At 49.6% G+C, this 62,637-nt stretch overlaps 1 protein-coding gene across 2 annotated transcripts; it reads right to left on the reverse strand.

Annotated features, from left to right (window-relative positions):
- Positions 1–538: 538 nt before the first annotated feature.
- On the reverse strand, positions 539–39,864 carry LOC119847904 (hepatocyte nuclear factor 6-like). Of its 2 annotated transcripts, none has more exons than XR_006276912.1 (3): positions 39,624–39,864; positions 6,562–7,373; positions 539–3,112 (listed from the first exon to the last, which is right to left on the reverse strand). XR_006276912.1 is itself a non-coding variant. In XM_038383121.2 (3 exons), exons 1-2 carry the CDS (start codon positions 29,857–29,859, stop codon positions 7,075–7,077), a joined length of 1,233 nt encoding a protein of 410 aa, XP_038239049.1. In that variant the 5' UTR covers positions 29,860–30,262; the 3' UTR covers positions 539–1,709; positions 6,562–7,074. The 2 variants fall into 2 exon arrangements, 1 of the variants encoding a protein (XP_038239049.1); XM_038383121.2 differs by lacking the exon at positions 39,624–39,864 and adding an exon at positions 28,926–30,262 and having other exon boundaries at positions 539–1,709.
- Between the last annotated feature and the right edge of the window lie 22,773 nt (positions 39,865–62,637).

Consider the following 62,637-nt stretch of genomic DNA (forward strand, 5'->3'; position numbering starts at 1 on the left):
CGGCCAAAAAGAGAGAAAGGAATTCAGTGACAGAATTCAGATTTAGGTTTGGGGATGTGTTTGCAGTGGGATGACACAGGGCCCAGTTCTGGACAGCAATCAAAAGGAACTGACGCTCCCCCAGCAGCAGCCGCACGGATCCAGGAGGCTCCTTGGCAGGGCAGCTATGCTCAGGGGGCTAGTCCCATTCCCACCCACCTTAAGACCCCCTGTACATTATCAGTGTGGCACAAAGAGGCCTGCGTGTAACTGAGAATCAGGCCCACCGTTCTGTACGAACCCGTGCAGCCTGCCACAGCCAGAACATGGCATCAGGGAAATGAAGGAAGGGGTGTCACAGCAGTTGTTTGCATTGTGCACAGATAGGAACAGAGGGCAGGGTGCTCACATGGCTAAGAACAAATGATGCTCAGAGCTGCTGCTAGATTCTTCCCATTTCCTCACTGTGGAGAAGAGGCCAGGCTGGGCTGCAATGAATATAAAGGGGATTCTTGACTGAGGCTGCTGGACCCAGCCAGACCCTGTGGTTCTCTCTGACTGGCTTCTGCCAGTTCTGCAGCAGGGATGTGCTGGGGGCTGGCTGGCAGAGGCACCTCTCAGAGCTGGACTGCAGTAGTGGGTGAGAATCTTACCATGCCTGACGCACAAGAGGGCCCAAAGAGCTTCCACCGAGGAGCCTCCACAGCTTTTTCCCTTTATCCCCATGCTCCCACCAGCAGAGTCCTGTGTAGGGGAAACAATACCCCTGACCAAGACCAAAAGGCAGGGCATAGAGGTATAGTCAGCAGGTAGGTGGTCTTGGGATGATGGTATCTATCATCACAAGTTTAGGGACGGATGGGTTCAGAATCCCATTTTTGTGCCCTGGGGGGTGAATTGTCCAGGTCTTTTCTTTCTCTCTTTGATGTTGCCAGTTCCAGTGTAAACCTGGAAGTTAAAAGAGATGCCCTTTAGCCTCCCAAGTGGCAGACAAGGCCGCTGCTTGAGAGACACCAGTGGGGAGTGGGCAAGGTTCGTGTCCTTAGAATCACCAGCATTTCCCAGCAACTGGGATTACTGGAGAGAGACTGGGATTTCCAGTGGAGTCTAAGGGAGTTAGGCATTCAGCTCGCACTGCCATTCAATGCGATGCCTCAAAGCTCCTTTGAGAGTCCCCACTAGAGAGTCAAAGGGCCAGAGGGAAATCAGGATACTAAAGAGAGCGGGAACCTGGACCCAAACAGCTCTGATCCTTGGGGATCCCTGTCTTGACCTTCCCGGCTTGTGGTGAAGTAGCTCGGGCAGAATAAAGCCCTGCCTGAAACTCAATCAAAGCCCTTGAGCAGAACCATTTCAAAGTGCTGGATTGTTTCCTGCTCCCGGGGGATGGTCTGTGTTGGTGGTGACAGCTGTCTCATCTGGTTCCACATGGAAGCACCCACAAGGGCTTGTGTAACCCAAGCCAACGGGAGCTCCCTGCCCCAGCCCCAGTGGCCAGTCCGCGTATAGAGTTTCAGCAGCCCACTAGTCTCTCTGAGCCAACAGATCTGGGGCAAAATCCTGGCCCCAATAAAGTCATTAGCAAAACTCCCATTGATTTCAAGATTTCACCCTTCATTCTCTAATTCAGGTAGGGGCAGCTCAGGCTTTTAGATCCAGCGGTTCTGCATTCGCTCGTGACCCACCCAGGGACACCGCTACACTAGGAAGGCTCCTGCCGTATTTCTCACCTAAAATGGAGACAGAGTCCCCTGAGAAACCTCCCAAAGGGGCCTGGATTTCATACACAGGAAGAGCAGAGGGTTTGGGTCTGTCCCAGGACTCTGGGACGCTGATCCGGACCCAGCCGTCTGAGGTTTGCCCCTTGCTCTGAAGGGAAGGTTGAGAGGCTGTCCCCAGGGGAGTCAGAGCAACTGCAAGAAAGTGTTGCGTTTCTGCTCAGTAGCTCTGCTCCCTGGGTGTATTCAGGCTCATAGCTGCTGAACTGAGGGGCAAAGGGGTGTTTTTAATGCTCCCAATTGCCCTGCAGGCTGTGGGGGACGAAGCCAGGTTCTAGCCTGGCTTGGGCCTCATGAATACAGTTATTTCCTAGGTTCCCATTGAAAATCTCCCCAACAGATGTAGGAGCCAGCAAAGGTCCTAGGTGCTTGTGCAGCCAGGGAAGCGTGCACCGGCTGGAATGACATGGAGGCATGCTATGCAATGGAGACAGCAGAGCTGCCCAGAGCAGGATTTTTAGCAGGCAGAGGTTTTGTTACTGGGGATAATTCCCAATTCAAAGTGAACCCAGTTTGATTCTCAGAGCCCAGCAGAAGTTTGCAGCACTGATAGCTTGTGGGGAAACATCTTTGCCCCGAGGACGTTTCTTGCTTAGTTAAGGGGGGGGCGGGAACGAGCCAAAAAATAATCTTTGGATCTTTTTGCACAACAGCCTTGTAAACCAATCCGGAGCCACAATAAATACAAATCTGGCCCCACCATCCTGCTTTTACAGAGAGTCACTCCTTAGCAGAACAGCAACGGTCTGTCCCTTGTTTGGCCACGGCTGGAACCTAATCACTGTTACAGGTGTCTCACTAAAGTGCATTATATTGATAACATCCAGAGAGCAGGGGACCATGGGGAATGTCAAAGAATTGTTGTCTGGGTTAGGACAGATGATGCATCTAGGTCACATCACTAGCTCTGCAGGATGACAGTCCGACACCATAGAGCACTTCAAGAGACAAGCCATGCAAAAAATATATATCTATAAATATAGCTATTGACAGACGCCTGCAGGCCCACATAGGCACCCACACGGAGACTCCTTGCAAAATCTTTGGTATCTTTGGTGCAAGAGACAAAGTGAGGTAGAAATTTGCCACAGTTTGACAAAACAATAGATTCGCACAACACACATGGGACAAATTCGGGTGAGGAGCGGCTGGGCAGGCAGTGGGATCCAGACTCCTGGGAGGTGTCGCTCCGGTTTGCGTTGGGGACAGCTTTCAGACAGCAAAGGGGAGATGGAGCCAGCAGAGTCTCGGCCGGGTCTGATGCGTTCATGCAGAATCCGGGGCAGGGTTTTCTAGGTCAGATCCTTCCTTATGTGCAACTGACCCCAGGAGTTGGGGGTGGATTTCCCAGGGCCCTGGTGTAGCAGAGGGATGGGGCAGGGTCTCAGCTGGGGGAATGAGCATTGCGCCAAAGAAGCAGCGGCTCTGACCTGTGCTGTTTATCAGGACGAGTGCACACTGCGTCGGGAGGGCTGAGGCCTTTCAGCACAGCCGCATGGTTATTGATTCATGACTGTGGTCGTCCCAGCTTGGGATCAGCCCCGCTCCATAGAAACGGAAGCTTGGCAGTGCTGCACAGGAGGGGTTAGTGGAGATCATTAAGGACAGGCTGCCTCTGGCTCACTCATTTCACCCCAGAAGCGTCAACCACTTGACAAACCACTCAGATCGGAGCATCACGGGTCAACCACAGGTGTGATTTTGAAACCAGTTCACTTACATTGGTGCACCTTTGTGTGTGTTGACGCTCTTGCATGGCTTTAAGCCTGACGTATAGCGGGTTTAGTCTGGCCCCATGTGCCAGCTAAACCAGGTTCCACTGAATTCATCTGATGAAGTGAGCTGTAGCTCACGAAAGCTTATGCTCAAATAAATTTGTTAGTCTCTAAGGTGCCACAAGTACTCCTTTTCTTTTTGCGAATACAGACTAACACGGCGGCTACTCTGAAACCTGGATAGAATATGTCCATACAGCGGTCTAGTTAATCGAGTGCAAGCGTGCAAGTGTGTAGACAAGCCCTAAATGACACCTGCATCTTGTAGAAGCAGGCAGCATGCCTGCCAAGCAAAGATCTCGGGTGCTGGGGTAGAAGAGGGAAATTGGCCCAGGTTTCAACCCCCTCCTGCAGCCATGCTGCCCTGTGCAAAACGGGGCTCCCACCCGCAGGAGGGACCCTGGGAGCTGATCGGCCACAGTGACGCTGGCGCCAGTCCTGTCTTACAACAGCACAACGTGTCCACCACCAGCATAGTCACGCTGGTGCAGAAACATCTCGGGTGAAAGCCCCCCCCAGCCCCTGGGGAGTTTGGGCATCAATGTCAGCTGTGCCAGGATTTCAGTCCTGCCCCAGACGCATGCTATCGACTCCCAGCATGGGGATCCCATTCGCTTTCGAAATGGTCTCAGGGCACCACCTTGCCCCGCCACCCAGAGGGCGCACAGATACCAGGGTGATGGGCACCTTAGTCAGACTCTTATTCTATTTCTTGCTGTATCCTGCTTCCCCTTGAGCTCCACTGAACAGAGAACCAGAGGGTGTCTGTCATGCACAGACAGGTGCAGGGCAAATAAAAAAAAGAGTTGCCACCTCCCCGAAGCAGGGGATCCGGACCCCAGTGAGGCGCCGGGAGAGGTTGGTGGGCGACTCCAGTGGGGGCAGGGTGGAGACGCTGGGAGGCAAACCAAGGAGGATTTTTAAAGCACCAGGTCTTAGCTATGAAGTCAAGCTCCAGCTCTGAACCCTCCCAAGGCTCCCAGAGGGGATTGGAGCCTGTTTTTTGGTCTGTCCAATCCATACTAATGCCCTTAGCCCAGGCACTAGCAGGGCAGGGAGGAGGGAGTGTAGGCAGTCCTATAAGCGCCCCAAAAACCCAGATCCCCCTTGACTTCCATGGGTGCTACGGCCCAACCCCTTGGAGGCTCTGCACCTGGGAAGCTTTCAGGATGGGTTTGGTTTATCTACATGTCCAGGCCTCTCCAGTGCACCAGTCCCCTCTAGGCCAGGCAGAGATTGCCCATGGCTCTTATGGGCCCAGAAAACCCCCCTGGACCCACCCCGGCAGAGGCATCCATGGAAGGGACACAAGACAAAAGACCCCTTGATTTTTCCAAGCATCCTCGTTGTGGGGAGGAGGGGGATTGGGTCATGTTTGGGCAAAGCTCAAAGCCAGTCTGTCTTATCCAGATGGGGTCAAGCTCCCCGCCGCAGGCAGAATGGGCTCCTTGCCCCACTCCCCCCTGAGTTGATTTCCCCATGGCTCCGCACCCCATGCGGTCGCTGCATCAGTGCAAAGCGAGCATGAGACCCCCCCCACTGTTCTGATCCAGTCATGCACGATGAGCACATCAGCACAGGAGTGTTTCACACTCACTTTGCACTGGTGTAAGTGTTGGCATCAAGGCGACAGAATCAGGGCTCGTGATTTCAAAGCGCCAAGACTCAGATCCTCAAAGTCTTTAGGTGCCTAACTCCCCACAGGAAACCAATGGGAGTTAGGCACCTAAATGACTTTGAGGATCTGGGCTTTAGCTCACAGATCTTAGCAAGCAGTCAGCTGATGCTATTGGGCTGTTCACATGGGGCAGGACCAAGGGGAGCTGGGTGCAGAGCACTTGGTTGCCAGCAATCCCCCCTGCAGAAGGGACCACTCATATTCCCAGGGATTTGCTGTTTAAACTGATATGCCAAAAGCTCCCCGGGGAAAACCTCCATATGCGCACTGGGGAGAAGCCACTCGGGGAGCCACACCACGAGACGTGATTTGCAATCCAACACCCCCCCGCCCGAGCCTCACCAAGGATCCCCACCTCCCACTGCTGTTAACAGAAGCTGTGGCTGTTTGCCACCACGCACTGGGTTCAAGGATTCATTTGCACAGCACCTTGCGCAGCCATAGACAGCAGTGCTGAGCGGGTGGACAAGGCCACCCTCTTTGAGCATAGTAGTGCGTTGAATGAACTTTGCACCTGTGCAAACAGCGGCACAAGGTGCTGGGCATGGAGGAATCAGGCTCACTCAGAAACAGGCCCACAGTCTGGACACTTAGGCCAGAAGAGGAGGCAGGTTTGTCTACACAGGAAAGTTAATCCAGATTAAGGTAGAGCATGAATTTAAAGCAGAATAGATATCCTGGAGTACCTCACCTGTAGATAAACCCTTAATTAAGTGGCCAGAGATAATTTTGATGGATTGACTTTACTGCCAGTCAGCAACAGAGGGGGAGCCAGGCTGGGGGAACATCCCATTCACCTTGGGACTTCTGCCCCTCAAATCTCCACCCAAACCAATCATCATATCCTGGAGGGGGGATCTCCAGAGCACCTTTCCTCTCACAACACTTGACAGACACTGGCTCATTCAGCGTTCTGGCACCCCAGAGAGGTAGGGCAATTGTAAGGACTCTGACAGGTGGGGAAACTGAGGCACAGGACAGGGAGGTGATGTGCCCCAAGGTCACACACCAAGTCAGTGGCAGAGTCAGGAACAAAACCCAGGGCTCCTGATTCATCAGCTTCTGGTGATATTACTAGAAACCTTGTCAGAGCCATGTGTAGAACCCAGGAGTTCTGGCGCCCAGTCAACTGCTCTATCCATTAGTTTGCATTTCCCCTCCCAGAGCCAAGGACAGAACCCAGGTGTCCTGGCTTCTAGGTTATCGTTCTAACTGTTAGACATCATTCCCCTCTCAGAGCCAAGAACCAAATCCAGGAGTCCTGGCTCCCAGATAACTCTCCCCACTACCCCACACCGCATCCCTCTCAGGGACACAAATAGGACCCAGGAGTCCTGGCTCTGCTTCTCACCTCTGGGCAGCACCACCTTCCAAAAAAAGGAAACAACCACAGGCTCAATCATCAAGAGGAAACAAATGCTTTTTAAAGAGCCACGACCTCCCCCAGGCACCCAAATCTTCAGCCATGGGCTTCCCCTGCCTTCTAGGGGAACCGGGGGGGGGGGGGGGGCCCAGCTCCCCAGCAAGTGCCAATCAGCATGGCCCTATTTACCCCAGCTGAGGATCTTGCCTGTGATTATTTAAGCTCCGATCCACAGCTGGGGTAAATCAGCATCGCTCCATTGGGGCCAGATCCCCAGCTGGGGTAAATCAGCCAGCCTCCACTCAATGCAAAGGAGCTAATTCATGTTAGCTGAGGATCTGGGCCATGTGGGTTCTGTTGAAACAGTTGAAAAAAAACTCAGGCAGGGGAAGGGGAAAGAAACCACCGAAGAGGATAAATTAAAAACAACCCACCCCATCAAACCCCACCCAATCAACACCAGCCTGGCGCAGTGCCCCCGTCCAGCACCCTGGCTTCCCCTCATGCTTTGGTGCAAGTGACGGCGGAGGAGGTGTGGGTGCCCGAGGATTGGGGGCGCCCCTCTTCCATCCACTTGTCCAGGCTGCGGCGCCGTGCATTCATGAAGAAGTTACTGACGGTGGAGAGCTCCAGGCCCAGCTGCTGGGCGATGGTGACCTGCAGGTCCTTGGAAGGCCGCTGGTTCTCGTGGAAGATGGCGTGAAGCGTGCGGCGCTGGATGTCTGTGAAGACCAGCCGGTGTCGCTTAGGGACGTGGTTTCTGTCGGCTTTGCCTTGCTCTTGCTCTTTCCTTTTGCAGGCTGCGGCAGAAGGAGAGAAGAGGAGATGCGATCAGAGAGGTGGGGAGTGGCTGCCCAGAGGCACTGAAGCTGGGCGGGTGGGGTGGGGTTAGGGCCAGGGAACCAGCCCAGCCAATAACCCTGGAGATTGGAATCCTCCGGCTCCCCCCAGCCCTGGCGAGCTTCCCACACGCTGCTTGGAGCCCCCGGCCCCCTCCAGATCCTCAGCCACAAGCTCAAATCAGGGGGCACCTGCCTGACTGGATTAGCGCAGGGGCTTGTCCAGCTTCCCAGCTGCTAAGAAACCCTGCAGCAAAGGGATAACCCGCCCCACGGGAAGTTTCCTCTTGACCCCCATTTGGCGCTTGCCCTGAAGGAGGAAGGTGTCTGTCCCAGCAGGGGATGCCTGATCCCCTGGCAGGGGATGGGAATTTCATCCAGCCCTGATCCAGGTTTCTTTAACCACAAGACCAACCTCATGGGCTTATAGGGACTGCCTGGTTGGATCAGAACCAAGGTCCAGCTAGCCGGCTATCCTACGTCCCACAGGGTCCAGTACCAGCTGCTTCAGAAGAAGGGGTCAGAACCTCACAGTTGCCAATGGGGGAATATATGGGACATAAGTTTGAACTGGGGTAAATGACTGCATAAGGTGCAGGGCAAAGGAGACTCGCCCCTGGCATTAGGTCATGTCCCAGTCTCCTTCCTCTCTTCTCCAGGGATGAGTCTCCTTTGCCCTGCACCTTGTGCAGTCATTTACACCAGTGCAAACTTATATCACACAAGCCCCCAACTGGGCTCAGGACCCCGGGGTGCTGGGCGCCGCACGGACAGTGGTTTGAGCATTGGCCTGCTAAACCCAGCGTTGTGAGTTCAATCCTTGAGGGGACCATTTAGAGAACTGGGGCAAAAAAAATAATTGGGGATTGTGCCTGCTTTGAGCAGGGAGTTGGACTAGATGATCTCCTGAGGTCCCTTCCAACTCTGATATTCTATGATTCTATGATTCTATGACACCCAGCGAGAACCGGGCCCTGCCCCAACAACTCACGCTCTGTTGCCATAGCCAGGCCTATGAGTTTCCCCTAATTGTCAGCTCAGCTGCAGAGAGTGAACAGGAGCTCAGGAGATGTCAGGATGACCTAGAACAAGAACCGCGAGTGGGCAAAGGGGCAGAAGTGAGACAGACAGAGACTGAATTTGTCCAAACAAACAGGTCTCCTGATATAACTCAAGGACTGAGTTCAGATCATGCCCGGTGAGCCAGAGCTGTGTGAGACTGGACCAGAACTGGTGTGAGACATTAGGCCTAATTGGTGGACAAAAGAACACTCATCCAACTCTTCGTAACAACTCTTCCACCCATCGCTCCCCCTTCGGGGTCCTCAGAAAGGGACTTTGGGAGGAACGCTGGCTGCGGCGACACTGGGTTGACACATGGAAAATGTATCTAAATCCCTTGTTTAGAATGAATGGAAAACCCATCTAAGTCCACCAGGACAGGGCAGCTCTCAGCTGTGGTTCAGTTTGTGGGCACAGTGGGCTCCAGTCTGCAGCAGTAACTGGGGATGGGACAACCAGCTCAGAGACAACCTGGCCTGAACCTACAACCCAAACCGCAGGTAGACTGTCGACAAAACTGTGACCAACACCCCCTTCCTCCTACCCCATTTTCAATGGCCCCCCACAGGGAATTCCCCTGCATAACAGCTTCCCCAGCTGGCATTGAGTTGGTGGGCCCAATCCTCCAAGGTCTCTGCAGGCTGCTCTGGCAGCGTAAAGGGGCCTTAAAGGGGATGGAAAGGACCCCAGTGCAGGGGTCTCTCTGGCTAATGTGGAGCTGGCATAAGGGGAGGCATTTCAGCATGGCTATTCTCTGCTTCCCAGGGCCCACAGGTAGCAGTGCACAAGTTAGAGCAACCCTGAGGCCACTCTAAAATACACCTAGCTGGAAAAGGCTCCAGAGTACGGGGAACGCAAAGATGGCTTAAAACCATTACCATTACCGTTTCCATGAGCATAGGGACTGAGTGACTGAGACTCGTGCCCATTGCCTCTTTCTGGGGATGGCCACAAAATTACAGCTGTTGCAAAGAAGAAGAAAAAAAAGACGGTCCCCTCTGCAGATGGTTCACTCAACTCTATTGCAATGTTAAACCCCCAGGGTATTTTTGCAAAGCCAGAATCCATGCCAGAGACCCAGACAGAGCTGGGCGCCTGGCCAAGGAGTCCAACAAACATAAACGTGAAGGGATTTGATTGCATGTAGTAAAAGCCTTGCGCACTTTCATTTTAAACAAATCTTCTGTTTTCATTAACAATCCCTGGATGGCTGAAGCTTTAAGAGCCCCGCCATCTTCTTGGCAGCCAGCAGGGGCAGTGGAGAGAAATAGACCCCATTGCGCTTGGTGCTGTAGGAACAAAGAACGAAAAGACCCCACAGAATTTACAATCTCTTATTGGTCTGTGTTTGGACAGCCCTTAGCGCAACAGGGTGCTGGTCCGTGACTGCGGTGCGGGGTTGCTACCGTAATACACCTTGTAGCAATAACAATGTACAGCACCTAACACAGTGGGGTGAGCGCCGGCAGAGGGCCTGCCAGCTATTTAAAGGGATCTCACCCTCTCCCTCCACACCCCACGCCACTGCAGCCAGACACATGTTGTAGCAGCCTCCCCACCCGCTCCGGGTGAGTAACCGCTGCCCGGCTTCAGGTAGGACGTCAATAACCGTTCACAGCTCAGGAAACCAATAATGCATGAGAACCGTCACTTCATTTCGCTAGAGCCGGGTCCGAGCGGCCGCCTGCTATTAATATTGCATCAGGCACTTTAGGAGGTGCGTTGGGGATGATGGATGGGATGGCCCAAGGGAGCCCAGTGATGGAGCAAGAGGCCGACGGGGGGGGGTGTGTGGGCGGGGGTGAGATGTTAAATGCTACTGTATTCAGCCACAGATCCCGGCTGAAAGACAGGCCAAGCTATTTTGGGAGTCCTCAGTCCAGTGCTTCATGGGCCAGGCTCCTGGATCGACAGGGCCCAGGTAATACCTGCTGCAACCCAGCAAGGCCAGCTGAGCACTTACGACTCCGTATCCGACAGCACAGCTGAGGCTAGGGGACGTCAGGCAAACATCTGATCGATGCGGAGGGTCACTGGGCCGTTGTCTCTTATATCTGCTGCACCTCTTCTTTACCCTAGTATCTGAGTACCTCGTGATCATTAATGGCCGGATCCTCCCAACCCATCTGTGAGGCAGGGCAGGGCGATCATCCACATTGTGCAGATGAGGGAAACTGAGGCACAGAGAGGCCAAGTGATTTGCCCAACTCTTCAGCAGAAGAGCAGGGAATGACACCACTTGAAAAGCAGGCCTGTGCCCTAACCACTGGGCCAACCTGAAGGTCACTCATAGAATCATAGAATATCAGGGTTGGAAGGGACCTGAGGAGGTCATCTAGTCCAATCCCCTGCTCAAAGCAGGACCAATCGCCAACTAAATCATCCCAGCCAGGGATTTGTCAAGCTGGGCCTTAAAAACCTCTAAGGATGGAGATCCCACCACCTCCCTAGGGAACCCATTCCAGTGCTTCACCACCCTCCTAGTGAAATAGTTTTTCCTAATATCCAACCTAGACCTCCCGCACTGCAACTTGAGACCATTACTCCTTGTTCTGCCATCTGCCACCACTGAGAACAGCCAAGCTCCATCCTCTTTGGAACCCCCCTTTAGGTAGTTGAAGGCTGCTATCAAATCCCCCCTCACTCTTCTCTTCGGCAGACTAAATAAGCCCAGTTCCCTCAGCCTCTCCTCATAAGTCATGTGCTCCAGCTCCTTAATCATTTTCGTTCCCCTCCACGGGACTCTCTCCAATTTGTCCACATCCCTTCTGTAGTGGGGGGCCCAAAACTGGACGCAATACTCCAGATGTGGGCTCACCAGTGCCGAATAGAGCGGAATAATCATGTCCCTTGATCTGCTGGCAGAGCTCCAACTAATACAGACCAATATGCCATTGGCCTTTTTGGCAACGAGGGCACACTGCTGACTCTTATCCAGCTTCTCGGCCACTGTAATCCCCAGGTCTTTTTCTGCAGAACTGTTCCTTAGCCACTCAACCAACCCTGTTCCAAGGCTGGACCTGAGCACAGCTGTCCTTGGACCTGGTTTAGTGGCCAGGCATGCCCGAAGTCAGGGCCTCAGTCAGTCGCTAGAGGATAAACAGGTGACTCTGTAGTTCCCAGCGGGAGAACTGCAGATGGAGGCTGCAGCTGGGTTGAAATCAGCGGTGGGGATGACGAAGGCCCAATAGAGACACGAAGGACTAGCTGGAGGGCTGGATGCTTTAGGTTAAACTTCCTCTTTGTAAAGCCAGCTGCAGAAGGGAGCTAGTGCCCCCCAGCAAACCCAGCCCATGTGGGTAGAACCTGCCACGGCACTGAGGCTGTGCACTCCACAATGGTGAGATTGCCTTAAAAACCATGAGATTTTTAAGCCAGCAACAAGCCCGAGGCTCTTCTGATTTGTCTCCTGTCGTCCTAGCCATTCGGGGTCCCATTTTCAAGCATTTCTCTGCAGCTGACAGAATCACCTGACTCCAGGAGCTGGGACTTTAAGCACCAAATGACACGGGAGCTGGCGACACTGCCCTGCATGCCAAGCACACCCACCCAGAATACACCTGCAGTGTAAGTGGGGCCTGCACACACCTCTGTCAGCCCTGGCGCACCTGTGACCCAGTGGCACCAGGGCCCCAGTGGCAGCGTACCACGTGACGCAACACCCCCTCACTCCCCCCGGCCTCCCGCCTCACACGCCCCCCCGGCCAGCTGTACAGAGGCTTCTCTCCCCAAGTGGCACCACTATATCCAGCGATGATCTATGTGTCTGTCTTACGGCTGTGAAACATGAGGGCCCTGCCTTTCCCTCCTCCCCCACCCAGTTACTGCTGTGCCCCCCGCCCCCAACCAGCCCCCACCCCACCCCCACTCCGCGCCTGGCTCCTCATCTGGGGCCGCATGCTGATAGAAAATATTGATCAGATCCAAGCAGCGCGTCTACAAACAACAGCCTATTTCACGTTAACCCTTGCCAGGCTGGGCTTGAAGCAGCCATGGATGGTATTTGCAGGGGGGGTCGGGGTTTGCTCAGCAGCCCTGGGGGAGGCGAGCATAGTCTCCTTCAGAAGGGAACTGGAGGCCTAGCTATGCTGGTTCAGATTAAGCCCCTGGTCTGTCAATTGTAAATCTCCCACTGAGGTTGCAGCAGGTTCCAGAGTTAAGCAGAATGTGGCTCATGCCTCCTGGAGCTATTGTTTCAGGCTGGCTGCAAACTCTGGCAAGCATCAGTCACGTTTTCAAGCTTTTCTTCATTCCTGCCCCCTTCAAGCGATTGCAGGAGCTGGGGCCCATCGCTCCCCTTTCTTAATCCGGCCCTGAGGGTGCCTGATTCGAGCCAAACCAGCTGCTCTAGCGCACAGGGGCAGCCGTTACCCTGTCACCATCACACAAGGCATCCTCTTGCCAGATGCCCCTTTCAAAGCCAAAGAGGCCCCGAATAGATGAACAGCTATTTTGTGTGTGTGGGGCAGGGGGAGGGGGATGTCTCCTGTCTTAGTACATAAAGACCCTACCCAAGACCGGTCTGACACAAGATGGGTGCCAGCCACAAAAATTCAGATCCAGGCTTTGAACACCCTCAAACTTCGATGGGGAGGAGTTTGGATCCGGGATGGGCGGAGGTGATACTGGTGACGATCCCTAGTTCTAATTAGTAACAATGGGATGACAGGAATTGTCCATCTGGATCAATCTCCTCCTAGCCAGTTAACCCAGCCTCCCCGCAGCGACCAGCCCCACTGGCTCCAAAGAAAGAGAGTGCCCAGGGGACAAGATTTTGTTTCCAGGACATCTTCCATCAGAAGATCTCAAAGCTCTTGGCAAAGAAACTCTCCTGCTTTTCTATCTCTCTCCTCACCCCATTTTGTGTATTGCTCTTTTTAAGAGCCGATTGCAACCCCAGTCTCACTCCCCCCTGCCTCCCGCTTGCTCCCCCTCTCCCACCAGCGTATTCCCCATAACAGCTCTGGTAATGTCACAATGGGCCCTCAGCCGGAAATTCACAAGACGGCTGGATCGGCAGAAATTCAAAGGCCTCATTTTTCCCTGGTGTTGGGCACCTGCGACTCCCCGTGGGTTTGGCAGGAGCTGGGGGAGGCTCAGCGTCCCTTGAAAATCAGGCCCAAAGGTCCTGCACCCCATTGAAATCAACGCAAAGTTCCTGTGGAACTCAGCGGGGCAGGGTTCCCGCTGACTGTGGCACTGGCATGAACAAGGGAAAGGATGAGCCGCTGAACGCTAGGGCTAAAGCCCTGGCAGGTCGCGAGGGGTAGGGACACTGAATGTACTTAGGGGCTGAGGGTCAGGCCTGAAAGCTGGATTCAGCCCAGCTCCTAGCGATGTCAGGGCGAGTTGTCTATAATACACAGCAAGTCCCCAGCAGGCGCTTGGCCTCGTGGTGATGGGGCTGGACTAGAACTGGGAGAGCAGGGCTTGATTCCAGCTTTGCCACAGGCTCCCCTGGACGAGTCACGTCCTCTGTCTGGGCCTCAGTTCCCCAGCCGCTGAAATGAGTATAATAACCCTTCACTTGTCTGTCTAGATGTCAGGGCAGGGACATGGCTGGGCAGGGCCTGGCACAATGGGGCCTGATCTCGGCCATTGTGTGTCTGGGCAGGGCCCGGCGCGCCGGGGCCCTGATCTCGGTCACTGTGTGTCTGGGCAGGGCCCGGCGCGACGGGGCCCTGACCTCAGTCAGGGCTTTGAGCTCCCTTCAGATTCCTGGGTGTAAGGTCACTGACTTCCCCATTTCACAGGTGTGACTGAGAGGGGGATTTTGGCCCTAAGATTCCAGGCTGGGATCCCAAGATGCCTACGTGATTTAGCTGCCGAAATCCCATTGGGTTGGCTCCAGCGACGGCCCTACCGCTACAATTCACCCAAAGGACCAGAGCAGCCTGTTCTCTCGGTGCCCCTCGTGCCGGGGGGGGGGGGGTCCAGCGCATCTTATCCCTGCTCTAGTCCTTGTACCAAGACACCAGGACAGAGATGCCGGGAGCGGAGCAGGTGACATCACGGTTAACGCAGGCAACGAGGGAGTGTGGCCATGAATCACGCTGCCGAGATAAATCGCCCAGCGGGGGTTGCCATGGTAATGGGAGATCGGCAGGATACTCTCTGGACACAGGGGCACCGGGGTAACCGGCACCCACCCTCCAGGAAGGGCGAGGGGCTGGGAGAGTCAATGCCCAAGGAAAGGATGCAACCTTTCCCCTTCACGCCTGGGAAGGTTTGGCTTTCCTGCTCCTCTCGCGGGCATTTATACCGGTGCTGGGGGGGTACGCTGCTCCCCAGTCAGCATCCCCCCACACACACACTTTGAATCAGGGCAATGGTCACCAGGTCTCAAACCTTCACGCCCAGGAGGGCCAGTTCTGCTCTCTGGGGCAGCCCCCTGCACTCAGTGGTGGACCATGCTCCTTCCACATGGCCTCTTTCCCCTATTTAATTTGCACCTGCTTCCGCTGTTCCCACGCGACCTGCTGTCATTTAAGGTCACTTCTCCTGCTCTCCCTAGCCCCGCCCCCCAAAACCCCATGGCCAATCCTTTCCCAACTGGATCCAGCCCCCAAGCTTTAAAAGACCCATACCTGGGGGAACTTCCCCAGCCCTGGAGGAGAACAAACACTGGGAACAGCCAACGCTTCCTTTAAGCATCTTCGCTAGGATACAAAACCTTACCGAGCTAAAAAACAGCCGCTGGCCCTCGGAGAAGATATGGCTCAGTCCAAAGGGCCTGATCTCTCTCATAGAATCATCGAAGGTTAGGGTTGGAAGGGACCTCAGGAGGTCATCTAGTCCAACCCTCTGCTCAAAGCAGGACTATCACCAACTAAATCATCCCAGCCAGGGCTTTGTCAAGCCGGGTCTTAAAAACCTCTAAGGATGGAGATTCCAGCCCCCAGAGGAAGGCTGGCTGGTTCGGGACTCCAGCAATATGGCCTCCATCATGGCACAGTGGCTACCCAGCCGCCATGGCCAGGTTGGGTTTTAAGGCGGCTGAGAGGACGCTGTCTCTCAGCTGGGCCCAGGTCTTATTCACCGCTCCTGTAAATACACCCACTGTAAGGCCGCTCCCAGAGCCACCGTGTGAACGGGAATTGGCTTCCAGGGACTTGCCTCCATAGAGAATGTTGCCCTCGCTTTGCATAGAGGATAAACACAGGCTGGGGGAGGGATGCAAAAAGAGGGGGCGAATTTTGGCAAATCCAAAATCAATGCTTTCCTTGCAGAAAAGCTCCCTTGGGGAATCGGGCGCAGGGAATTGTGGGCTATTGACTACTAGCTTGTGACTGTTACTGACTGCAAGGAGGAGAGAGAGGGAGAAAAAAATCAATGGCTTCCCTTAAATAAAGCACCCCAGGGGCGGTTGGAAACCAGCCAGGAATTCTCTCCTCCTCCCTTCCCCCATGGCAGCCTGGGTCTCTGTGGCATGGATGGACTCTGGCACCTGCCTTGCTCACCAGTCTGCATCCCTGCCACGTCCATCTGGTACCTAGCCCCCAGCCCTGCCAAAACAATGGACCCAGGGATTGCAACATTACTTGGTGCTTTCCATGGGAATGTCATGGAGCTTCCCAGCCCCGCACTGTGGGGTGTTAGGAGAGATGGGTAAACGGAGGGGGATGCTACTGCCTGAGGGCATGCAGAGATTCAGGGCCAGGAATAAAACCCAGGAATCCTGGATCCCAGGCCCAGATGCTAGTTCATGCTCCCCTCAGGAAATGGAAACAGAAGACAGGAGTCCTCCAGCCCACGTCTCCTGCTCTAACCACTAGGAACCACTCCCCTCCCAGAGCAGAGACTAGAACCCAGGAACTCTGGCTCCCAGCCGCCCCTGCTCAAATCACTAAACCCTGCTCTCTTGCTTTAATGGGGCACTGGGAATCGCCTGGCTGCAGGAGCCGCTCTCCATTCAGCATGAAGCCACCGGGCCAGAAATCTGCACCATGTCCCTCCGTGACATTCTCCCAATTGTGGGCTTCTCCTTGCCGAATGTTCAGAGTTGCTCTGGCTGGGAGCAGCTGCCACCTTGATGGAGGGTGGACAGATTTGACTCATTGGCCCTGTCTGCATCCTCAGCTGACATGGGGTCCGTAAACCCCTGCAGCCATCCCCCCCCCCCTCCCCAGGAGCTAGATCTAGGTGCGTCTACACTGCATTGTGAAGCTGGGTCAGACTCAGGTTTGAGCCCCAACCCCCTATCCATCGCCACATAAATCAGTCTGATGTGGGTCAGTAAGCCCTGAGGACCGTATCTTATGGCCCGTCTTGGGGGGTGTCTGAGCCTGAGTCCCACTGAAACTCTGATCAAAGCCCTGTCATTTTGCAGTGTGGACGCAGCTCAAGCTGCAGACCCGAGCCAGAAGGTTTGCACAGGGCAATGTGTATGCTGCAAGATGTGGGTCCAGCAACCGCAAACCCAGGTTTACAACGCAGTGTGGATGCTTGAAAACACCAAGTTCAGGTCCCACAGATGCAGGTTCACAAAGCAGGGTAGACATCCCAGAGGGTACCCTCCCCCCAAGCCTGGTTTCAGAACCTGAGCAGGAACGGCCACACAGCTATGTTTAATGCCATTGCAAGTCTGTAGACCCGGGTGCTGAGACTGATTGCCATGGTTTTTAGGGTTTTTTTGCAGTGTAGATGCACGCTTAGGGTAGACGTTCAGGCGCAGGCTGCAGCCCGGGCTCTGGGACCCTCCCACCACTCAGGGTCTGAGCCTGAACAGCTGCGTAACAGTTAAACAGCCCCTGAACCTGAGCCTAAATCAGCTGGCACGGGCTGGCTGCAGGTTTTTCACTGCAGCATAGAGGTACTCTCAGTGACTGGCCCAGGGTCAGGAAGTTTGTGGCAGAAGGAATTGAGCCTACCTGGGACGTCTCCTAAATGACAGGCTTGTGGCCTAAGCCCCAGACCTTCTCCCTCTCTTGTCTCTGTTTGCACCCAGCCAACATCCTGACTCAACCTGCCCATCAAATCTAGAGCAGCTCCCCGCTCGCTAATTACTCAGCTCCCTGAAGTCTGGCTCATGGCTCCCCCAGCTGGAATTTGCACAGATCCTAAGATGACAAAGCAGCAGCCACTGCCACAGCAGGGAACATTTTCTCACTGGTAACGTGCAGCCCAGCCAGTTCCCAGCTGCTGACTTCATTCTCCCAAGTGTCACCCCCAGCCCCTGAGATTTTACCCCAGCCGTTTGGTCTAGGTTACAGTGCATCTCCTCATTCAAACAGGAGAGGAGTCAATTGCTCTGTCTCTCAGGAACATGCATGTTTCATTTACATTTTTGACACTAGATTAGGGAGTGCAGCTAGTGGTTAGAGCAGGAGAGGACTGGGAGACAGGACACCTGGGTTCTATTCCCAGCTCCAGGAAAGGGGTGTGTTTATAATACCACAAATAGCAGCTCCTTTCCAGTAAGACTCTCAAAGTGCCCCCCCGGAGGGTCAGTATCTTTTGCCCCATTTTGCGGATGGGGAAAGTGGAGTTCACAGAAAAGAAGCCACTGGCGCACGTGGGAACAGAACTCAGGATTCCCAGTCTCATCCCCTGTGTGGGTTTCCTATCTCTGCAGCGGACCTCCTGTATCTCTTCAAGCAAATCCCCTGCCCTCTCTGTGCCTTAGTTTTCCCATCTGTAAAATGGGGGTGCTGACCCTTCCCTCCAGCAAATGACTATGTTAACCGATGCTAGGAAAGTGCTATGAGACCCTGCAATCACAGGAGCTCCTAGGGCGAAGGATGACAGCTATTAGACTGTTTGCTCTCTGAGTGTGTTTGAAGATGGCCCAGAAAAGCACAGATCCTAGTGCCGTATGATTTCTTCTGACCAACCATCGGGCAGAATTCAGATACTCCTCCAGCCCCAAAGAGCTCCAGCAGGGAATATTCCTGCACTTCAAAATAATGCTGAGCGACCACTGGATTTTTTGGTGTGGGGGCCAAACCAAAATCTCCCCCCCCCCCAAAATCCTAATCGTTCCTAAACAAAAACTATTTTTCCCATTGAATCAGAAAACAACGTTCGTTGGACATTTTGAGTTGCCTTGAAACAAAGATTCCCACCCTCCGGTTTTTTATTTCAATTCAGCCATTTCAGGTAGTTCCCCCCAAGGGCATCATCATGGTGCTGGATGTTTTTGTCTCTGATAACAGGGGCTGAGACCAACAAGTCATTTCACACAAAGCAGCCATCAGAGGGAAACAGCTTTGGGTCACTGACGACCAGGCTGTGGAGCCCATACCTGGACCCCTGAAGGGGGTTCCACCAGGGCAGGGGTGAGACGCGTGGTGAGGAGAAATGTGTGGGGCAGGGGAAGCTTGGCCTGAGCGGCACCTGGGTCTGGTTTCCAGGGGGAAGCCGATCCAGAGATCGCTCCAAAGAGCAGGGCTGACGGACTGGGCCCACTTCTGGTCTCTCCCTGGTTTTACTCTAGCAAATCTCCGTGGTTTTCAGCGGGCTCTGGCTCAGATCCTTGGTGGAGCCACACCGGCATTAGCACAAGAATTGGGATCCCTGTCTCCATCCACCAGGCTGCTCCCCTTCAAACCAGGGGCCTGGCTCCAATGGGAGCAGGGGCAACTGGGTTGTTTTCCAGCCAGTTCTGTTTAGCCCCCCTTGCAGCTGCAGCTGCTCGCCCTCCCCACTGTCGATTCCCAGCCTTGCTCTTCGATTTCTCTGCAGCAGCAAGGCCCAGTGTTTTGTCTGTGGCTCACGTACTGGAGCGGATTCTGCAAAGGGGACGCGCCGCGCCTCATTGCAGCGAAGGTGGGGTTGGAGTGGCCAGCCTGACTCCCCCTGGATTTCTGCACTGAAACGCACAGGCCAGGAGGCTCTGGTGTGGAAGCTGGAGGAGTGTGTGTGTGTGTGTGTGTGTGTGTGGGGTGTCTATGCCCTTCATGACCTGTGCACCCCCTACTGCAACACCCCCGCAAAGCAGCCCCCTCTCCCCTTTTCCCAGCAAAGCCGGAACAGCAGTTCATACCACTACAACTTCATTACTCTTACCCATGATACTACAACACTTTTACTCACCATTCAGATATAAGGGCTAAGACGCTAGACTGGGTCTATTCCTTGCCCTGCCATGGGCCTGTTTGAGTGACTTGGGAAGTGGGACATCCACGCTTGGTGCCTCAGTTTCCCTCCCCAAACACCTTTCGTCTGTCTTGACTAAGTTCTCTGGGGCAGAGACTGCCGCTCACTCTGTGTCCACTCACAATGTCTCTAGGCTCTAGTCCAATACAAGTAATAATGGCTTGCGATGGAGCGATGGTCTCAAGTTGCAGTGCGGGAGGTCTAGGCTGGACATTAGGAAACACGATTTCACTAGGAGGGTGGTGAAGCACTGGAATGGGTTCCCTAGGGAGGTGGTGGAATCTCCATCCTTAGAGGTTTTTAAGGCCCAGCTGGGATGATTTAGTTGGGGTTGGTCTTGCTTTAAAATGGGGTTGGACTAGATGACCTCCTGAAGTCCCTTCCAACCCCGATATTCCATGATTATCAGTATTTGACTATCCCCTGCAGCACAAAGTACAGTTTGTTAAGTAGCAACCTCGGGTTTTTAATTGTGCGAGGTCTCAGACCCAGGAAGCTGTGCTTTGCGTGTGGATCCCTGCATCCGCACCGAGCCCGGGTAACATGAATGGGGTTCTGGGGCGGGGTTCTACTGCACAGAACGGCTTGTGGGACTGACGCCTCACCAGCACTTTTGTTACAGAGCTAGACCGATGTTTTCCCCTTGATACATCACATCAGGGGGATTGTTGCTCTCCTGCTCCCCAACATGCTCTCCAGAATTAGGGCCCAGCCATCCGAGCCCTGCACCTTGCGAACGCCACCAAGTCAGGACAATTGCGCTTTGCACCCCCTGTTTTGGGCACCTGAAGATGGACGGGTCACAGAAACTCAGACCTGAACACCAAGGGGAGGAAACACCGGTTGATTGAAAGGCTGCTGGGCCAATCGCATAGTTTGCCCCCCCCAGGAGGGGCCCAGGGGCCATACTAATGTTTGTAAAGCACAGTTAAGGTGAAAAATGGCTACAGAACTGCTGTGGGAGGTAGCTAGGATCCTGGGAAACAGGACTCCTGGGTTCCATCCCTAACTGCCATCTTGCCCATAGCCTTGCTCTGTGCCTCAGTTTCCCCATCTGTAAAACAGGACAAACGATACTCACCTTCCTTGGAGAACCACAGATGACACGTACTATCCACTATTGGTGCGTTAAAGTTTTTACTGATTATGAGTTGCCAGCATGTGGCTCCATTTGGCCTGGTTTTGAAGTCTGGGGCGGTATTTCTTTTCACACGGCTAAGGCCATAAGCAAATCAAAATCCAACTCTTACTTATACGGCAATAGCCTTGGTCTGTATTGCTTATAGAGTCAAAGGCCAGATGGGACCCACCGATCATCCTCCCTGACCTCCTGGATAGCCGTGAACACTTTCCACCAGCCCCCACATTCATCCCCATAACCAGAGTTACACCGAAGTATCACAGCCCCCAGGAGACTAAATGGAGGTGGCACCCAGGGCGGAGAGTTGACTCAGCGAGCTAGACTAGAACATAGGGTATGGACGCACTTCAAGCTGGTGGCGTGATTCCCAGCTTGATACTGATGCTAGCTGCCATCGACCTTGCATGATAAAAACAGAGCAGAGGGGCTGGGGGCCCTGAGTATTGCCTCCTATCTCAGACAGGATCATATTGGGGCAGTTGGCCCCTCCTGGCCTGTGCCCAGCCAGGCTACACTCTATTGTGAGTATGCTAGCTCAACCACACTCCCTTCTCAAAGGACAGATGTAGCCAGAGATGTATTACAGTAGTGTCTACAGTCCCCAGTCAAGACTGGGACCCTATTGCTACAGTGAGAGAGAGAGTCCCTACCTCAAAAAGCTTACAAGCTAAAGAGACAAGCCAAAGGATGGGAGGGGAAACTGAGTCACAGAGAGGGGAAGTGACTCGCCCAGGAGGAGAGGCAGGATCCCTGACCTCCTGAACCCCCGTTCAGCACCCTGGCCAGCTGGACCCCAGCCCCCATGTGCTAGGCACTGCATATAGGAACAAAAAGACAGTCCAGTCCCAAACCCCAGGCACCAGACCAGTCTGAGTTTCTGGAGGCTCAGGCTAGGCAGGGTACCTGCCCCTTTGACAGCCTCGTCGCAATTGCATGTTGTTTGTAAATCCAAAGCACATTTATCTAAGGATGCTGGGAAAAAAGCTCAAACTGCACATTAACGTCTAGTGTGGGCCAACTTTTTATTATGTATTCTTCAGGCAGAGAAGAGGCCTCTAAGTATTACTGTATTTTTCCTAACAAGTGCTGTCCTTCTAGGAGCCCTATTTCAGATCACCCTCAGTTTTGGAAAGGCGCTGCTTTAGGTTGAAACAGAGAAAGTCCCGCAAGTTCGTTTTTAAATTTAGTCTAGAAAGGGTTGATCCTGTACTCCTTAGAGTCTATGGCAAATCCCACATAGACTTTAATGGTGCAGAATTGGGCCCTTCAATTAATAAGATCTCAACTGATGTCCAGTTGTAATTTTCTCACTGTTTCAGGAAAGCTATTAATTTATAGGGAGTTAGTATTGCCCACCACAAGCAATCAAACAACATGAGTTAATGCCCTCTCCCCAAAAAATCACGTGATTGGATCAAAAGGCGTGGAATTTTAACTAGAATAAATCCTGGTTTGTTTTATTTGTCTTCTCCTCTTGGAGCCTTTAACAGTCAATTTGCAAGCTTCTCTCTACAACTCCAAAGGTTAGAAATAATAATAATAATAAAAGTCATCGGCAATGCAAGATTCTTACATCATCACCTGACTCCAGGAGCTGGGGCTTTAAGAAAACCCAACAGCATCGCAATAAAATTGCAAAGACTTGGCAGCACAACAGGTCAAATCCCGCAACCTTTGTTCCTGCAAGTAATCGCAGTAGACTCAGCAACGCTACTCTCAGGAGTCCGGGATGCTGGATCTTGCAACAGCTAGCCACCATCGTAGTCAATAGCCCAACACTCACTGACTTCAGTGAGAGCAGGATTGGACCCTGTGTATCTGCCACGTACCTGTAAAGGGACTCAGTTTCAAATCAATAGGAATAATCTAGCTACACTAAAGAGAGACTCATTTCAAGTTAAATCAATATTTAAAAAAAAAACAAAACAAAAAACCTTCCCTGCCATCCCATAGTATGGTAACAGCTGATTGTACTAAAAGTGACACGCGTAAGGCTGAGAATTTTGCAAAAGGGACTAGCAATTTTGAGACAACCTGAGACATCTTCCAGGGGCCTGAGTTCCCACCTTCCAAAAACGAGGTCTCAAGACAGGCATCTGAAAACCGGGGCAACTGTTACTAACTGTTTGTATTGGGATAGCACCTAGGAGCCCCAGTCAGACCTCAGGAGCCCATGGGGCCAGATGCTTGTGCCTAAAATCATTCGTCATCTTTTAAAAAGGCCTGGGGACAGATTTGTAAAGGTTTTTAGGCACCTGATCATGCAGGTGGGCACTTTTGAAACTCCCACTAGGTGCCAATCTGCATCTTTCGGCACCTAAATTTATTTAAACCAGAGGTTCTCAAACTGTGGTCCACAGATAGTTCCCTCTAAGGTGCCTGTCTGGGCGGCCGCACACAAGAACGAAGGGCCACCCACCTAATTAGTGCAGCCGCGCAGCCGAGGCTCCACTAATTAGGTGCCTGGACCCTGAGAAGATGCATATGTAAGGTGAGGTGGTGGCCTTGGGAAGAATAGGGGGTAGATGAGAGGGGGCAGTGGGGTGAGAAGAGGGGGAGGGGGGAATTTGGGACGTACAGGGCTGTGGCGGCCAGAGAAAGAGGCGACTTTCCCCAGCTCCAGGGCTATGGCTGCCAGGGAGAGAGACCCCCCCGACTTCCCAGCCCCAGCTCGGGGGCTGCCGTGGCAGGGGAGAGAGAGCACATCCATCGTATTAGAAAGGTAAGACTACTGCTATTAAAATATGAGTTGTGTGCTTTTATTTGTAGAACAGAAAAAAGCTAATTAATATTAATTTTTTTTATATAGCGCTTTTATCCAAAGCCCTTTACAATAGTGAGCTAACTGTACAATCAACATTTGGAAAGATCATTAAGTGGCCTGCCGAGACCCTCAGCAATTTTCAAGTGGTCCGCAAAAAAAAAGTTTGAGAACCACTGATTTAAATAATCTCCCTCTCTTTTTCTTTATAAATATATCATGCTATTGATTTTATGTGGAAGGTGCTCTGATGTCACGGTGATGGGCAACAGTATAAAACCCTAAGATAAGAGAAATACACACACACACACACACACCCCCAATTGACTTTCATCACGGATGCTCTGCATTTCCACTTCACTTAGCTTTGGACAGCGAAAGTAGCTTTACCTACATCTAGCCAGTTTCATTTGCTGGCTCTCAGGCCCTGGCTCCATGCTCCTGTCCTGACACAGCACTGAAAAATGTATATTAAAAAGTGTGTTTGTGCGCGGAGGAGGGAGATCCCATTAAGTTTTAGTTTGGTTTTAAAATTTCATTAAAACGTTTCTATTCCTCCAAGGTGAAGTTCGCCCTGCCTCAGGGGCATGGCACAAAACCTGTGCTCCATTTTCATCCCAGGGCCTTAAAGTGCTTTACAAACGTTGATCAGCCTTCACTACCCTTCCAGATGAGTGATCATCTCTATCTGGAGAGGAGGGGGAAGCAGAAGCCCAGAGAGGTGAAAGCAGCCTCCGCAGGGGGCCCCACATGCCAGGGGGAGGAACAGAACCCAGGAGTACGGTCCCACTTCATTACAGGGAGTAGCTCCTGCTGACAAGGGCTGTTTTTCTGGGGAATGTGTCACTGCGTGCGGTGCAACCGGATCTATGCAAAGTTTCCGATTTACATTGCAGGACAATCTCTGTGCAAAACCCGATACCTCGGCACGGAGGGCCCCCTTTCACAAGTCAAGATTTCGCCATGAACCCCAGCGAGCCCAGCTTCTCTTGGCAAAAAGTGCCTGGCAAAAATACCTGATGTTGAGTTCCCTCCCCGGGCCCAACGAACTGCAGCCTCCCCCAACCAGAGATTTGGAGTCCAGCCTCCTCCTGAAATAGGGATTGCCTCCATACCACAATCCTGATCCCCCTGAATGCCTCCCTGCAGCTCACTTCCCCCCGGTAATGGCGCGAGTGCTCCAAGCGGGATTGATGGGCGCGAGTCCTCTGGTGGCGCATGAGCACAGCTGCTGGTGGGCCGCAGAAGAGGGACGTGTGTGCTGTTGCATAAGGGCACAATTCTACCAGGACCCGTGCTGGGCACAACTTCAAAGTCAGCAGCACTGGAAGGTGCCCAGGTCCTTTCTGTCTCCCACGTTCGCTGGGCCAGCTCAGAGCCCAAAGCACAGGGGCTGATCTCATGGGTGGCTCTTACTCAGTGGAGGCAACAAGACTCAGGCCGGATCCCCCTCTTTGTTCCATGTTTGTCTAGGACTGGACACCGTGGGGGCCTGGTCCATGACTGGGGCTTCGAGGCGCTACGGCATAACCAAAAATAATAACATAACATATCACCGGCAGGCAGCCATCTCTGGGGTGGAAACAACCATCTAGCCTGCAGGATGTTGAACTGTGGCGGAGGGATCAAGTGAACCCTTGACATGAGACATGAGGCCATAGCTATGGAATGGGGCTCTGAAGGCAGTGACTGAAAAGGATTTAAGGATCACAGGAGACAAACACTTGGACATGAGCTAGTGTGATGCTGTGGAAAAAAAGGGCTAATGTCATACTTGGACTTAAACACAGAGAAGTAGTGAGTAGGGATGGGATTTCCCCGCTATGGGGATACTGCAGCCAGTTCTGGTGACCAGAGTTTATAAAGGATACTGAACACTTAGAGAAGGGGCAGAGAAGAGACTCAAAAATTATTTGAGGACTGGAGAAAATGCCTTATGGGGAGAGGCCAAGGGTAAGTCTACACTGCAGACCAAACCCCGCAACAGTGATTCCCAGAGGCCAGGTCAACTGATTCGGGCTTGCGCTGGGGGGCTAAAAATTGTAGTGTAGACATTCCTGCTCGGGGTCTGAAACCCCTGTCAATTTTCGTTTCTACTGACTTCGCTAGTGATTTTTATGTAGCTTGTTGTAAAATTAGGCAAATAGCTAGCAGAGTTGATGTCGCCCTTGGAAGACCTCTGCACACCCGCAGGGGTATTCATACCCCCGGTTGAGAACCACTGGTCTCGTGGAAAAAGGCAGCATGAAAACCAAATGGCCTGAAGCTGAAGCCAGACAAATCCAAGCTCAAAAAAAGGCCCCCATTATTAACAGTGCAGGAGACTAAGCATTGGACCAGCTGGCCAAGGCAAGTGGTGCCTTCTCCATCTCTTGATATCTTCAGATCAAAACGGGCTGCTTGCCTGGAAGAGATGCTAGAACTCAGCTGTGCTCCAGGAGGTCAGACTGGATGATCAAACGGAGCTGTTCTGGCCTTAAAATCTGTGAGGGCACCTCTGCTTCTCTGGGCGGGTTTTCTCATCCATGCAGAACAGACCTGGGTTTCTCTGGGGATCATCCAAAGGGCGACAGGCCCCGTGGAGCTCAGTGTATCTCTCCCAGAAGAGTGGAGATGAGCCAACTCTATTGGGGTTCAAACGTGCAAGTCCAGGGAGTATAGGAATTGCAAACTAGAGGTTTACTGCCCCAAACCTACCCCTCCAGCCGATGGGGCGGGAAGCCGAACACTTCTCTTAGCCCAGCCAAACCAGCATTGCTAACACAGGGCTGCATCTAACTCCCTGGTGCTCACCAACTCTGCCCTAGCGACAGTGGCTGCCTGCATGCAGACCAGAGTCACCGTCCGCAGGCCAGATCACGCAACACAAGCCCACAGGAACGCAGTCACAACCAACAATACTGAGAGCCATTCACCACTGCTGGGTTAACCTGGAGGCTGGTGTGCAGCAGGGCCTTCTATACCCTTCTCTGCCCCCCACGCCTCTTGGACAGCTTCATTCATGGCTGCCCACCCTGCTACAGCAGAGGGGACACAATCGAAGACAGCCACTGCTGCCCAATGTTAAGCAGCCATGGGGCTGCTCCGACAGTTCCGGGGACACCAGCTTGCATGGCTCAGTAGTCGGATCAGGACAACATAACCAACCACTCCTCTGCCATGCTTTCGGCATCACAGGATCTGGCCCTCGGCCTTCACGGTGCTAACCTCAGGGCCTGGGCACTGTGACAAGAACCCCACGCCAATGGCTTTCTTAGTCAATGCTAGAACTCAGAGGTGAGGAAAGGCCTCATGCAGCTAGTGCAGCCTCCACAGCTGTCCCCAGCCCTAAGAATAGACGTGCTTGTGGAACCACACCCAAGAGAAGCCCTCTGCTTTCCCATGAGCCCCGGCAGGAATAAACACTGTCAACGTCTCACGCCACGATCAAGGTAAAACGAGAGGAGCCAGAGGACGGAAAGCACAGCACACAACTGGAGTGAGATGCCTCTGAAAATAACTAAACACCGGATCTGAAAGCTCACGGCAGCCACCGGGGGACTTGATGCTATGGCTCAGTCCCTGAATTTGCTGCTGCTTCCTATTGCCCAGGCCTGCTCCTTCTCCTGCTAAGAGACGTCAATAAAACTCGGGGGTTGGGAGAGTCCTAGGGTGTCTAAATATCATTCTCACCAGCCACAAACACCCCCATTTTGATTCCCCTTTCCCAATGGAGCCATAAGCCTCCCAAAAGCATCATTAGCGGCTAACGAGCAAAGAGAAGCTGTTATCGGAGGGCCCTGCTGTGTCATATGATGGGACCAGGGCCGTTGTCACATGGCTTTTAATAGACATATGCACACAACCACCGCTAACTGACTCACTGGGATGAAACTCAGAGAGTTCGGGACCAGGCCAAGAGCCTGAAACATAGCCAGTGCCTCACATTGGCTTTATCTTTTAATCTTAGCTTTTCAAACGCACCATCCCTTCTGAAGATGATGGGAGAACCTCGCAAGCATGAAGGAGAAAGGAACAAAAAAAAGCAGAATCATTCCGAGCAGTCATGCAAACTCATTGAACTGCAGCGATGATATGAAGAATCACCAGCCACCAAAATTTGGGCCAAGATTTTTCAAAACCAAGGATGACAGTTAGGCTCCTAGATCCATATTGAGGCCACTAAATAAATAGTCTCATTTTTGGAAGCGCTAAACACTCACCAGCTCCCAGCAGTAATGGCTGGGGGAAAAAAAATCAGGCCAATTATTTAGGAGCCTAAATAGGCATTTAGGAGACTCGCTTTGGATAAGGGTCAATCCTCAACTGGCCTCGATTCAGCAAAGTCCCTCCCTACAAAAGGATATTAGTTTCATTGATTTTAATGAGACTTTAGCACACATTTAATGATAATCCTGTGCTTAAGAGTCTCCTACTTCAGGACTTAAGTCAAGCTCTAGACTATTAGGGGGAGAAGCCCCTACACCAGGTTATCACATCACTGCAGGGTTTCTTACACCTCCCTCTGAGGCATCTGGTGCTGGCCCTAGTCAGTTACTAGGATAGATGGGCCTTGGGATTGATCCAGCCTGGCTTGCCTAACCAGGACTCTGGGGTAAATCAGGATTGCGCCACTGAAGCCAATGGGAGTCATGCTGGTTTATACCAGCTAAAATTCCGGCCCGCACTTTAGAAAATCTTGGGGGTTTGGGTCAATGAAAAAGGCCGTCCCCTCCCATCTGTTGCAAGGGGGCAGCACTGTAAATCCTCCATCTGTGGAGTTTCTCCCCTACAGCTTCCTCCCACTGACCCTACAATAACAACAGCAGCCCAGAAACATCGCTGTCTTCAGTGCTATTTGGACCCCATCCAAAGCTCCCTGAAATCAGTGGAGACTCCCATCAGCTTTGGCTCAGGCTTCCACGCCACGGGATATGGTACACAACCATTGAGAACAAGGTCTCCATCTTGACTGTGAGCTGAGACATTCAATCACACCATGGCAACACGAGGAGCAGCAATAGGCTACGGGGTGAGGTGACAAAATGGCTTTACCAGCATAAAGGGCAGAAGGCAGGTGGAGAAAAGAAGATGAAGCCCCTTGTGTGTATGTTGAAACCACCCCGAAACAATACAGGGGAATGCAGGAGAGGGAAGGCATCCGGAGATTCCTTTGCAACCCAATCACCCCCACCCCCCATAATGTGGGCATGTACATTGCAAGTTCTAATCAATAGCTCTGATCTGTATTCCAAGCAATAAAGGCTCGGGGTGTAATTATTCGTGCATTGCGGCTTCATTCAGGCCTTCCAGTTTGCAAAGAGATTAGCAGAGTCACAGAGCTGGTGACCTTTGCTCTCTCTCTCTCTCTCTCTCTCTCTCTCTCTCTCTCCCCAAAATCAAGAGGCAGCTCCATATATCCCTGTATTGTTCCAGGCTCAGTTCCTGTTCATGCTCATAAAAAATATCTTACCTTCTAACCTTAAAGCTGCCATTCTCTGAAACTCAGGCTCCTGCAGCCAGCGCCACATCCTTTTGAAAGTCTCCCTCCCGGACTTGAGCTTGCTCCAGGGCTTAGGGTTCCTGAGGAGGTCTGACAAGGTGCCTTGAGACCGGCACAACACCCTCTCGGCAAAGATGGCCTGGGGGATGCTGTATCTCTTGAGCTCAGCGATGATCCGCTGGGCCACTTCTTTGGTGTTGATCTCCTCCAGCTGGCTGGAGAGGACAGTAGTTTGGGTGGAGATGGGCTGATTGGGTCTGGAATTCACGTCCGGCCGGGCATGGACATAGTGGTGCTGGCCCATGCTGTTGGGGGATCCCATGGTGGAGTTCTGGGAGGGGGAAAGCTCCCTGGAAAAGTGCTGGTCGATCCTGCCAAACATGGCAGGATGGGCTTCGAAGTTATTGGCCGCCACCATCTTCTCGTTGCCCAAGTGTCCGGCAGAGTGGCTGTAGCTGTGCATGGGGGTCAGGTTCGGGCTGGGCAGGGACGACAGACTCTGCCCCATGCCAAGATCCTTGTGGTAAGGGCTGTAAAAGTTAGCAGCGGAACCCAGGGCCCTTTCTTCCCTCATCAGGGTGAAGCTCCCAATCACGTTGCCCACCGGCAGGCACTGGTGGTGATGGTGCTGGTGGTGGAATTTCTCGTGCAGCGGCTGCAGGGGGGTCAAGGTGGTATAGCTGTTGGTGGCCCCAGTGGGCGAATCCCCACCAAAGCCAAGCCCCGGGTGCAAAGAGGTGGCCAGGTGGTGCTCAGCTCGGTGATACTCACTGCCGTCCAGCACCGAGGCCACCAGAGAAGGTCTGGAGAGAGCGGAGTGTAAAGCTCTGCCTTGGCTGTGCATCAGCTCCTGCTCCTGGCTGGACATGTCTCCGGTGTTCTCCAAACCCAGCTGGACATTCATGGCTGCTGGCTAGTGCATCCTCTCTTTATCTACTTTGCGACTCATTAATCTTTCGGTTCTTGAGTGTGGGGAAGGGCTTGCCAGATTTCAAGGGGGTCTGAGGAAACCTCTCTGCCTTTATTAGAGGAAGCCCCCTCTGTATTTAGCGACCAGATCTTGTCTCCAGTGTGGGAAATCTAACATCCACTGGACTCGGTTGCAGCCCCAGGAAGACAAGGGCTTATCATTTCTCCCCAGCCCACAAACAAGCCCCCTTCAAACTGATCAGAAACTGGACACATTCTAACCCAATGCTGGATGGATTTGGGGGAAGGAATGGGGGGAGAGGACGGAGGCTGGAGGATTCCCCCACCCCCTCCCTTTAAACCCCAATCAAAGTGAGAAAGTTCATGAAGAACCTGGCTTACCTAGTGCCGGCTCCTGCTTTTTCTAGGCATGGGGGGGGAGGGGGAGGGAAGTAAAAATATAAACAAATAAAATAAAAACAAACAGCAACAACAGTAATAATAAAGAAACGAAAATCAGCAGCAGGGGTTCAGATCCCCCCTTCCTGAGCTTTCAGCAGAGGGGCTCCTGCGTCTGAGAATTTGGAGAGGAAAGAAAGGTCTTCTCTTCCCTGATCATTCAGCCCTTTTAAGATAGTCCAGGAGATCTCCAGCAAAGTGCTTCCAAAGCAGCAGCAGGCTCCAGCAACTAGCTACTGTCTGTGTTTTGGTGGTGTGGAGGGGAAGGATTAGATCTCTCTCTTCCTCTGTTTTTAATAGGTGTAGCTCAAAACAGTCCCATCCTCTTTGTCTGCTACACACTCACACACACACTGATCTCCTTCCTCTCTCTCTCTCTCCCTCCCTCCCTCCCTCCAGAGAATACTGCCCTACTCCAGCCCATAGCTACTCTCATCGATTTCACTAGCAAACACTCCGCTTTCCTGCTTCTCACACGTCACAAAGCCTAAAATCTGACAGATGTGCAATCAGCCACCAACCTGATTTAACCCGATCGGGCCCGGCTTCGAATTCGGCCGACAGAGCGAAAAGGGGCTGGGGGGGAGAGGGAGGGAGCAGCTTGTTGCAATACTTCGTGGCTCAGGGTTAAAATGTATATTTAATACTCCCCCCTCAGATATTTATATCTATCTTATATCTATCCAACTGAATAAATACACCATATCTGTCTAGCTTTACACTGCTCCCCATCCCCGTGGTATCTGAGCCCCTTCCACGTCGAACCAACAGCGAAGTCCCTAGTGGATTTCAGGATATCTCTGTCTCTCCTCTGTATAATACCTGTATTTTTGTAATGCCTCTCTCTTATGTATGAGATCACAAATAATCTATATAGAGTCTGTATTTAAATATAGATTAATCTATACAAACCCACCTAGAGAGTCTATGTGGAAGCTTGGGTTATAAATCTATATAAAGCCACACAACTGTGTACATTCTTATATTTTTTGTGATTTACCTACCTTTTGTAGGTTTCAGAGTAGCAGCCGTGTTAGTCTGTATTCACAAAAAAGAAAAGGAGGACTTGTGGCACCTTCGAGACTAACAAATTTATTTGAGCATAAGCTTTCGTGAACTACAGCTCACTTCATCGGATGCATTCCTTATGTAGGAGACCCATAAAAAAACCCTATGTAAATCTAAATAGTATAGAAATTGCAAATGCATGTTCCTATATTTTTGTGATTTCTCTTTTATATAGAACTCACCCCCAAAAAATCTATATATAATATATACAAATCTAAATATATAAATCACACATACATATTCACCTCTCTGCCTTTCTTATATGTTAGATGGGGAAAGTATGACTATCCAAGCTATGAGAATTTCATAACCTTTCACACAGTATAAGGGGACACTTAATTAGCCACAGAGCTGAAAGGCGGTTTAAACTGGACTCATCCGTTTTAAAATCATTCCTGTCCGACCAATAATGATCCCACGGAGCCAATAACGTGAGATTTTTTAAAAATATTAATAGCTTCTAAATATTCGTAACCCTCTGTATCTATGTTCTGCAAAATGCCGCCACCGAATCTCCTCCCCTTATACTCACAATGATTTCAACTGAAACAATTACAAAAGTAGATAACGGCGGCCCTTGGACAAAGTAAAAACTCGCCAATAGTCCCCCGGAATATAGATTAATTGGGGGAACATCCTAACTCCCTTTTATGCATGGATCTCAGACCTAGTGAAATTGAAACAGATTCATCCTGTTGTCTGATCTAAGTAAGTGTATTCAAATAGGCATCTTAATAAAATGATGATAATGATAATAGGCGAGCAAAGGGGCGTCCGGAGGGCTACAGACACAGGGACCCAGAGAAGTCAGTTTATGGTTGGCAGTTTCTTCAAAGGATCTTAAAAGCTCCAGTTGCAAGGGAGGGCTGTGGGGTTTCCATTATGATCCGTAGCTGCTGTATCCTTCTCTCCAGCTGGAGCCTTTATGGTTCTCAGTAACCTGGAGAACTCCAAGTATTAAGTTCCATGGAACATTTCTGAATATTTACCCTCTTTTCTTCAAAGAGACACCATTGAAGTAATCAGTGCAGTATGCAGTAACCTAGGAAGCCAGAGTAAAAAAGAGAGAGAGAGAGAGACTGGGGAGACTGGTTGTTTAGTGAAGAGTGGGGAGGAAGTTAGGATTTGGTGTGCGGGGTGGGGTGGACACACTCCACAAATGTGTGTTCCCCCCCCCCACGCCCCAAATCTCACCAAGTGCGCTCTGGGAAATTGTATAATCTGCTCTGCATTTTAACCGGTCCAAGGAGGCAGGATTGTCCCTGTCCAAAAAAAACCCAACAAACCCAACCAACCAACCAACCAAACACAAAAAAAAAGCCCCAACCAACAAACCGATTTCCAGCCGCTGGATTAAAAGATGGGCTCATCTCCCTGTTTAAAAACCAATAAAACAGCTGCAGAGAGTGGACCGGGAACTGCACGTGCTCCTGTGGGGTCAGTGTGAACGGAGAAAGAAGGGGAGTGTGTGTGAAACAGACGAGGTAGATCTGTGGGAATCACAAACACTAACCTCTTCCATTGGGCTCCCTGCTGTAGGGCTAAAATGGGGGAGCTGGTGTATATGGTGTGTGTATGTGAGGGGGTGGGGATTGTTAGAAAGGGAAGAGGCTACATGAGAGATCCGGGTGTTGTATTGGAGGGAGGTTCATGGCCACTCAGGGAGGGGAGAGGCTCAAGGGCTACTATTGTCATAGCCCTTGCTGGTCGAGGTCAAGGGTAGAGGCTCACAGCCCTGGAGTCAGACTCCCTAGATCACCTGGGTTCCAGCTGGTAACCTGAACTCAGTCCCGCCTGACTTCCCCACCTCCCAGGGCAACACACGCTACCCACACAACATTACCACATTTCAACCTAGCGCACAATGCATCACAAAAATGCTCCAACCACCCCCCCTTCCAAAAAAACCCACCCTCTGACCCAGAGAGGCAATCCCCCCCCGCCCCATAATCCTCTCTCCTCTGTGGCTAATGGTTTTGTTGTGATGGGTTGAGAGTCTGGGGGATTTTTTCCCCCTCTAGTTGCACTTTGTGTGTCTAGCTGCAAAGCAAAACAGGCCCCGTGGAGGCCAATCGATGCGCAGCTCCTGGCAGATTTTCCAGAGAGATCAGCTCGCGTTTAGACAGAGACGGCTCCCTGGCTGGGGTCTGAGCCCGGGTAGTGGTAATTTTCCTCTCTTCCCAAGTGTTGAACTGAGGAAGTTTTTCGTAGGCTGCCCTGTGGTTAACGTGACTGCAGCCTCGGATACTGCCTTTACAAATCTGCCCCTAACGACTACAGGGCTCTCGGAGGAGCTGTTCAAACCGTAGGTGCTGAAGGGGCTTGGGGCGAACGAACTGGTGTCGGGGAGGGAGGGGATATTTACAACATATCCAAAAATCAAAGTCACCACATAGATCCAAAGGGGCTCGGATGGAAACAGCAAATACAGGGACTTTCTCTTTAAAAAAAATCATTTTGCTAAACCAAAGCTTCCGGACAGGAACGCAAAATATATTTTTGTTGTGTCTACATGGAAACAAAGCTGAATTAAGAAGCGCGTGTACCCCAGACAAACACTCACATGCAAACCGGGCACCTCTCCCACTGAAACTGAAATAACTGCAGGCTTGGGGAGTTTTTAAATTATTTGGGGACGCAGGCAAGAGAGAGAGATGTCAAATGGGTTCAGTTTATACTTAGAAATATATGATCTCACTGGTTTTAGAAGAAGGTGCACTCTTATTTATTCAGAGGGAGAAGCAGTTTAGATTTCAGCTTGCAACAATGGTATCAGGGTCATGTTTGATCTCCGACTCCAAAAGCAGAGAAATGCCAGCAGAAGCTGCAAGTCATCTCTCAGAAATCCACGTTTTGCAGGGGCACCTCTTAGCCACTGGAATTTCCCCCTCCCTCGACACTTTCCTCTCATTTCATCCCATGATAAAATGGCCAAAAAAGAGGTTTTGTTGTGGATGCCAACATGAGGTTACTAACTTTATTCCTGGTCAGAACTGTACCAAAAGAGGCGTATTAGATTTCCAGATCATAGTGTTTTAAATAATTTGAAATGGCATTTCTTGGTGTATAACCAAAATGAAACACACACACCCACCCCATACTCCAAAACACATAGCTATTTAAAAGTCTATTACTATAGTCTTTATTTTTTAAAAAAAGTGTAAAAAGGGGTAAATCAAACTTAAAATGACTGGCACACTTAAAATACACGGAAATACTGCGATTGTAAATTTATCGCGCCTCCCAAATGACTTCAAAGATACCAATCAATTGCCTTTACGGTGGAGACAAACGTTGCCATATCTATATGCCAGCTGAACCTAATTATGAAATAATATCATACTCCCGAGTTTCCCACAGCTCCTGTGAAACTGTATATGGCGCCTACACAAATACTTCAAGGCACTAGCCTCATCAGTTTGGTTTTTAGCTCTTCTGAACAGAGTTTAAAACACCATTTAGTTGATTAATTGCTTTTTATTGATCAATTTGCTGTTTGGCACGAACATTGGCTCTTTCACTGAATATATTGAAATACTTTCCCTAGCCCATTAAAAGACACAAAATAATTTGTTTTACAATTTGGTTGGCTCCCCCACCCCACCCCCCATGCCTAAGCAGAAAATACAGGCTCTCTCAGTTATCATTCACTTCAAGGAAATGAAGTTGTGTTTAATGCAATTTAGCCCCCTTAAAAATGAAAATTGCATTACATAAATTTAATATTTCTCCTCTTTAGAGCTTTTCAGAAATAGTAACTAACATTGTTAATGAAATGCCAGCCAACTTTCTCCTGTTGTTCGTCAGATCTAGCCTCCACAGAGGACGGATGGTGTAAAGAGCCCTAATGTATTTAGGGAATTTATTTCAAATTGTTTAAAAATAAGTATGCTCAAAGCTAAAATAATATAAAAGAAACCCATCCTAGAAACAAGAATAGATTTTTAAAGGAATTAAAAGGCACCGTTTCGGGGGCAAATAATCGCCAGTCATATTTTTTAAATGCTCAAAATAACCAGGAATGTAACATTTTAGATGCAAAGGAAGAAAGTTGTCAGAACTCGGCATGTCCTTGTTATAACAATGAGAGTTCGAGATTTGTTTCATGTAAGTGTGTTTATTATTTAAAAGGCTCAGTGCATATGAGAGATGCGTTTATTCAGAGGTCTACATTATTCAGAGGTCTATCCAGTTCAGCTGAATAGATGTTTAACCACGAACACTTCAAATTTTCAAACTCGCAGTGATCTAAAGAGATAAAACATCCTGTGATAATTGGATTGTGCCTATGTGATATCTATATCTATCTACACACACACACACACACCATCTATACACACACACAAATGCACCTATATGGATGCCCATGCACCTACACATCAAATTTCACACCCACACAGGGACATTTAAATTAGGTCTAAAGTCAATTTAAAGAGGAGAAAAAATCATTTCGCTGTTTCTCAAATAATATTCACTTTTGAAAGCTCGTTGAGTTGTTTGCATTTACTCATTTTAAGTAATCTTTCAACAAATGCCAACTCTTTGGGAATTATGCTGAAGCCTTTAAAAAACTACCTTTCCCTTAACAACTCTGCCCCAGTCAAACAAATACAACCTGACACAATGAAACCACTTGGCAAGTTGGTAGTTAATTGATAGGAGAGCTACGGGTTTAAAAGGAGAAATTTAAAAATAAAAACTTCATCAATAAAAAAATCAAAGTTCTGCAGGATATTGCGAGGCAGCCCCCAAAATAAAAATAAATATTAAATAGCTACCTAGTGAAAGACTCAGAAATTCACTCTCACCTGATAAACAAATATTAACATGACTCAATATTTAAAGCAGCCCTCTGGCGCTGGGGAGTTTCTGATCTCATTTACACCATACTATGAACCCGTTTCAGGAAAGTCAGTGAAGTTTACATCTGTGTAAACGAGATCAGAATCCGTCCAACCCATTTTGCAGTGAGACATCACAGCAGTTACAGAAGATGAAATATAGAATTAAAGTAGCAGACAAGAACAATCTGAAACACCATCTAATTATCAGTGGCTACTGGTATTATCAGTTGAAAAATGTAAAGTGGTTGTAATTACACAAATATTCTGTGGATCTGATTCAATAGAGATCTGAAAATTATATATATATATATTTAATAATATATATAATTACATATATTGATTATTCAGCTTTTTATAGAAGCAAGCTATACAGAATATCCTATATATAATGAAGACATAGATAAATATTGAGTATTTTAAATAATAAAACATAAAAATGATAAGTGATACTATTTGAGAGGAGAAAAATATTAACTTTGCACAAACAGGCTTTTAAATAAGCCAAGAAAAGACCACTCAGTACAAAGAGGGGAAAGTGACTCCTGGCCATTCAGAACTAATGTAACTATAACACGACACATCCACAAATAAAAAAAAGAGAGAGAGAGAAAATTAGTACAGCTCCTTTCCTCTCCATTTAAAGTTCCTAATAAAAAGCAGAGTGAATTATCTTGAAGTCAGGGAAATTTTTTTACAAATTTGGTAAGCTGTTAACCTTTAGAGGCTATAAAAGTGGCTGTAAGTAAAAAAAGGAGAATTTAACTTGATTTAATGTAATCAACATTATTTAAACTATTCCCTGGACTATTCCCCAATGTAGTTTACCTTACAGATAAAGGAAATAGCAGGGAAGGAAATTGAATTACATTCCTATATTTGCCATGCTATGGATCAAGTTCCTGACAGCAAGGAGGTGAAGTATCTGCCCCAGCTATGAATCATTTTGCATTTACAGTATTTTATGTTTCTTAATAAATACTACTTCTATTGGGTTAAGCTTTAATTTGGACGCTATTACAGTGGAACCCATGGCTCTTCGAGGCTGTTTAAATCTGATCAATAGAATATTGTAATAAAGTATCCCTTAATGAGAGTGCAATTAACAATGGCCGAGAGATGACAAAACGTCTGCGTTCACTGGGGAGTTTGCTTCTTGTTTTAACCAAAGATCTTTAATATTGTTCAAACTTTTTATTCTATAATTTGTTGGGAGCCCCCTCTCCCCCTTTTGCCTTAAAACTCCAGGGAAGAGAGTTAATGGTTTTTAAATCAACTTGGTGCAAACTTTCTCCTCTTTGAAATATCAGTGCTGCATTAAAGGGATCAATAGGGATTTTGTGGTGTTGTCTTCACTAGATCCTTCAGCAAGACCATTTATTTGGCTGCTAAACAGAGATGATGCCTTTTGCTTGTGGCAGGGGGGCTAAAAGGGGCTTATGCTTCAGCTGTAAGTTGAAGGCAGGGGAAGCTAAAGGTTATAGGAGACCTTAGCCAAACCTCGCAGTAGGGTTCATTATAGTGAACCCCTACATCAGGGGCTTGTGTAGTGATCATTCTAGGGAACTGCAGAAAGTAGATCCGAGTCAGGGAATGGGTTGCTTTTATTCTTTTTCATTTCTAACCAGCTAGTGAGAGCCCTTTGCCTTTTTGTATTCCTCCTCTCCACATTGATTTCCATCCTGTCTATTGATCTGCGGCACAATATTGCACCTCATGCACTTTTTAAAAAACGCTCGGTCATTTCCATCTTTAATAGTGGGAGCCAATTTATTGTTTTCTCTAAGCCCCTCAAAAAAACAAACAAAACTAGGAAACTTTAATGGATCCGTTTAGATCCCTGGTTCCCCGCCCACCCCCCTTTCATCTTTGATGCGTAGGTAAGAAATGTATTTTAAAGCAAGGTTGTTTCTCCTCCCCCACCAAGCCCTAAAACCTTTGCTAAAAGCATGGGTGTTGTGTGCGCACGGATCTACCAGTTGAATCAGAAAAAAATAAAATAAAATGCAGATGTTGTAAGAATCGCAGAGATTTTATATCGTCCCTAAATGAGCTACACATTTGTCTTGTTTCTCTTGTGGATCATTCTGTGGTTAATTTCTCTAATGCTGTGTATGCAAGACAGTTCCCTAGATTTGGTTGCAGGGATGCTGTAGTAGGAAACCAGATAATCTGCTAAATTCAGATCTCTTTAGATGTATTCCACCCCCCCAGCCCCCCCCCCCAAAAAACCCTACAGTTTGGTCCATCCAAACGCTGCTCGATCTTTTTTTACAGGTGAATGTGTGAGAGAGTCTGTGCTCAGCTTAGGAAAGATTCTGTCCTGATCATAACAATAAAATCGAAGAGCTTCCGCCCTCAGTGCTAAATGCAAAGCTGGTGGAGACAGAACAGGCTGGAATTTTAACCCCAACATTCACTGTGATATTAACATGACCATTCTGCTTCGTGGGAGGGGCGGAGAGGGGTGTTAATTGCGGAGAAGGTCATGCTAAAAGAAACACAAAGGGGGGGGGTGGGAAGTGAGATTTTACAGTACGGTTTCCCGCAAGGAAAATACACGTCACCATATGCAGCCACAGATGCATATTGACTGGTCTGCTCTGGCTCCCAGCTGTGTGTGCGTGTGGAGGGGAATAGTTTTTTTAAAAGGGGGTGTTTTATATAACAATCAGATTCTAACTCCTTGCGAAATAAAGAGCTCAGGACTAGCAGCAATTGTAGGTTTTCTTTTACCCCCCCCCCACCTCTGAAGGGAATTTTGTAAAATTCCCCATTAAGGTAAGGACGAAGCAAGGGGGAGTGGGATCGACCTTCCTCTATTCCTTGCCTTTGTCCTATGAAAGTAGCAAAACCAGGTTTCTAGAGAGCAGCAGGAATAAACCAAGAGGCTAATTGCTGGAGTATGTACTTTACAGCCCAGGAAAACAAGAGAGACGGGGGGGGAGGGAAGGGAACCAGACGCTCGCTACGTGTGATGGGCTGCCTGCTCTCCATCCAAACCTTTCACCTGACCCCCAGCTCTCTGATTAATCCCCTCCGCCCCGCCCCCAATTAGAGACCCGAGCCATTTATTTTCAAGTACACTCACAGCTACTGCCTCCAAGGTCTGGTGGAATCCAGACCTCTGCCTGCCTGGCAGCCCCACATCTTCCCCAAAGAAGAAACCACAAGTCCAAGCTGGCTCCCAAAGTTTCCACCGCCTCCCACTTGCCTGTGCTTGAATCAACTGGGGAAGGGGCGAGAATCTCTATCAAACGTTGAATTTGTGGCTAGGTTCCTGCTACTTCAGTCTGGGTCCCCACCCCCTTTCTCCCAGTGCTTCATAGGGGTCCAGCAATCTGCAGCTGCCTCTTTGCTACATGCTCGTCAGAAATTCTCACGATCTCACCTCCGCTTATTCGCCTCCCTGTGATTCTTCTCCTGTCGACCCATGGCTGGGTCTCCTGCTTTCTGATGAAGGGACCCAGGAACTCCTGCCCCTGGGATATTCTGTCTCTGCCCTCCTCCTGCAGCTTTTCCTTGCCAGTAAAATAAAATGAATCCACCTTTTGCTTCCAAAGGTGTCCTTCTCTTCTGGGGATCTCTCCCCCCACACCCGCCCAGTTCCTGGCTAATCAAGATGTTAACGAAGAGAGATTCCAATCAATAGATTCAATCAGAAAAGCAGAAATGTTCATACTTTCACTTCCCAAAGCTCCCCCTCCCCCAGCACACACAGCTCTTATCAGCTAATGAAAACAAATAATCATTAGAGGATAATTTGACAATCCAATTTAATTATTCCTAAACCAGATATGAGCATTTCCAGTGGGCTAGCTGGAGCTAGAAAGATTTTTCTTTGATGGTATTTTGCAGGGGGTGGGGATTTTTTCAGAGCTGAGTTTGAAGGATGTAGTCAGTTTCATAGCATCTTCTTGCAAGCCACAGAGCATGTGGAAAAATCCGGATTTAGCCTTTGCTAGTTCAGCCTAACACATTTTCAGATGTATGTGCATGCATCCTTACACATGGCGTGTGAAACCCATATAGCATTACATTTCTGATTAACCCTATTTGATTTTTTTATGAGTTTGCTAGGCAGAGTTTACTTGCCTTGTCCCTAGAGGAAAAAGGTCACATGGAAAATGTTGATTTTTCTAATAAAATAATTATGAAATATTGGCTGAGATTAAAAAAAAAACCCGCAAGCAAACAAGGAGACAAGCAAACCCATGGAGTGATGGTTAGATGAACTACAATGGGAGAGCATCAACTCTGGGTTATTACTAATTCCTGATCAGAAAGAGCCATCCATCCCACCCTGTTGGGATCTGGCACTTTAAGGGAGGTATGGACGGTTAGTCAGATACAGAAGGAAAGTTAAATAAATTCTGGATTGCGAGATCTCTGAGGCTGGGACTATCTGTGTTACATTTCAATAGTCCCTAGTACAGTGGGGCCCTGATCCAGGCTGCTCAGTGCTATTACAATACAAACGATCAATAAGAATAAATCCTTGTGTGACTTTCTTTACGTTTGTTTCCCCAAGAAAAAAAATGGATGGAAAAAAATACATTGGGAGGATGACTTGCACTCTTTCATGAGGTATAATAATTAGATAAAGCATTGGATGAAAAATAAACCCCAGTGAAATGACCATAAACCACAAGGGGAGAGAGCTTTTATGCCTTAATAGGGAAGAAAATAAGAGAATGGGTGTTAACACTTAAACTAAAGATAAAGTATAAATTCCCACTTAGGTAGCATTACCTTGTCCCTTGGAAATCTGTGTATCAAAGGCCCTTTTGTTGTGTATAGCATGCTACATTATTTTCTGGGCTACATCTTTTCTAAGAGACATTGCAACCAAGGGCAAATTACTTCCCTGTCCAGTTATAAAACACAAGCATTAGGGATTTTGAATGGGAACAATGAGTGGGGCTAGCCTGTTAGAGAAGGCAGTGATCAGTGGATTAAGCACTGACCTGTGATTCAGAGTAGCTGGGTTTTATTCCTGCTGTAACTTAAGCCATTTTGCCTCGGTTTCCCCTCCCACCATTTGCCTTGTCTTCTCTACCTAGATTGCAGCAAGAGCTGTCTCTTACTAGAAGTTTATACAGCACCTGGCACAATGGGGTCCTGATCTCAACTGGTGCTAATAAGGGCTACTGTAATACAAGTAAACAGTAATATAACGCACACATAGCTAGTGGGTGTTATATCTCTCATCTACCTCATTCTTTTGGGATCTGAATGCTAACAGCAAAGAAGTTAGTTCAAAGAGTTGTTTGCCAGATACGCTAGTCTAGGCCCAACATTTAGGTCGGGGTTGTTTTTTTTTTTAACTGCCCAGATTAACAACAGAAATAATTAAAAAACCCAGCAAAAAGTGTTTTGTTTAAATCATTATTTAAAGAGGCCTCTGCCTTGCTGGAAACCACAGCTGTCTATTTATCTAGCCCCTCTGTTTTTTCCCCAGCACTGACCTATCACAGAAGGAAAGCATTTAAAACAGCATTGTGCTAAATGGTCCATTGAAGTCAATGGGAACTGGCCCATTGATTTCAATGGGCTTTGGATGCAGTCCCATGAGACCCAGAAAGTGAAACAGGCTAGAATCAGGGCCTTGAAATCGACTGAGCAAGAGTCACCATCCTAGCTGAGTGAAATGCAAACAGCACAGATGGTGAAAAGTCAATGGGAATTTTGAATTTGTTTTAATACTCCAAGGCACAGAAAGTAACCTAAGCAAGGATTCCCCGCCCCCCATTATACAGGTCTGAGGCCTGATTTCTGTTAATTGAGACAGTCACAGGGAATCCCCAGTGTGAGTACTGATAATCAGGTGGAAGCTACTGCTCAAGGAGTGAGAGACTGTCAGGAAAGGGGCTGCGGCCTGGTTAGACAATTAGACCTGACTGTCCTTTTCATATAGTCTCAAATCACAACCAAGGAGAGGGGAAGTTTGCCAGGAAAAAAAACAACAGGGTGCTATTGGGAAAACCAAGGCTAATTAAGAGCATGTTCAAATGACCACGTTGCAAATATATGGGAGTCCGATTCATTGCTCTTTACTCAGGCAGGCCCTGATACAGCAAAGCACTTCAATGTAATAACTTTAATGGAGTTTAAGCAAATGTTTAAAGTTAAGCACCTGTTTAAGAGCTTTGCTGAATCAGGACTTCAGGCCTTACTCCCAGTGATGTTCATGGAAGTTTTGCCTGAATAATAATAATCCCTAGGTCTTATCATCTGTAGACCTCCAAGGGTTTTACAAAGGAGGTGAGTCTCATGATCCACATTTTACAGCTGGGGAAACTGAGGCACAGAAAGGGGGGGAAAACTGTGGTCACCCAGCAGCACAGGTCTCCAGAGCGCTAGGCCAATGTAGTAAGTACTCACAGTAAGACTCAACTCTAGAAGGGCTATTAAACTTCATGCTTCAGGATTTAAGCTAATCTAACAATTAGAGACCAGGATGAGACCTTCACTGGGGTGGGAAGGGAGGTATAGAGTCTCTCACATCTGCCTGCTGTCGGGTTCTGGCACCATCCTCTGACACATCGCTGTCAGAGACAGGACACTGGGCTAGATGGATGCTGGCCCTGATCTAATCTGGCAGTCCCTACTGGTATGCTCACATTGAAGCCTGGGACTCACAATAGCAGAGTGTCAAGCCCACCCAACCCCACTGCTGCTGGGAATATGGTGCATGGGATAGCTGCTAGAGGACTGCTTAGGTGGTTAGCACTTGTCTCTCTTCAGGAGCTGCCATGTCCACTCTGCTATTTTTAGCATGCTAGCTAGAGCTGAGCTAGCACAAGTTTGTTTCCCTGGGCTGGGAGGCTCGTATGTCTACACTGAGCCTGAGCACTAACTCAGGGCTGAGCCCAACCCCCTTCTTCCGTCCACACACAAATCAGTCTGACTTAGGTCGGCAAGGACTCAGAACCCACTTCGTAGGACCCTGCTGAAGGAGGTGGGGTGGGGACTGGGTGGGTCAGAGCCCAAGTCCTGCTGAGATTTGGGTTCAAGCCCTGTCATTGTGCAGTGTGGACACAGGGCAAGCCTCAGACCTGAGTCAGAAGGTCTGGTTAGTGAAGTATGGACACAGCGGCACAGCCGTGAGACCCAGGTCCAGCAATTGTAATCCAGGTTTACAATGCAGTGTGGATGCTCACGCATGGATTGGGAAACACCAAATCCACAAGCCCGGGTCCCACAAACCGGGGATTAGTGTGCAGTGTATATACACCCTCAGCTCCAGGCCTGCAAACACATTCTCTGAGAGTCCCATTGAAATCTGTCGGATTCATTGGGCAAGGAGCACTGGATCCTAAATTATCTCCATGCTGGGCTGCTTCCTTGATTAAAAGATCATTTATATATTGCCTCTTCAATAGCTTTTAAAACCCCTTTGCACTCTCAGTCAGAAATAACACTCAGGGTCTAACCTGTAGTAGCAGGAGCTGGTGACATCTGGCCCCACGTACTCTTGCAGTTACTGAATGATTAGCAAGGATCTCTGTCATTTCCACTGCGTGTTTGTGGTATTGGAAGGCTGATATAGGCTGCATTCCCCCTCCAAGAGTTTTGCTACGGCTGTTCCCCTCCCTTAATACAGTCACTTGAAGGTACCACAAATAGACATGCTTTGCTCTTTCTAAACAACCTAAAGACAGGGCCTGGAAACGGCTAGTATGCATCTATACGCCGTATCTGGCACCTCTCTGAAGCTACTATCTTGTCCTCCAGCAACTTGCCTTTTCATTTTAATAGACAGAGTAAGTTCCTAGGTGCTACAGTTGCAAAGATGTGATGCCTACAGTCCCAGGAGATCTGTTCCCCCGGTCTACTCCAGGAAGGTGAGGGTCTAGTGCAAGGAGCGGGCCTGGTTGGCTGGGAAGTTGCACACAAGGTGAGCTGTTAGGTGTGCTCCCCAAGATGGGCAACCAGGAAAAGGCATTTCAAAAATACACAGGATGTTTTAAAGTGGGGAGGGGTGTTGCTGGTCTCCTTGACCCCTGGGCAGTGGAGTTCACAATTGTGACCAGTGCAGCCACGGCTGCAGGGAATAGGGCATTGTGGGACAGCTGCTGGAGAACTTTTAAGGTTGACATAGATCACGCAGTGTCTACACTCACACTGCGTCCATCTCAGTAGGTCAACCAGGGCTCAGGGCCGTTTGGGGAGGTGGTTTTACTGTGTCACCGTAGACCAATTTGAGTGTAGAAACCCGCACAGATAGATTCAATGCAAGGTGACCTAGGTCGACCTGACTCAGTAGGGTTGACCAGTCTGCAGAGAGCCTGGGACAATAGCACCAAGAGGTGTGAACTGCCCCATCCATCACACTGAGGGGTTAACTCAGATGCCCAGTTATAAGAATTTAAAATTGTTAACTATTTCACTCCTGGTGTAAGAACGGAGGGGGGGAGGGGTGTGCATGTGACAGAGCTGCACAGTTTACTGTGAGAGATGTCTCCTTTCAGTATCATAATAACAACACCCCCCTTCTCCCCCCAAGTGCTTTTCAGCCAGAGAATGGGCTTCAGGCATTGGGAACGGTAACATACAAAAGCCAGTAGGAGAACACTTCAATCTCCCTGGACACTCAATGACAGATTTAAAAGTAGCCATCCTTCAACAAAAAAACCAAACCCTTCAAAACCAGACTTCAAAGAGAAACTGCTGAACTACAATTCATTTGCAAACTTAACATCAATTTGGGCTTGAATAGGGACTGGGAGTGGCTGGCTCACTACAAAAGCAATTTTCCCTCTCTTGATATTGACAGCTCCTCATCAATTATTGGGAGTGGACCACATCCACCCTGACTGAATTGGCCTTCAGCATTGGTTCTCCACTTGTAAGATTACTCCCTTCTCTTCATGTGCTAATATATATTTATGCCCGTATCTGTAATTTTCACTCCATGCATCTGAAGAAGTGGGTTTTTTACCCACGAAAGCTTATGCCCAAATAAATCTGTTAATCTTTAAGTTGCCATCAGACTTCTTGTTGTTTTGTGAGTACAGATTAACACGGCTACCCTTCTGATAAAAGGAACGCAGAAGCACTATGCCCCTTTAACAAATTGGGAAACTGAGGCACAAAGCGGGGCTATAATTTGTCTAAAGTCAGCCAGCAAACAGAGCCAGGAGTAGCACTACAATATCCCAGTGCCTAACCCGGTACCTTACCAAGTAGGCCACACTGGTAGGTAGCATAGAACCTACTCCACCACTTTTGCTTTCAATCAAGGAGGATCCTGGTTCAAGGATCCAACCAGAGGTGTCCTACGGGGAGCTACGCTCTAACCACCCAATGGTGCTCATGCAGCATATTTTAAATCTCTGTACAATCTATTCGGAGCAGCAGATCATGTGGGTGGAGCTTGGACAAGTCCCACTACCTTCCCCCCCGCAAGCTGACCCCTGCCTGGATGCCTGACGACTGTGAAAATAAAATACATTATGATGGAGTTATTCCTGTCTAGATTCCTGCGCTAGGACTTCGTAAAACTTGGAGACCAAGCCCTAGAGAATCTATCCCAGGCTTTACACTTAGCCCGCTGCAAACCAGCCCCGGGGGAGTTTAGGGCCTGATCCTATCCCCATTGAAGTCAATGTGAAACTTTCCCTTTGCAAATAGGGAGTGAATACTCTTCCAGGGGAAAGTCACCTGAATAAACTTGATCCCGATCCTTTGCACAGGGCAGAATTTCGCCCCCAGTGCAGTTCAGCTATACCTCACCATGCAGTCACAGGTTTCAGAGTAGCAGCCGTGTTAGTCTTTATTCGCAAAAAGAAAAGGAGGACTTGTGGCACCTTAGAGACTAACAAATTTATTTGAGCATAAGCTTTTGGGAGCTACAGCCCACTTCATTGGATGCAAACTGGCCCCGGGGGAGTTTAGGGCCTGATCCTATCCCCATTGAAAGCTTATGCTCAAATAAATTTGTTAGTCTCTAAGGTGCCACATGCAGTCACAGAGCCTGACCAATACCAGGAGGCAATCCAGTTTGGGATGGGAAATGAAAAACCCAACCCCTTCTCCAGTTGAAACTGCCCTGGGAATTTAGCAGGGAAGGATGTAAGTCCCCAAGCGGCATTTAGTTAGAACATGGGGTGTGTGTCTGGAAAACACCATGGGGTTCTTTAATGTCCATAGGTGGCTGGAAGGTGGTCTCTCCAGCAGCCCAGCAAGCCACACCAAGGCCTGGTCTACACCTAAAATGTAGCTTGATCTAGCTACTTTGCTCAGGGCTGTGAAAAATGTCACTCCCTGTGTGGTGCAGTCAGGTAGAGCTGTACCACTGTAGACACAGCTAGGTGGTCAGAAGAACTCTTCCATTTACCTTCCTGCCGCCTCTTGAGGGGTGGAAGTGCTAAAGTGACGGAAAAACCCCCTTACATCGCTGTAGTCCGGGTCTATGCTACAGTGGTACACCTGTGGTGCTTTTAGCATAGAGATACCCCAAGACATTAGATCAGTAGTGACTCAGGAAACAGACACCATCCATGTTCCTTCGATGTCTCCCATCCCACCAGTGTCCCAGGCTGACCCTTCATAGCATTAACAGAGTCACATCACCAGCCTGGAAAATTTAGCTCTGCTTGGGCACAGCTGGCGTTAAGTTTGAGAAAGAACTAGCTAAGTGATGGGCACATACATACATGCTGGTGCCAGCTCTTGCAGTTTTGAGTGTCATGCAATAAGGTGCGTCACTTAAAGTCACACACACACACACACACACACACACACACACACACAGAATTTCTAATCCTGTGGCTGTGGAGAAAAGCTTCAAAACATGGACTTGATTGAAACCTAGAGGTTCAAAAGCCAGACCGCAAACAGAAAGAACCCAACTTAAAAAAACCGCAATAAAACCCCCTAATTTTTTAACATTTGGAGTTGCCTATACTGGATAAACTTATCTATAGCAGCATCCTCTTTCAACCTGAGTTTCAGGGTCACTCAGCATCCCCACTGGAAATCCCCGGTTCCTGGGGTTTACACTTTGGCTGGAAATAAATCGCTCTGTGTTGACACTTTGCATTGAAGAGATCTAGCTCAGGATGGATTTGTGCGTGAGTGGGGCATAACACTTAGTTCTTAAACAGCCCTCCTCCTCCATAGGGCTCAAGGCACTGTTAAGTATCATTATGCCCCTTTTTATGCATGGGCAACTGATGGACAGGGACCTGCTTCACAGCAATAAGTTGGTGGCAAGTTTGGGAAATAGAACCCAGGTGTCCTGAGTCCCAGGTCAGTCCTCTGCCTTACTGGGGAAACACACACACGCACACACTCTTTCTCTGTTGGGGGTGGATATAGCATGCGTCCAGGTGAATGGGAGACTTTTGGACACATATCGCTGGCCGTAACCCAATTTTGAAGCCTGGAGCTGTGGAACAGGAAGGGGTGCAAAGCATCGGGGTTTCGGAGGCATCTAACCACAACTCCCATCTCTCCCTCGAGCTAGAGCCGTTGCTCTGAGAGCTGACTTTCACGGTGTCTTATTAATTCCTAATGTAGACTGGGGCCTTTGGGTGCTATGGAGGATACATTGAAAGTCCCAGTTCTAGCTGAATTGCTTCATTAGCAGCACTGGGAGCCCAAGGTGGGCTGGGAACCTGGCCAGGGTCGGGGATATGCCCCCCACTGCCCCCACCTCCCTCCTGCCCTCTTAGGGGCAGTATCTGCCCTTGGCTCTGATGACAGGCAATCTGACACCCCCCCACCCCCATGCCCATTAATACCACCTCATGGAGCCCACAGAGCCCTCCTCCCTCACCCCCTCCCCGAGCCCCAGTCTAGTGACCTCTGCCCTCCCAGCTGCCTGCCCAACTCACTAGCCCCCATCTTCGATGCTGCGGTCTCCTAGCAACTGTATCTGACCCGGCGTCTCCAAGAAGTGGCCTATTGATTGTGTAGATAATAAACGGACAGCAACGATGCGCCCTCCCCAATCCATTTTTACTCTTCCTTGTGGTTCCTTGAGAGATTCTTGCTCTGAACCTCTGCTGGAGGGATAAGTGGGTTAACTCTTTAGGAACCAGGCCTTACAGAGGGTTCCCTGGCTTCTGTCAGGTCACCCACTCCCTCTGATGGTGTCTTTTCACCTTGTTCGCCATGCTGCCAGGCTCAGATGCTCCTGCTTGCAAATCAGCGTAGCTCAATCGGCTCCAGTTTACACCTGCTGAGGCTCTGGTCCTAGGCTATGTTGTTTCTGTGATTTGCAGGCAACTCATGTATGTTTGTTCAGGGAGATGGGGTTGATAACCCAAAGATCTCCCCCTCTCCTTTGCGTTCTCTCTTTCATAAATTCTTAGATTCTAAGGCCCAGCAATCCTTTAGTCACATACCACAGGCCGGAGACCTTCCTGGAAATAATTTGTGTTTAGACTAGGACACATCTTTCCAAAAAGCAACCAACCTTGCTTTAAAGATTCCCACCATGAGCCTGGGGAAGTGGCGCCAAAGGTTAATTTCCCAGGCCATTAAGAATTTCCGCTGTATTTCCAGTCCGCATTTGTCTTGCGAGAATACAAGTGAGAGCACCGAACTGACGCACACTGGGGAATGCAGATCAGAATCCCCATGACACTGGAGGGAAACGGGATGACTCTGGATTTATACAAGTGTTGCTCAGAGCAGGACCCTGCTTTCTGAGAGGAGACAGAAGCAGAAGGAGGTCAAGTGAATCGGTGGGCGAGGCCCAGATTTTCAAAAGGGCTCAGCACTCAAAATTGGGGCCAGCTTGTCAGAAGAGCCGTGCTCCCAGTTAGCCACCAGAGGTTCAGAAATGCTCTCACATTGGGTGGCTAAACTCTTTTGAAAATCTGGCCCAAGTGGAGCCTGTTGGGGGCTGAGTACACAGGGAAATCTGGCCATTATTTAGGTGCCTAAAGGGAGCAGAGCTGGAAAAACTGGTCGTAAAAGTGCAGTTCACAGACTTTAAGGCAGTGTAATCTGAGCACAGGCTGGAGAGCGTCACCTGACAATTTCCACATCAAGCCCATCACTTCGGGCTGAACTATAATCGATCTTTAAGAGAAGCAGCTAGTCTTGAGTTAAAGCCTGCAGGGGATGGTGGACCCACCATGACCCTAGGTAAATTCTTCCAACGGCTTGTTACCGCCCATGTTAAATTTCGGTGTTTTAGTTCTAATCTGAGTACATCTAACTTCAATTTTGAACCCTGGAAACTCACTGGGCTAGATTAAAGAGCCATCTAGGGTCAGAAAGCCCTTCCCCATCTGTGTAACTTTAAAAGATTGGTCTCTTGAACCGGGCAAAAAAATAAGATCCAGATACAGCACCCAGACCCCCTGGGACCAGTCTGGCTTATATTTCCAGATTGTCCTGAACAGGTAAACTGAAAGCAGCACGAAAACTGTACACTTTTCACTCCAGGATCATGTCAAAATTCATTGATTTGATCAAAGATGAGACTTGCAGGTAACATTTAAAAAACAACAACAACAACTCTTCGTTACTTAGGAGCTCAAGGTCCAAATGTTCAAAAACACCTAAGTGATTTAGAAGCCTCACTCATTTTCAAAAGCCACTTAGGACCAGAATGTGGCAGGTATTAGGGGACTTAGGCACCTATCTGCATTTTAATAGGATTTTAAAAAGTGCCTAAGCAAGTTAGATGCCTAGCTCGCTGTGATACGTTCCCCAGCATATGAACCCCCACCACGGCCAGGTACCCGACGCATGGCTACTCCCTTCTTGTCTAGCCACAAAGCTAGGCCTAACCCTTACTGATTTTTGACAGACTTTGATGGCTCTGAGATCCACCTAACATCACTGCTGGGTTCAGGGCGGTCAAGAGAACGTTCCATCCCCTTGGGGAGTCAGGGGTGTGGGCCTTTTCACCTGCACCAACTCTTCCACCCCCATTGGCTGGGAGAGAATGGGAAATATTAATCAGGGCCTGGGGGGTATCCATCCGCTAGGACTGCAAGCCTTTCACCCTGCTGTCTATGTGACACCCCACACTTTCTGCCTCCATGATGTTTGATTCCACCTAGCACCACCAAGCTTGCGGACAATTTCAAAAAACAGCAGCAGTGGCAAGAGCCAGTTGTTGGGTTCCTGCAGTGAGCTGGTTAGAATGGGCCACGGGCAGAGGGCAAACGAATCGCTGCCTTTCCAATGGGTATTATTCTGTGTATTGTAGTAATGCCTACAGGCCTCAGCTGAGATCAGGGGCTTATTGCATCAAGCGCTGCACAGAGAGTGAGAGACAGTCGCTGCCCCAAAGAGCTCACAGTCTGAATAGACAAAAGTTTGGAGGGGAAACTGAGGCATAGAGCAGGGACGTGACTTGCCCATGGTCACACAGCAGTTCAGTGGCAGAGCCAGGAAGAGAATGCAGATGTCCTGACTGCCAGTGCCTTACCTACTGGACTATGGTGCCTGTCAATAAAACACAAAGCCAAGGTCCTCACCCACCTATGATCACGACACATCCCAGGAGGCTGGACATAACCCTAGAGACAAATGAGCTGGGGTATTGCCCATTTGCTCTGCCACCTCTGTGCCTGCTGGATAGAGCCAGGGCAGGGACAGGGGATGAGAACACTCCACCAGAGAAGCTGTTGCGGTGGATTTTCCTGCAGCAAGAGCCAGGAATTAGGTGAGACGAAAACCTGATGGGGTGAAATTTCCAGACTTAGGTCCCAGTCCTGCAAACCACCCTGTGTCAGAAGATCCCCCACTGCCCCTTGGAAGATTAAAGCTGGGGTCTTCAAAGGAAGTTTGGGGAATGAGGGGAAATTTTAGCATCTTGCTCCCTTAGGCTTCTTTGCCTGAAGCAGTAACGTGCAACAAATCCAAAGGCACTTAAGTAAATTTTAGCACCTAAAGTCCATAGGATGGTTCATGGGCTTCAAGTTAGGCACGTGCTTAAGTGCCTTGCTGAATTGGGGCCTAAGTGGAAAACTAAACATGGCCTTAGCTATGGAGTTGGTAGCTCTGCCTCTTTAATACACACTCACACTGCAGAGTATAAAACAGCTGGTAAAAAAGGGTTAAGAGCCAGGCATTTTAAAAAACACATTTTAGGGAGGCAAGAAAGGGTTGTATCTTGGGAATCCCTCAATCAAATGATCCCAAATTTTCACCATTTACTCAACCCCAACCCTTGATGTGGCAAACAAATTTTCAAGGCAATTTGCCCATCCATGTGCCTTTTACAGCATGTTGAAAAAAAATCAACCCTCAAAAAGAAACTGCTACAACTGTAAAAGTGTGATAACTCCATAGTTCAGTTCATACTTTCACTCTGTATATACACATACACAATTTTGCCCTCACACTCATTGCATATATGTAGCTATACAAACACACACAGTCTTGATCTTACACATTCACTCACTGCATACTCACACGCATGATCTCACAGCCCCACATACCACATACACACACACGTATGATCTCTCTCACACACATATGATCTCTCACATGCATTCGCTACATATACACACACGACCTCACACACACGATCTCTCTCACATGCACACACACACAATCTCTCACACACACACTCACTACATATACACACTCGTATGACCTCACACATGATCTCTCTCACACACACACACACACACACACACAATCTCTCTCACACACACACCTAAGATCTCACACTCATACACACATTATGATCTCACACTCACATATCTCTCACACACACACACACGTATGATCTCGCTCTCTCTCACACAGACACACACACGTACGTATGATCTCATACACACGTATCTCACGCACACACACACACAAAATCTCACACACATTCTGCATATATAAACACATGTACAAACAACCGTTTCCTGGCGATGTCACTGCAACACACACACACAGGCCAAGGCTACAAGCCAGAGCTGTTGCCCGGGTCCCCAGGGCACGCCTCGCACCTGATGAAAGGGGCGGCTGTACTGCTGGCGAGATCCATTACAGACCTGCTGTTAAACACTTCAGCGCTGGCCTGGGTCACTGATGGAGCTCACCGGGCCAGCCATTGGAGCCCAGCTGCGCTCGCGGGTGGCAGGGAAGAGCACGTCGTTAGGAGCGAATTGGCAGAGTTACGGTCACCAACGCTGCTATCAAGATTAAAGAGAGGGCCCCGGTTAGCTGGGCTAATGGCCACTCCGGCTCCAGCGCTGTGCAGAGTGGAGTTTGGAGGGCTTCTGATAAAAGGCCCAGAGATGACACAGACCCGCCTCTGAGGGCACTTCAGAAACACTCCAGCCTTCGCCTGGGGGAGATAGGCAGGCGAGGAAGAAACAGGAGCAGCACAAGGAGCTTTTCACTCAGGAATCGACCCCCCACCGGTTGCTGAAGTGCCTTTCGCAGACAACAGCGGACAGGCCTGCCTGCCTCCCTTTCTCTCGGTCTCAAAGCCGGCTCTCTTTGCTCCCAATCTAGGGCCTGATCCTTCCGGGCGCTTCCAGCCTCCACCAACTCCCATTGAGGCCCCCCACACCTTGCAGGATTCGTCAGGTCCCCGGCCAGACCATTGGGATCACCTCATCTGACCCCCTGCATGGCACAGGCCAGAGACCTGCCCCCAGATAATTCCCAGAGCAGATCTTTTAGAAAAACATCCAATCTTGATTTTAAAATGGTCACTGATGGAGAATCCACCACGACCCTTAGTAAGTTGTTCCAATGGTTAGAGCCCCTTGTTGTTAAAAAGTTACTCCTTATGTCCAGTTTGAATTTGTCCAGCTTCAACTTCCATGCCATTGGTTCATGTTAGATCTTTCTCTGCTGGATCAAAGAGCTGATTATTAAATATTTGTTCCCCATGTAGGTACTTATAGACTGTAATCAGATCACCCCTTTATCTTCTCTTTGTTAAGCTCAATAGATTTAGCTCCTTGAGTCTCTCCTACAAGGCAGATTTTCTAGTCCTTTAAATCATTCTCGTGACTCTTCTGTGACCCCTCCCCAATTTATCAACATCCTTCTTGAATTGTGGATACCAGGACTGGATGGAGGATCCCAGCAGCGGTCACACCAGTGCCTAATACAGAGGTAAAATAACCTCTCTGTTCCTACTCAAGATTCTCCTGTTTACACAGCCCAGGATTGCATTAACTCTTTTCTCCACAGAGTTGCACTGGGGGCTCATGTTCAGCTGATTATCCACCACAACCCCCTAATCTTTTTCAGAGTCCTTGCTTCCCAGGACAGAGTCCCCCATCATGTAAGCATGGCTGAATTCTTTGTTCCTAGATGTGTACATTTACATGTAGCTATATTCAAATGTACGTTTGCTTGTACATAGCTCACCAAGTGATCCAAATCACTACGTATCAGCGAGATGTTCTTAGTTATTTCTCTTCACTTGCCCAATTTTTCATCTGCAAACTTTAGCAGTGATGATTTAGTGTTTTCTTCCAGGCCATTAATCAAAGTGTTAAACAGCATATGGCCAAGAACCGATCCCTGTGGGATCCCCCTAGAATTGCACCCAGTTAATAATGAGTCCCTGTTTACCATTTCATTTGGAGACCTATCAGTTAGTCAGCTTTTACTTCATTTAATGTGTGCCATGTTCATTTGATATCATTCTAATTTTTTTAATCAAAATGTCACGTAGTACAAGTCAAATGCCTTACACATGTCTAAGTCTATGACATAAACATTATTACCTTAATCACTCAAACTTGTAACCTCACAAAAAATTGGCATTAATTATATTACCCTCCTTATTATTAATCAAGTTCCATCTCAGCAGCTCCATTATCTTGCCCTGGAACAATGTCACCATGACCAACCTATAATTATCCGGGTCATACTGTTTACCCTTTTTAAATATTGGCACATCATTAGCTTTCTTCCAGGCTCTGGAAATTTCCCCATGTCCCAAGACTTATTGAAAAGCAACATTAACAGTCCAGCAAGCTCCTCAGCCAACTCTTTTTAAATTCCTGGATGCAAATTATCCAGACTCGCTGATTTCAAAATGTCTAACTTTAGTAGCTGCTGTTTAACATCCTCCTGAGATCCTAGTGAAACAACAATGGGAACCCTCCCTAGACATTCCCTTGCTGTTACTACTCCATACCTGGGAATGTGGGGGCATCAGGGCAGAGGGATTAGAACTCAGATCTTCCTGCTCCCAAAGCCCACCCCCCCCCGACCTACAGGACAGGGCCAATGACACATAGTGGAAGATTTCTGATTTCCTCCAGCAGAGGGCAGTCGTGCAACCACACACACGTCTAGCTAGTAAAAATTCATTACAAAACTCACCCTTCTCTAGGAACTTTTCAGCCACGGATCTCTATGCACTTTATAGATACTCATTAATTAAGACACAAAGATATGCACTATTAATCCCCTTTTGTGGACGGGAAGAAGCTATGGAGTGGAGAAGTGACTTGACAAAGGTCACACGGCAAAGTCAGGAATGGAAGAATCCAGGCATCCTGGCCTTAACCACTAGACTTAACCACTTAACCTTAACTCCCAGAGCCGGGAGTAGAACCCAGGCATCCTGCCTCCCCGTCTCCTCTGAGCGCTTGACATTATCCTTCTCCAAAGCAGCTATTGAGTGCTATTGAGCTCTTTTGAAAAAAAAAATAAAATAAAACAGGCCTCAGGTGATTCGTCTATGCAACCCGAACAGCAGACAGACACCCACAGCGACCACGGCTGCAGATCAGGGCTCTGTTTACAAGCCAAATGGCTGGACAAAAGGGACTTGATGAGAGCAGCTAAACAAAACCAGCCCCGAATGAGACAGGTCAGCTCTCCCGTCACCCAGCTTCCCCTTCCTACCTGAGAGCCGACGTGGCTGTCTCAGAGGCCCAAGACTGAACTGTCAAACGCATGCACCTTGTGTTCCCGACAATCCCTCTAATGGAGGCCTGACCAGTGGGCACAACCCCTGGCTAACCAGGTAGAACTAAGGGTGATAATACAACACACCACAACAACACTGGGTGGGGTGGTGCCGTTGCTGCTGCTGAACAGGGACCGGGCCCCTTTAAGGAGCCCCCCGAAGTGGTAGCCCTTGTATCGATTTGCAGCCGGGGCCGGTGACCTCTGTCAAACCATAGGGGTTAAAGGTCAGCAATCCCTTCTGCTCCCCTCCAGGCCAAAGAAGGAGGCTGTCTGGGCATCTGGCCCCGGCTGTGGGTGTTGGAAATCTGGCCCAGGGGGACATCAGATGCACTTAGGCAAGAGAAGCGTGCAGTGTTAGGATCAAGTTTGCTATAATTCTAGGCCCCATGGTAAAACTCCCATTGACTACAATGCAGCCAGGATATTACCCCAGGAGAATTCAGTCACTGCCAGTCTTGCCTGTGTCACCTGATGTCACCATTTCCCATAGGCTGTCTCGGCACAGATTATTATTCTGGGGTGTATTACGGTAGCACCTTGTCACTGCGCCCAAGATCAGGGCCCCACTGGGCCAGGCGCTGCACACACAGAGACATGGTCCAAGACAAGACAGCAACTTGTGTCCAGGGACAGCTCATTGCAACAAAAACAGGCCTGTTCTCAGGACTGCAGGCTGGCAACCTGCCGTTGTATTTAACTGCATCACAACAGAGGGGAGGGTCGGGTCGGGGGGCGAAGACTCCCATTCACTAAGCAGAAAGGCAGGGGCGGAGCATGGCTCCAACCCATAATACTCTGAGTAACCTGGTTCCTCAGACCACTTTGCCTCTTCTACCCAAGCATCCCGATGTGCTAAGCTTCCTCACCCCCTGACCAGGCGGTACAATATCACTGTTGTTGTGCTATAGATGGGGAACCCAGGGGCACAGAGAGTGGAAGGGACCTGCCCAGGTCACCCAGGGAGCTGGGAATAGATCCCAGGAATCCTGCTCACCTATTATCTATCTCCTCTGCATTTCTGAGGAGCTTTAGGGGATCTAGCCTCAGGGGTCAACTTCAGGAGGAATTCTCTGATTTGGGCAGGGCCGGATTTCCAATTAAGCACAGTATTCTAGGGGCGCCTTACCTCTCTAAAAGTGTGTGCAACACAAAGGTCAGCTGTAGGCGGGGGTGTGTGTGTGTGCTGAAGACGCTGTGGATAGGGGCGCGTAAGGTGAAAATCCGGCCCAGGGCCTGTGCTATGCACATCAGATTACTGTATTTATCCCCAAAATCAGATCAGGGCTCTATCATGCTAGTTCTGCATGGATGCAAAGTGAGAGACAGTCCTTACCCTGTAGGGGCTCACAATCTAGAGTGTGGGAAAGGAAACAGAGGCACAGAGAGGGAAGTGACTTGCCCAAAGTCATCTAGCAGGCTGGTGGCAAAAAGAGGAACAGAACCCAAGTCTCCTGGCTCCTATTCCAGTGCTTTAGTCACTAGACTGCACGTCCTTTCTATTTGAGGTTCACCCAGTGCTGTTTTTAAAAGGGCCTGGCAGAGGGACGGCTACTAGCCAGTCCCTTCTGGCTTCTCCTGTCCCAGGAGCGGATTTACCATGAAACAAACTGTGCAGTGGCACAGGGCCTATAACGACAGGACAAATATCTGACAACCTGAGTCCCCGGCCAGTGGCACAGCAGGGTTCAGGCAGGCAGGCTGCCTGCATGCCGTGGCCGGTGGCCCACACTGCTCCTGGAAGCGGCCAGCTGCTGGCATGTCTCTGTGCGCCCCTGGCGGGGGTGGGGAAGCAGCTCCACGTCCTGCCCCTGCCCCGGGCAGCGCACGGAGACCTGCTGCCCCATTCCCCCCAAGCAGAGACGTGCCAGCAGCAGGGCTAAGGCGGCTCCATGCCCGCTCTGCCTCCCTCCTGCCAGCATGTCCCTGCAGCCCCGAGGGGAGTGTGTGTCTCCATGTGCTGCCCCCACCCCGAGCACCAACTCCACAGCTCCCATTGGCCGGGAACTGTGGCCAATGGGGGCTGCGGTGGCAGCACCTGCAGGTAGTGGTGTGTGGAGCACCCCCCCACCATGTAGGAACCATTGCCGAAGGGGTGTGTATGCTGGTCACTTTGGGAGCCGCACCGCCTGAGGTAAGCGCTGCCTCCCCCGGCCCCCACCTGCACCCCACCCCCCTGCCCCAGCCTTTGAAAAATCTGACCTGAAGCGCTTTGGAAAAATCTGGTCCATACTGTGCAAAAGCCGCTGCAAAAGTCACGAGCAACCAAAGTATCAAGGGCATTTCCTGTCTCCCACACCTATGTGCATGCTACACAGACGTCAAGCCAGACAGAGCACCTGCTCAGTACATCCCGGCAGGGATATGGGACAGGATGATCCAACAGGTGTTTCCCAGCTCTGGCTCCTGTGGTTTAGATGCATCATTGCAGGTGAGAGCTGTGCAATAACTTCCAAGACACGGCTTTGCACTTATATATTGTGTGTCTGACTCCTTGCCCCTGCATGTGCCCTCTCTTGCATCCCCGCTTTTAACATTGCAAATCTCTCAGTAGCTTCCAGAGCAGCTGTTTAAAAAGTCACCTGCCAGAAAAAAAATATTTCCCTTTTCCAAATGTGGAAATTCTCCTCAAAATGACCCTGGCTGCAGATGGGTCAGATTCTAACATATGTGAGGCATTGCACTGACACAGATGCGTTATAGCATAGGGAAAGGGCCAGTTTCCCAATGGAAGCTCCAACAGGCCCAGTGATATTTGACTCATGGTGCTCAAGAAACTTGGGTTTTACAGATGGAAAGATGAGGAAAAAATAGTGCCAAGAGCCACTTTAAAAAAAATAAATCTCTAACTGCCTTTCTGCAAAATCCATGGCAAATCCATGGCGGCAGATTGAAAATTTTATCAGAGTGTACTCAGGATTGTAATGATCTGTTTACATGCAGTATATTATTCAGTCACTAGATGGCTCCATGTGCTGTGTAGAGGGTAGTCCCTGGTAAACAAAGATAACAGAGCTGGAACACAAGCTGGGTAGAAACCTGAATTTTTATGTATTTAGTGTGTGTGTGCGCGCCTGTACTTTGTAGGTCTTTTCTTTAATAAGCGCCTCCTGTTAAGGAGATATGGGATTCTACATATCACAACACAGGTAAAGCACATATCACAGGCCCCAGGAGATGAAACCTGTATGATCTCCCATCCCATCGTGTATCTTCTGCCTACCCTGTCTCTCTCCGTCACCTGCCTGCGCTTCATTAGAAATACACAGCCCTGGTAACCAACAAATGTTTCTTAAAGATTGGCTGATTTTCCCCACTTCCACTCCTGCCCACGTGTTTCCATGGTTACTCCTGATGTATTGAGCTATTGATCAGACAAGCCAACATATTCTGTCCACTCAGGGTTCTGCTGTGCTGGCACATTCTTCTCTCCAACCATAGGCCTAAATCAATATCAGACTCTGTTTATTCTGGATGACTATTCTTCCCCCACTGGCCCCCTCCCCTCTGCTACTTTTCTCCTGCATTGGCTACACCAAAGGTAAAGTTCAAATGATTATTTGGATCCCAGCTGCCTGTCTTATTGCTCGTATGGGAAATCTGCATTGTCTAGAAGTCATTGTGCAATGGGGGAAGGTGATAAAGACCAGGATGTGATATGACATAATTGTGTTGAACCTCAGTACCAATAGGATGGGAGTGGTTCCATCGCAGAGGCAAGGAATAAAGCTTCCATCTGTTAGAACTACACAAACACTGCGTATGCAGAGATCACTTTGCCCACTGCAGGGATGTGGCCACCTCTGGCATGGAACTTCACAGTGCACAGCAACGTGAAACAGGGAGCATTTGCCCAGCCCTGAAATGCAGCCACCTCTGGGATGAGATGCAGCCGCTGCTTTACAGGGCACAACAATGCCACACGGGAAAGTTCACCCAGCACTGAAATGTAGCCTCTGCTGGGATGGAACACAACAGCTGCTTCACAGCCACACAGCAAGAACCATTTAAGCAGAATACCACAGGCAATTGATACAGCAGGGGCAATTAGGAGGATCCAGAATGTAATGAATCCCACACCCCACAACTGGGCTCAAATCCCCTTTCCTACAAGAGGCAGGACAGGGATTATAGTCAGCACAAGCCATTCAGTCTCCTCTGACCAAGGAATCTTCCGGCAGCAAAGCGCCCCCTTGCACCATGCAGGGTGATAGGTCCAGGTGCCAACTCAGAGCAAAGAGCACCCACTACCGAAATAACCAACATAGCTCCCTGCAGCACATGGGCCCAGCCGCTGGCCTAGCCCTGACGAAGCTGTTTTTGACATGGGAAATCTGAATGTCAAATCTCAGGGTGCTCTCCTTTGGGTATAGTGGCCCTTGCTCCCCGCATCATCAGACTGCCCCCCTTCCTTCCCCATGCACCCTGCTTGCCCTCCAAAATAACTCACTCACCATATTGCTAGAAGTCCAGTTCCTTTCTGCCTGCTGGCCTGGCTGATGATGGGACAATGACAGGCAGATGACTGAGCCAGCGAACAGTACTGCTTGGCGGGATATAAACAGGATATCCCCAAGCAGAAGCAGCCTTTTTATCTCGGCTCACAGAAGCCCACACCTAGCACAGCTCCCCCTCATCCCCCCGCCAAATTAAAGTCACTCCTGCATGTGCGTGTGTGACCCAGAGAAACAAGTGTCATTGATTTCCCCCCCACCCCTCTTCTTCCTACGGATCAATGCAGCCCCAATCAATACTCGTAGTGGGAGATTCACCCATCTGGCGTGTGCACGCATACACACACACAAACTAGCCCATGCAGCTCTGGAGTGCCGGGGTAAGAGTGAGCGAGCTGACTTCGGTTACGTCGCACGGGCTGGGGGAATGTGATGCCCAGGCAATGGGTGCCAATGACTTCCTTGCATGGTCACTACACAAAAGCGGGATCTCACACAAGTGGCATGAGCTACACTGCTCAGCTTGCTGCAGCCAGGCACTTCTCCTCTCCTCTCCTCCTCCTCCCAAGGAGCTGAGCGGGGCCCTATCCTGGTCTCCCTTCCCTCCCTGGGGGCCTGATCCTGCCCCATCAGAAGTCCCAGAACAGCCCCTTCCCTTTGTAACAAATTACAGCTGCTCTACACTTTTCAGGGTCAGGGTTGGTCTATCTAAGGTACTTCTGGGGCCCCCTGTCCCATACATGGCCACTCCATTACACCCCCTTCTGGGGTACCTTGGCACTGCAGTCACACCCCCTCAGCGTTCCCCACACAGTTCAGGGTTGATGTAGCTACTTAGCCCTGCGGCCCAGCCACTCAATAAACGTAACCATTTCCCAGGTAATGAGCGTCCGGACAAACAGCCGGTGCTTCTGTCCCTCCGGGGATACTCTTCACCCCCCCAGGGCTACCTTTAAGTCTTTCCCTGCTCTGTTACAGAGTGCTGACCCCCCCAGCTGCTTTCCCTGGAGCCCCTCTCACCGTGTCCTGCAGCCCCTCACAGACACCCATGCAGGTTCCCTGCAGCTGGCTGGCTCAGCCCTCTTATAAGGCCCAGGTGTTCCTCAGGCTGCCATCTGACCCCATTACTCCCACCCCCGCAGGCTGGGAGGCTGCTAATTATGGCACAGGCCAGGCTAATTGAACAGGGCCGGGCTGCCCAATGACACTCCCATGACTACGCTATCTCAGTGCTAGAGACTTCGGCTCCTAATTCCCACCAAAATCAAGGGGAGCTAGGCTCCTAAACGCCTTTGAGGGTCTGGGCTTGAGCAGCTTGCAGCCTGGAATGTCTCTTGCCCCACTCCTCAAAGGCGCATCTTTAGAACTGAACCTCGTCCCAGAGAGCAGGGAGTCAGAAAAAGCCACGGCTCGTTTGAAATGAGATCAGGTTGATTTTATTTAAAAAGCCAGTTCGAGCCGGTTCCACAACCCAGACTCTCTCCCGGTCAGCTCCCGATGGCCACGGAGATGCTTTTCCAGTTTTGTTCATCCGCCCCCAGCCGCAGGCTCCATTTCCAAGCAGTTAATTGAAATTATCCGTATGGATACGAGTGAGTAGGTGTATTACGGTATCGCCTGGGAGAGCCGGCCAGTCACTGCACTGGGGCACCCCAGGGTGCTCATTAGCGTACAAACACAGAACAAAGAGAGGTTTCAGAGCAGCAGCCGTGTTAGTCTGTATTCGCAAAAACAAAAGGAGGACTTGTGGCACTTTAGAGACTAACAAATTTATTTGAGCGTAAGCTTTCGTGAGCTACAGCTCACTTCATTGGATGCATTCAATGGAAAATACAGTGGGGAGATTTATATACACAGAGAACATGAAACAATGGGTGTTACCATATACACTGTAACGAGAGTGATCACTTAAGGTGAGCTATTCCCAAAGAGACAGTCCCTGCCCACATACAGCCTTCTTTTGCTGTCAGTTCTGAGGATGTGGGGCTTGATTTGCAGAGGGCAGCTGGAAATCAGAGCCCAAGTTGGGCTCCCCCCTACAAAAAGCAAGTTCACCCCAAATCACTTGGGAAACATTTGGGCCCCAAATCTTTATGTAAATGACCCCTCCCCCACCGCCGACATCCCCAAAGCCATAAATCGGACCGATCGTCAAAGGGTTATTTTAATTTGTTCCAGATCTCTCTCTCTCTCTCCCTCTCGCTACCCCCCGAAATCCATCCAGCAAGTTGTAGCATCTGAGAAGTTAGAACCCATCTAGCAACCGCTCTTAATTCCTGTCTTCCCAGTTGCCATGGCTGCAAAGCAATTCCTGTTGTATTGATGTCCTCATTGATCCGTGCTTTGGTGCAGTGCCTGCCTGGACATGAAGCACGGCCATTGTTCTTCAGTACTTGACAGACACCAATCAATACCAGGCTGGATTTTCTACCTTCCCCAGCATGGGTAATGCGAGATGCTTTGCTTTGGGGCGTCTTACATTTTCTGTTCCTTACATAATTTCTCCTCTCTAGTTTTCTCCACCTCCTCCTGTTTTCTTTCTTTTCCTCTCCATCTGCCTACATTGGGGACGGGTGAGCCAGAGGATAGCTGGCGTAGGTGGGTGGAAATCTACGAATTCTACCCTCCCCACCCAGGAGATCTGAAAATAAAGGTTCCCTAAAGCGAAGAAGGGGGATGTTTAACCCCAAGGCTGCTGGTTCCTGATGCACAATCCGGTGGCAGCCTTTTGGCTGCCCCAGTATCTGGTCCATGTGTATGGAGCAGCACTGGAAGGCAGATTTTGCCCCAATTCCCTCAGTATTGAAATTAGGGTGACCAGATGTCCCAATTTTATAGGCATAGTCCCAAATTTTCGGTCTTTTTCTTATATAGGCTCCTATTACCCCCTACCCCCATCCCGATTTTTCACACTTGCTGACTGGTCACCCTAATTGAAATGGTGAGAAAGTTATGGCCTAATTGCCAACCATGACCTAGTTGAGGGACATTGATCAATGAAGCATTGTCCAAAGAAGCTGATTTTATTTTACAAGTTAAAAGAAAAAAAACCCACGATAAAACAAAAAGGACCAGATGTTTATGTAGCATGTT

This window comes from Dermochelys coriacea, chromosome 24, assembly GCF_009764565.3.
Source record: "Dermochelys coriacea isolate rDerCor1 chromosome 24, rDerCor1.pri.v4, whole genome shotgun sequence".
Classification (NCBI taxonomy): domain Eukaryota; kingdom Metazoa; phylum Chordata; order Testudines; family Dermochelyidae; genus Dermochelys; species Dermochelys coriacea.

What these genes read in the sequence shown, in the direction of transcription:
- LOC119847904 (XM_038383121.2), bottom strand. Translation starts at nt 29,859, where the DNA reads ATGAATGTCCAGCTGGGTTTGGAGAACACCGGAGACATGTCCAGCCAG. An exon ending in GGCAGCTTTAAGGTTAGAAG is followed by an intron (nt 7,374 to 28,925) that starts GTAAGATATTTT and finishes CTTCTGCCGCAG; the next exon opens with CCTGCAAAAGGAAAGAGCAA.